At 34.1% G+C, this 72,089-nt stretch overlaps 3 protein-coding genes across 4 annotated transcripts in view; all 3 read right to left on the reverse strand.

Annotated features, from left to right (window-relative positions):
• Positions 1-5,509: 5,509 nt before the first annotated feature.
• LOC138714668 (uncharacterized) lies at positions 5,510-22,564 on the reverse strand. Its single transcript, XM_069846730.1, has 2 exons — positions 22,409-22,564; positions 5,510-12,074 (listed from the first exon to the last, which is right to left on the reverse strand). Exons 1-2 carry the CDS (start codon positions 22,532-22,534, stop codon positions 11,703-11,705), a joined length of 498 nt encoding a protein of 165 aa, XP_069702831.1. The 5' UTR covers positions 22,535-22,564; the 3' UTR covers positions 5,510-11,702.
• Positions 22,565-22,648: 84 nt separating this feature from the next.
• On the reverse strand, positions 22,649-46,456 carry LOC138714671 (uncharacterized). Of its 2 annotated transcripts, none has more exons than XM_069846732.1 (2): positions 46,269-46,456; positions 22,649-23,037 (listed from the first exon to the last, which is right to left on the reverse strand). In XM_069846732.1, the coding sequence occupies exons 1-2, from the start codon at positions 46,395-46,397 to the stop codon at positions 22,804-22,806; spliced, it is 363 nt and encodes a 120-aa protein (XP_069702833.1). In that variant the 5' UTR covers positions 46,398-46,456; the 3' UTR covers positions 22,649-22,803. The 2 variants fall into 2 exon arrangements, with proteins under 2 accessions (XP_069702833.1, XP_069702832.1); XM_069846731.1 differs by having other exon boundaries at positions 22,649-23,040; positions 46,269-46,452.
• A 21,137-nt stretch (positions 46,457-67,593) lies between these two features.
• Positions 67,594-72,089, reverse strand: part of LOC138714675 (uncharacterized) — an 18,710-nt gene continuing 14,214 nt past the window's right edge. The window contains exon 2 of the mRNA XM_069846737.1: positions 67,594-69,379. Within this exon, the coding sequence (XP_069702838.1) occupies positions 67,970-69,379 (1,410 nt within the window). The 3' untranslated portion in view covers positions 67,594-67,969. The remainder of the gene's footprint in view (positions 69,380-72,089) is intronic.

Raw genomic sequence — 72,089 nt, forward strand, 5'->3', positions numbered from 1 at the left:
AGACTACAGACAAGATCAGAAAATTCGGATAGACAACACTGAAATATCCGCCTTACAGTCCTGAACTGGAACCATGCGATTACCATCTCTCTGGTAAACTGAAGGATCCCTTCGCGCAACGAGGTTAGAAGATGACTCCCTTGTGCACGCTGCTAAAGAGTGGCTCAGACGTGTTGGTCCAGACTTTTACCGTGCTGGTCTACTGACCCTCGTTCCTAGGTTACGTAAAGCAGTTGAAAGGGACGGGGATTATGTGGAAAAGTGACGTTTTGTTCTTAAGGGATGTATCTACATTCTGTGAAAATAGCAAAGCTGTAGGATAAAAATATAATTTTTAAACAAATGTTATGCATTACTTTTGGAGTTACCCTAGTAATATAGGCTATAGTAAAGTCCGTAATAAAAGTGTTCACCCTTTCAGGGCAAAGAAAATCCCTTTTCAATTTCAATTTTTACTTTGATTTCATTCTTATTATGTGTTGATATGTATTTCTATGTTTTCTTGCTATGAATATTAGACGGAATTACTATGTTTGAAGTCTTGTAACAATAAATGAGAATTTAATTTGACTTTAATGAATTTTTCCACAATTCTTCTACCTCTCACGAAAATATCAATGTAATATCACGAAATTACCAAGGCTATCACGAAATAACCAACGTTTTAGCTTAAGTTGTAAAAGTGGTGTTTGGCACTTGTTCAAGAACGTGTACAATCTTTTATGTTTCCAGATTTGTACAGCAAATTATCGTCTTTTAGATGAAAAGATCGGAATAAGGATATATTTACACATTTGCATTTTAAATTAATTTTCATGAAATTATCACGAAATTACCAATGTTTACCCTATATTAAGCGTGAAAAGTTTTGTTCATTTAGCTTTTATAGTAGCTGAGATATAAAAAAATTTAATTCATTAAATTTTTCCAGGCCCCTCTTCAGTTGACCGCCACAGTGGCTCCGTGCTAGTGTTATAAGATTTTAAACCAGGAGACCCTGGCTCTGAACTCTCGAACCTGGAATCCAGTATTTGTATGATAACCTATGCCTATGCGATGAAAATTGGATTTATTTTGTTTTGACATTGAAGAATATCTTCATTATACGCGCCAGTTATTCCTTCATTGGCAGGCATAATTCACCGACTCTGATTTTCGCTTCCTTTAGTAGAGCATATGAATTCTTCATTGGCAGGTCCAATTTGTGACTTGTTATGCTACATGAATATTGACAGATGTTCCATACGATGCACATTAACATTCGATGAATATACACAGAAAAAAAAATGAATGTCTCAGTGCTGTTAAGGTTGATGTCAATATCTAATTCAATGCTTTGCTACAAATTTTAGTGTTGTTTTTATCAAACCTGGTAAAAATAAGAATTGTCACCATGTATACAGTCATTCTTTCCTTAATTTTTAATAATAATACAAATAAACTAGTGGCTTGTGCAGCAAATGCTACAAACTAAGTTCATTACAATTCAAATTAAAATTTTTCAAATTTATTTCCAATGAATACCAGACATTTTGGAAGTCCCTATCCCAAGCAAGATTGATCCAGTCTCTACCATCATATCCCACCTTTCTCAAATCGATTTTAATACTATCCTCCCATCTACGTCTGCCTCCCTCAAGGTCTTTTCCCTTCAGGTCTTTCAACTAACACTCTATACCATTTCTAGATTAACCCATACGTGCTACATGCGCTGCCATCTCAAATGTCTGGATGTAATATTCCTAATTATGTTAGGTGAAGAATACAATGCGTGTAGTTCTGCGTTGTGTAACTTTCTCCATTCTCCTATGACTTCATCCCTCTTAGCCCCAAATATTTTCCTAAGCATCTTATTTTCCAACACCCTTACACCCTTAATCTCTGTTCCTCTCTCAAAGTTTCCAACCATAAAGAACAACCGGTAGCGTAACTGTTTTATAAATTCTAACTTTCAGCTTTAAATATCTATACGATACCGCCATTAAATATATGGAAAAGACCCATACCACTTGACTAAGAACTATAAAAATATTTCACTTTAATAACAATATTGTTATCTTACGTAAGTTTTGTATAGACTACTAAATAGCCGTTACTCAGTAAATATTATAGAAATGAAGATGTAACTTCAGATATTCTTTATGCCTACTTATATAACCCCAGAAGGTTTCACTTTAATATCATCAATAAAGCATTAATCTGTATAATTGGTGACAAATACATCATGGTATTCACTATAATAATATTTCATTTTAATGGTAATAATGTCATCAAACATTCTTAAGTTTTGTAGTTTTTAATATCCAATACACAGACAGCTGTACTCAGAAAATTACACATCAGAGAATCTTCTTTTTTAGTAAGTCTTGAAGTTTTTAATAATCAATATTACAGAAACGTTCAGAAAAGTTACACAAATGAAGCTCGACATAATGGCATTATGTCAGCCACCTGAACTCTAAATATGTTAGCAAACCTGCAAGTCATAGCCTTCTTGTGATATTGTTTATTGTAGTGTGTTTGTGTTTTGTTTTGTTTTTTTCTGAAAGGGCCATTACCTATATCTCAAAACTGACGACAGATGGATTTTGGAAAATAGGAAAATGATGTAGAAAAGTTGACATTACACTAAAAATTACTATTTATCTAAAAAAACTTTGGGTTCCAAGCTTCAAAATGAGGGGTCATTTATTAAAATCCGTTCACCCGTTTTCCCGTAATTTCCATTACCAGTTCAAATTATAGATTTTGTATTAAAATACTGAAATAGATCGTTCTCTCACTCTTAACAGCAATGCGACATTCATATTTTTTTCTTTATTATTCATTTGTAATTTTATACATACTTGACTGTTTATTAGGTGGTAAGAAGGATCTAGACAATATAATAGAGCTGAACTTCACAGTTACAGCACGAGATACAGGGTTTATCAAGTACGACGCAATGGCCTACCCACACTCCCACGCAGGTCTACCGCATACTTCTATCACAGTTGCCGTGTCATGGCCCGGCTTGTCTCCCCTGCGTAAACTAAGAAGTACTGTGACTAGATTAAACTTACCTTCAAGATACACTGGAGGCTTTTCACTCAGGGGATGTGTTTTGTTTGAATATTTGCATTGTTGCAAATATGTGCGAAGAAAGGACTTGAAAGGGATTGGATATTTATTATCTTCTGCATGCTGGAGTTTTAAAGGCAGGGAACAATGGTGATTTCTTACTTGAAAGACACTTTTTTATTTTCTTGTGAACCAATGTTGTAAGGTTGTAAGGTTGATTCTGTCTCCGTTATACATAACAGAAAATGGGATAGCTTGTTACTCTAAAAGGAATTTTCTTTGAACATTTTCCGTTTCCAATATTCAATTCAATGGTTCCAATGCAGGAGCACCTCTGTCTCACCTGATGCCTAAGACACCTTCGACTTCTGACTATTATGCCAGGTGCACACACAATCAGACGCGGCGCAGAGCGACGCGACATTTTGTCTGTTGGTACTTGTCTCCCATTGATTTCTTATGATGCGGTGCGACGGTCACGAACATACACGAAGAGACACGTAGAGACAACATCGAATGACTGCTTGAAGTTCGTCGCCAGGAGACTGTCCGATATGTGCAGTGTACTGCGCATCGTTAGTAGTGACTATGATTGCACGCTTTCACTAATCTACAAATAATATTGTTGTGTAGTGCACATTATTCATAATGGAGCTCGACGCGGATAAATTAGATACGTTTTGTCCTAGATCATATGTGTAACAGATATGTCGGGCTTATAGGCTTTGAGGTTAACAACTCTTGTCAGGTTTACTACGCTGCCATCTAGTTGTTACATAAGGAGCCACGTCATAATTCCCATTTGAATTGCATTAGCGACTGTGCTGCCATCTCGTGTTCGTTTACGGCGGACGGGTGGCGATCCTGGCGGTTGTTCTCTTCAAAGTGTTGCCGATTTTAACGTAGCGAAGAGTTATCTGTTACATATATGATCTAGGGTTTTGTACAATCTTTGAAACAATATCACCATAATAATGTGGTTTCTAAAAATATGTGAGAAATTGCAAATGAGATGAAAGCACCAGGTGAATAATAATAATAATAATAATAATAATAATAATAATAATAATAATAATAGGCTTAGGGGAGAGTCTGGTAGTATCGGATATCGGGTAATATCGGACAGTGCGTTTCTTTCATCTACCACCATATGGTAGTACCTGAATGACATGGTTACGTTTCTCTATGCGACATCACAGAAACGTAACCATGTCAATCAGGTAGGCCTACTATCATCGTGTGGTAGATGAAAGAAACTCACTGTCCGATATTACCCGATGTCCGATACTACCCGACTCTCCCCTACTTCTCTGCTCTATACAATCACTCATTATTGATTCTGCACTACATTAGTATTATTCAATTTTAAGGGGAGAGGATGGAATTTTTTGGTGAAAAATGAGCAAATTTTCAGAAAAAAAATTCTTTAAAAAACCCTGTGATATGTGTGGAATGCATAGCATAACATTTTGTGGGTATTTGTGCCCTTATCGGATGTTGAGTCGCCATTTTTAAGCTTCCTACGTTATGGATTTTTAAATCGCACGCCCGCTTTTATCGGTTTCCAGTAACTTCAGTTTTTTGATACATTGCCAGACAAAATGGATATAATTTCTGAACTATTAAAGATACATGCAAGAAATTTAGAACACACATTCTTTAGACTATTAGGAAACTTTTCTCTGTAACAGAATTTTGTTAATTGATTTCATTTTGAAAATACGTCCGTTTGTTTGCAAGAAAGGAAATCAGAAAACTGTTATTAAATTTTAATTGTTTATTTTACAAACGCAGGGAATAATATCAAAATTCTGTTACAGATAGTTTGTATAACATGCTTTCGCAAATACATTGCAAAAAACTGTTTGAATCTATCTTTAAAAACGGTTTAGATATATATCGGTTTTAGTACAATCCTGCATTGGGTATATTTTTTTCAAATTTAGGCCCACAAATATTTTTTTTTTTTCAAAATATTTTTATTTGGTTGAGTTGTCACAGCTATGAGCTCTCTACATACAAAAATTAATATTTTACACCAAGTAGGAAAAAAATTTAAAAAATACCATCTCTCTTTCAGTCCTATAGAGTTTTAGGCGTAGTCGTCCTTAGAAAATGATAACCAAATACAATAGAATTTCTGATATAGACAGTCCTCTTTCATTGACGCCATTTTTCCAAATCCACACAGCCAGCAAATCAGTTGTCTCGGGCAGACCGTGTGAAGCTGTCTCGAGGCGTTTTAAAACAAAACTTCGCGTCTGATTCTGTGTGCACCGGCCTTATGTTCTACAGGTGTTTCTATTGTACTTGAAATAGTCCAAAAAACATATTTTGTTTAAAATGGAGTGTATTCATTTACATACTTCGGCATCATTCAGTAGATTCTCTGAATTCTGTAGACTGGACATGGCGATTAGGATTGGTTGATGAAACTATACTGCGGATATTAAAGTAATACAAAATATTGTTGTAAAAAATAAGTACATTATAATTGAAATACATTCGTATGGCATTGCATTGGTAGTTGTAAATGTTATTACATACAACATATTTGTGGAATGTTGCATAAAGGACGGGCTGTAGCCTAAAAGTTTCTACATGGCATGCCCTCGGTTTTATGAAAGCTTCCAATTCGTGATTTAGTCTGTTCTGTGTTAATCGAAGCAGGCGTCGTTCCACACGATATACACAAGAAGATGCGCTTAGCGTCTTGTTTGCTCCTGAAGTGCGGTGAATCAAATCGTTGTCACTGTTAGAGCATTCTGACAATATTTTCTCGTTACGCACGTGTTTATGTGGCTAAGCTCGGAGTATGGATTAAGTGTTAAAACAGCTGTTGTGTTCATTCGGCACTAAATGATTTTCGAATATACAGTACATAGGACTTTTGAAACTTGGCGCAAATATATTGAACATAACCTATCAAAAAAAGAAAAAGGAAGTAAGGCATGTGACAAAATAAAACTATTAGCAAATACCTTATTGTAATAATACCGGACAGCTGTATACTAGCAGGATTGGCGTGAGTGCGAAATATCACGGACCTGACATCTAGCGGAGAGGGATGGAATTACGTCCACATATACAAATATTAACATGGCGAGATTCGGACTATTGTTTAAAACATGAGTTACTAATGTGGAATTATATCACTTAAGAAATGTTGAATAATATTTAATGTAAAATTATTATCTTATATCAAAGCTGCATATTATGAGAAATATTTCATACTTCATATTACTTTCCGTAATTAATCGTTACATATTTTTTCTTTGGTTTACCGAGACAAAATCAATCTGATATTAGGAATGAATTTACAGTAATGTTTAATATACGCATTGCTGACAACTGCAAAAATAAAATTGATAGTAATCTGATGCTTGTAATAATTAGTAAAGGCATGTGGACAACAATAAAACTTAATTTGATGAAACCTTAAAATTTTCAATACATTTTGAATTCTATTCATTTATTAAGTCTAAATAAAAAAGCTAATTTGTATTTTCTTATCAACACAAAGACGAAGGAATTAGGCCTACTAAAGAATGTTGTTGACTCACGATTTATGAACTGTCGGAGCAATTTGTAATGCTGCAATTGTCACAATAATTGACATTTTAACACAGCACTAATTAATAAAACTATTAGCTAGCCCAGCAACAATATACATTGCAGTTGATTAAAGAATGTTTCGCGAGTATCTCCACACCGGCAGGTAGGTAGCAGCACCATCGTCGTTCGCACGGAAAACTACTAGCTGTCCGGTATTATTATAGTAAGGTATTTGCTATTAGTGGTAACGATTTCAGATTTTGCGTGACTCACTGTACATTGAACCTAATCATATCTACATGGTTGAATGTATTTTTTTGCACGATAGTGTGTTTTTTCGACGTTACAGCAAACGGCCGCCACGAGGGAAGTTGATTTTACTGAATTCAGAATTGCGAACCTAGATAAGTTTGTTGAAATATTACAAATAACTGCTCTATACTTGGTTTTTTGAAAGATGGGACATGACAGTTAAGCGGCCGAGCTTGGAACTACAGTGCTATGTTGACAATATGGACTACCATGCTGCCAGCTGATGGAAGCTAGCAATTGTCGTTAAGATGGCTGACGTTAAAACATTCATTGACAATTGACGTGAAGGTAAGAAAACAATACAAAAATCGACAGAGAATCAAACACGAAACATATCAATGCTAACACTGCGTGCATAATAAATGTCGCTAAGAGAGCTATTAAGCACTCGCCACGTGAGAATGGTAAATTTGGCAACTCAACCGTTGTTACCATAGCAACAGGCCTATCAATCTATGTGATATTCAGTTGTTTTTCCGATCGCAACACTCCTGTCATGTCCCATCTTTAAAAAAAACAAGTATAGAGTTGAAATGAAAACCACTGCCTTCTATATATGGTGAAATCCTACAATACATGTAAAATTCATACGCAAAAGGCAGTGTTAATTAATATACATTATACGAAACAAATAGCTGCATTTGAAACGTACTGGGAACTTTATTTAAAAAATTCAAACTTTACTTAACAAAAATAAATAAAACTAATTTCAATTGAACACGAAATATTACAAGTACCTGAATCATTTTTACTCCATATTGAAGTTGATGGTGAAGTTTGTGCGTTGGCCAGACTGCTAACATGAGTCGGCTGTTCATAGTGTAACGTAGGTACTAAGATTTAAAAAAAATATTATTTTCAAAATAGAGCTACTATCGTGCAAAAAATACTGTACGATACACGTTTGGGAAGTGCATTACAAAATCTCTGAAATTGAAAAACTCGGTTTGCTCGTTTTTCAAACTTTTCCCCGATTTTGTGAAAAGTCTTCCCAACCTTGTATTGTAATATAGGCCTACTATTGTGAGAAGTCTGTAATGATTTTGTTAATAAAATTTATTATTCTATTATGTTGATAGCTATCCTTTCTTTTTTGGTCCCATAATTCCGTTTTCTTTACTGTAATTTTTTTTTCAAAAGAATATTTTAGTGTCAAAATTATCTTCCGAGATTGTATTAGTTGCCTGAATCTTTTTGGTTACGCAGTGAAGAGGAGCTATAATTTTATGGAATGATCTCTCTTTTATTACACGCATTGTACAGACCGATTATTTAGTCTTGACAGCTCAGCGACGCAAAGAGGGGAAGTAATAGCCTAGGAGGAGTGGGGAGAGTTCCGGAGTAGAGATAGGGCAAGCAGTCGGTAAAGGCAAGCGAGTGAATAACCCAATCACCCCTTGGCGTAACTAAATGGACTCGTCTGTCCCACGCGCACATCTCCGGCGACTGTCAGGATTAAATAATAGTACTGTAACTGAATGGACAATGGTTAAATTTGTATATCAAATCAACAGCGCTGCATATTTCAGTGTTGAGTACTTGTTACTGTTCAAGAACTCGGAACTTATTTCTAGAACAATATACAATATTCACATTTGTATGATTCTAGAAAGGTAATTAGAAATTGAAGACTTTGGGGGTAAACAATGATAACCCGCGTATACAAATTGCATACATTTTAATTTTTACTGCAAGAACAAGAGAATTTCCATATTTTTCAAGCAGCATAATCCAATCATTTTGTTAACATATTTACACAATTATTTAACCAAAACAAAGATAATGTGACTTATAGGCTGGTAACAACCAGAAAATCTCAATTTTGAGGGTTATCACTATTTACTCCCGATGTCTTCAACTATGTTTGTCATTAAAATTCTTCATTTTAATTACGCTGGAAATTTTCTTTGTTAACGCAAGATGTCCTAAGTACAGACGTGGACAAATTGTTAGCAAAATTTAAGATTTTTATTATATATTTTTACAAAATATGATTCTTCAATTTAGACTACAGTTGACATTTTTGTGCATTTCCAAATTATTAGCAAAATTGAAGATTTGTATTGTATATTTTTTAAAATTTAACTCCTCAATTTGGACTACATTTGATATTTTTCCATATTTACAAATTATTAGCAAAACTGAAGGTTTTTATTATATATTTTTACAAAATTCGATTCTTCAATTTGGACCACAGTTGACATTTTGGATATTTCCAAATTATTAGCAAAATTGAAGATTTTTGTTTTATATTTTTACAAAATTTGACTCTTCAATGCAGTTAACATTTTTGCTAATTTACAAATTATTAGCAAAATTGAAGATTTTTTATTATATATTTTTACAAAACCTGACTCTTCAATTTAAACTACAGTTGACTTTTTGCATATTTCTGTCTTCTATAATGAAGGAAATATGCAAAATTGTCAACTGTAGTCTAAATTGAAAAGTCAAATTTTGTAAATAGAATTATCATAAAAAATCGTCAATTTTGTTAATAATTTGTCCACGTCTGTATAGGTCACGAAGATCCGAAGGTGACAGGCAGGTAGAGTTCCTGTGCTTTCGTGATCTACACTCTTCCTAATTTCAGCTACTCGTTGGATGAGGGTGAATTAACGCTTGTTTTAAGGGTACTTTGCTAGCTCCGGATACATACAACCTACTGATTTTTTACACCTGCTCTCAAGTTTTCTACGTTGTTTGTCTGAAGTTTCTGCAGTCATTTACAAGTATGTTATTAAAGTTTCAGTTATAGATATTGGTATTCAATCATAATTAAATATTTAATTATAATAAATATGCCATTTCTTTCTTAACTGTTTTCGCTGTAAGAAAAATCCTTATGTAAACATAAGCACGTTACTGTCATAACCGTGATTGGCTCCCAGTCGAAACACTCACATGACGCAGGAAAATATAGTTCGTATTTGGAAACCACAATCCTGTATTATTTGAAAGTAAAACATTGCATTCTAGTTGTTAAATACAATGAAACATTTAACTTCACTCATATGTAAAACGCTATGTAAAAGAAAAGCTACTTTTATATTTTGTTATGTACTATGAACGCGGATGAATACAAACAGTAATACCGAGGTAGTCTGTTCTTGTAACAAGCTGGCGTCACTTGAGCTTGTAGTTGTTCACGTAAGCACGTGGTACTGTAGTATGGCTTTTGCATCCTCAACTGTTCATTGTGAAGACATAAGACTTAATAGTTATTTATGGTACTTGTGAGGTAAGTGCATCTTTATTGCACTCGTGTAATTTAAGCACTCGGCTGACGCCTCGTGCTTAAATCTTTCCACACGCGCAATAACGATCACGCTCACAAGTACCATACGTAATTTTATCCATGACCATAACGAAAAATTCTGTTTTATAAAAGAAAATATCTTGAAAATAAGTCCTCATATGATCACATATCATCGCATGGATTTTAGAATCGATACGTGTACTAGGTAGGTTATGATGTAGGAGGCCATGATTATTGAAGAATGGTATCTAAGGCGTTGGATAAATAACAAATTATAATTAATTATATAATTTTAATATACATATTTTTTCATTTTAAACGTGTATTTTCGTCTTTTTGAAGTTTCAGGGATTATGTAGAAGTGTTCACGGGACTAATGTGATTAAAATAATTTCACATTTCACTTCTGTAAACTTAAGAGGCATATTAAAACATAACTTATCATCGTGTCTGTTTAGCTCAGTTGACTAACGCGTGTTGTTTTAAAATCCTATAAACCCAACTTGGCAGATTCAAGTCTCCTCGCATCCCAAAAAGTAAATCATTGCAAAATTAAAAAAAATACTTATTAGCTATGGATGCAATGCACAAATTACGACGTAGTAGATAGAGAAAAGAGAAGGAGATTGAGTGTATGTATGTTTAAGAAATGGTAATAAAGAAGTAGAGGTAGTGACATCTAGTAACTAATATATTAACTTCTTGAGTAACAGTTGAATGGAAAAGTATACGTGTGTGCCCGGGTACTAGGAAAATACTAATGAACTGTGAGATAAAGTTCAAACTGTGAGGTAAAGTCTTTATCTCACTAGTGAAATAAAGTAATGTTGAATAAAAGCCTACTTTACAAACGCAAAAGTATTTAGTAAAGGCATGTTTTTCGTTATGGTCATGGATAAAAATAATTTAATTACAGTAATTATAAAATAAATGTTTCCTAAGCAAACGAATGCATAGTGTGAGGTTAGGTCTACTTGACGAGTAACGGGAAATGTTTAACATGAAACAGAATGTACAACAGTAGGCGGGAACACGTACTGAGAATCTATGGCGCCAAACAGCGGCCAATGAAGCCTCACTTCAGTCACATGCTATTGTTTACATTAGGATTTTTCTTACAGCGAAAAGGTTATAAATATGACTTTGACCTGCAGAGTCAGGTACCTGGTAATACAATACAACTTGAGAGTGGGAAAGAAATGAATCCTCTCGTTTAGGAACAGATTTCTTTTACGCTGCGTAAATCTCACAGACCTCATTTTTATATTTTAAGGAAGACATACTGAGACCATCGGCCGTATTTTAACACGCAAACGTTGGATCTTATGCCAAACATGGCAGATGCTAGCCTACCGAAGACGACTGGGCTCCAGAATACTTCGCGACGAGAAGGCAAACTGCTTGCCATTGCCTGGAGTTGAACCCGCGCCCTTTCTATGCGTATTCAGCCACTGTTCGGAGATCTAGCGTAACACGGGGCGTATTTCTCCGGCTTAGCTGGTGGTGAACGCGCGCTTCACTTGCTCCTGCGCCCCGCGGGCCGCCTCCTCGGCGCCGGTGCCTCGTCCTCTTCGTCGTCGAAAGCGCCGAGGATGAAGTCGAAGACGCCGAGCGAGTCGAGTATGTCCAGGATGGTGGAGGGCGGCCGGTTCTGGTCCTTGGACGCTATGATCTTGTCGCGCTTGCGGGCGGCGTGCAGTTTACTCTTAAACTTGCTGTTCTTGTGGTACTTGAGGGTGATCCCGTTCTTCGCCAGCGGCTTGGCCAGCTCCATCACCTTCTTGCGCACGTTGGGGCCCCCTCTCTTCATGAGCATTATCAAGTACTTGATCAGGCGACCCGCGGACCGTGGGTGGCGTTGCAGCTGCTCCACCTCGCCCTCCACTCCCTGCAACAGTACCAATAGTGCTGCTTATGATTAGGTTTTCTCCGGAGCGGTTGTTTGCGCGCTTTCAGTCGGAGACCTCCGGTTACCTCCGATTGATGCCGCGCAGGTTGTATATGTACTGTGGCGCAGACATACACTTTCCGCTGAGCATTCCTTTAATCGGATCAGGTAGTGATTCGAGTCCGCTGACGTCCGCGTATCTTTTAAAATAAGTTCTAATTTGTTGTTGTTCAATCTCTCTTTTATGTTAATCTCTCTCTCTTTCTTCGGCTCTTTTTTTGTGTTGCTTAAAGCGCTACGTTAGCTGACAGATTTTTTTTCTAGTTCTGAAATTCATAGTATATGTGGAAAGCCGTATTAGTTTTATGTCATTGATCAAATTAATAACATTCAATCTAACTGCAAAACTAACGCAGAAGTAAAGCTTTTCAGTAGCTAATGTAAACATTTATACTTTAATTCTCCTAGAAACTCGTTTAATCGCAAACAGGGTTTGTCAATTATTATTCTAATCGGTTTAGTTAACGTAAAATATATTAAGGGAGCTTCAGAACGAAAAAAAAAAAAAAAAAAAAAAAACGTGGGCTATCAATGGGATAAAGGACCAACATAATTTATTCAGGTTCTTCACCGGACAGGATTGTGATTATTGTGTTAAAGGGTGTCAGTATTTGAACTGCCTCTTCTAAAACGCGCCACTCTTGCTCTGTAATAAAAATATAAGTGGATATCAACTTAAGGATAATTGTAATTATATTAATACCAGATGTTTCTTTAGTTTCATTCAGAAATATTTTAATCCAAACAGTAAAATATAACTCAAGTTGTCTAAACAGTAAAATATAACTCAAGTTGTCTAAACAGCAAAATATAACTCAAGTTGTCTAAACAGCAAAATATAACTCAAGTCATCTTGTAAATATTTCATATGTTTTTATTGCCTCGAAAGTTACGTTTTAGAGAAATTTCAAGACTTTTTCATAAACTGTGGGCCTTTGGGAACAATAGCACTAAAACAATTTAAAAAGAAATCGTATCAAATGTTTTGCGTAATTTTTTTCATCAAGTTCGCGATTGTGCGATCGCTTCAAATGGTCTAACAAATTCGAAGTTCCACCGCCCTTAGAGTAAATTCGAACACAAAGTTTACAGTGTGCGACTTTATTATTACCTTCAACTAAATTAAAGAATTTCCATGCGACGGATATCCGATTTGGTGCCATTTTATTCCCCTCACAACTACCGTCAGTCCGTACGCGCCGGTCGTCCTTGAGCTAACTGTCGCTTCGCTCCGAACCCCCGCATCCCTCCGTATGTCCCCTATTCCACCTACGGTAGTACCGGAGATCACCGGTGGAGAGCTTTATTCGTAATCTCCGATTCCTCTGTGGTAGTAGTCACTCCGACGAGCAGCACTGAGTACCAATCTCGTGGCAGCAATCTGTCTAGAAATCCACCATAGCGTTAGGCCCTTCACCATTTATATGGCATAGATTTTTTGGCGTAGTATTCATCTTTCTTTGTTCACAAGTATTACGAGGAAAACGATTGTATAACATAAAACGGCATTATACTACACGTCACATGAAACATTAAAAAGGTTGTGTTATTATTATTATTACTATTATTATTATTATTATTATTATTATTATTATTATTATTATCATCATCATCATCATCTGTGTACGTCGATCCTTTTTCAGCAGATGTACGACTAATGCGGTTAGATTTTCAATTTAAACTCACAGATTTACAATGTGATGTTAAATGAAAGCTAGATGTAGGTAAGGACTTGAGAAATGTTGAACTTTTCAAATCTTTGCCAAAAAAAAATAAATATCCGAAGCTTCGTTTTTTTTTCCTTTGCTCTTTTGAAGCCATGTTCGCTACAACTTACGTTTATGAAAAATTATTTTTAACAATGAAAATAGTAAAAACCAAATTTAGATCACGACTGACAGACAAATACCTTCGTGATCAACTACTACCGGCAGTAAGTGACACAATTCCTGATTTTGAAACTCTGTCGCAGAGACATTCTGAAGACAGTTAATAGGTTGTGATAATGTGTCCTATGTTTTCTTATTCATTTCTTTCTTCGTTACACGTACTACACATTAGTTTGTAACCTTATACCGTATAAAATTATATGTAAGTGCTTGACGTAAGGGAAATGAAAATCCGTTAATAAGTCAGACAGTTGCTTCACTTCCCCTTCGGGTGTCCGCCTCCCTCCATAGGTGCTATGCACGTTGCGGGTTACGCAGTGGCTCGGCTGACATAAGTAAACGAAATAAATCTACGACGAATTGGTTGTGTGAAAAATATTGCAGTGTAAAATATAGAGGAAGAATTACAACAAATTAAAATCACCAAGTGGTATCTGTTGGTAATGAACACAGCTGTATTGCAGATGTAGCAAGATGTGAAATAGAAAATTTCACGAAGTTTCGAGTTTAGGTTACGAGTTTGTGTTGGAAATTTCCCAGTTCAATTCTCTAGTAGTCTACAATTCTGGCTTTGTTCTAGATTAGCTATGTTGTAATTATTATTTACTATTTATGACATATGTATCAAAATATACGGTCATTGTGATAAACAGTATTGGAAATAGCTAGCTTTTAAGTAGTGTTAGAAATGTAAGTATTGGAACTAACATATATTCAATATTTTCTTGAACTATAGTATGTAAAATGTCCTTCACCTTAATTACGTAGCGTAAGGCGTCACAGCCATTGGCGTAGCTCAATCGGAGAAGGGGCTTGCCTTCTGATACGGACCAGCGCTCGGCCTTGGATTTGATTCCCTCTTGAGGTGATTACCTGGTTGGTTTTTCGAAGGTTTTCTCCAACCGGCGAATGTCAGATAATCTATGGCGAATCCTTGGCCTCATCTCGCCAAATACCATCTCGCTATCACCAATTCCATCGGTGCTAAATAGCTTAGTAGTTAATGCAGTGTCGTTAAGTGACCAATTAAAATATATGTATACTTACTTACTGGCTTTTAAAGAACCCGGAGGTTCATTGCCGCCCTCACATAAGCCTGCCATTGGTCCCTATCCTGAGCAAAATTAATCCATTCTCTATCATCATATCCCACCTCCCTCAAATCCATTTTAATATTATCTTCCTATCTACGTCTCGGCCACCCTAAAGTCTTTTTCCCTCCGAACTCCCAACTAACATTCTATATGCATTTCTGGAATCGCCCATGCGTGCTACATGCCCTGCCCATCTCAAACGTCTGGATTTAATGTTCCTAATTATGTCAGACACGAAGAATACAATGCGTGCAGTTCTGTGTTGTGTAACTTTCTCCATTCTCCTGTAACTTCATCCCTCTTAGCCTCAAATATTTTCCTAAGCACCTTATTCTCAAACACCCTTAATCTCTGTTCCTCTCTCAACGTGAGAGTCCAAGTTTCACAACCGTACAGAAAAACCGGTAATATAACTGTTTTATAAACTCTTTCAGATTTTTCGACAGCAGACTGGATGATAAAAGTTTCTCAACCGAATAATAACAGGGATTGCCCATATTTATTCTGTGTTTAATTTCCTCCCGAGTATCATTTATATTTGTTACTGTTGCTCCCAGATATTTGAACTTCTCCACCTCTTCAAAAGATAAATTTCCAATTTTTATATTTCCATTTCGTACAATATTCTGGTCACGAGACATAATCATATACTTAGTCTTTTCGAGATTTACTTTCAAACCTATCTCTTTACTTGCTTCCTGTAAAATTCCCGTGTTTTCCCTAATCGTTTGTGGATTTTCTCCTAACATATTCACGTCATCCGCATAGACAAGCAGCTGATGTAACCCGTTCAATTCCAAACCCTCTCTGTTATCCTGAACTTTCCTAATGGCATACTCTAGAGCAAAGTTAAAAAGTAAAGGTGATAGTGCATCTCCTTGCTTTAGCCCGCAGTGAATTGGAAACGCATCTGACAGAAACTGACCTATACGAACTCTGCTGTACGTTTCACTGAAACACATTTTAATTAATCGAACTAGTTTCTTGGGAATACCAAATTCAATAAGAATATCATATAAAACTTCTCTCTTAACCGAGTCATATGCCTTTTTGAAATCTATGAATAACTGATGCACTGTACCCTTATACTCCCATTTTTTCTCCATTATCTGTCGAATAGTCCACACCTGTGGAGTAACGGTCAGCGGGTCTGGCTGCGAAACCAGGTGGCCCGGGTTCGAATCCCGGTTGGGGCAAGTTACCTGGTTGAGGTTCTTTCCGGGGTATTCCCTCAACCCAATACGAGCAAATGCTGGGTAACTTTCGGTGCTGGACCCCGAACTCACTTCCGGCATTATCACCTTCATATCATTCAGACGCTAAATAACCTAGATGTTGATACAGCGTCGTAAAATAGCCCAATAAAATAAAAAAAATCTGTCGAATACAAAATATCTGGTCAATAGTTGATCTATTACGCCTAAAACCACATTGATGATCCCCAATAATTTCATCCACACATGGAGTTAATCTTCTCAAAAGAATATTTAGTCGTTAAAGGTGGTATTCATAGACATTTCGCAGCACGCGCTACGAGCGTACTAAGCTAGCCCCGGCTATCCACTGGTTACTAGTACAGAATTTAAATCATATCCTATCGCTAACACTGGTTTATGAATACGAAAAACGCTGATAATCCACCGAAAGCTCGCGCTAAAAATGTCTATGAATACGGCCCTAAATGACCAGATAAAAAATATATATATATATTTTTTTTTGCTTACTCTCAAAAGTCATACAGTGTTTACTCAAAGCAATGAATTTCAAGTTTACAGACAAAAGATATTTTAATATCAAAATCAATCAATCGATTGATCAATCAGTCAATCAACCATAAATAAAATAAATATTCAAAGATATTGTTTCAGTCCATAGCGTTGTGACTTTACTTCCTTTGGTGATATCTGGTAACAGTTGGCGACATTGAAAAGATGGTCATAATAGCTTTTTAGGAAATAATCTTACGTGAGGCTTACTTGTTTTCGGAGGGGGGCCGTAGACAAGCACAGCAGTCGTAGGCTTATTGCGCAGTCTCCTTTATTGGAATTATTTTTTTAAGATCCTTGGAACCGCTCATCATCAACGTGTTTCACTGCTTGGTGCCATTTTACCGATTCAGCCACAGCATGCAGGTCTGACGGAGTCCGCGTGAACAGGGACGCTCCTCCGCCTCCCCGTGATGTTCCTCTACAGCAGCGGTCATCAGCACAGAGCACCCTGGGGCTAGCGTCTCTTACCCGCGAAGAACACACTGCACTATAGTGCACTCGTAGCTGCTAGCGGGTATGCTCTCTACCTCTTCCTGCACACAGGTCGTCTCCGCTTACCCTTTACCCATTTCAGCGAGTGCTGACGACCACTGCTCTGCAGCCTCTTAAGTTCGATGACATCGGTTCGTAATTCACCTGCATGAATCTGCTGCATTCTTAACCAAAGGGACATGCCGCCGTCGATTCCACCAAGGCGCCATCTATCCGAGGGAGCTCCACTCCCCCTGTCTACTGCAGTACGCTGGTTAAAGCCCCTACAGCTTCTCTGGAATATGTGTAGCTCCCGCAGACAGATGTCACCTTTAGGCGAATCTCTGAACCACCTCCGCAATGCCTTTCTGCTCAACCTGCAACTATTGAAAATGATTAATAAAATAATGCTAATGAAGGCAAAATGAGTCCGAGGTCCTACGCCGAAAATTACCCAGCATTTCTTCTTCAAGTGGTTCAGGGAAAACCTCGGAAAAACCCTAACCAAGTAACTTGTCCCAACCAGGATTTGAACCCGGGCCCGTTCGTCCACGATCAGGCAGGCTAACCGTTACTCCACAGCGGTGGACTAGTTCCTCACTTGCTGGGGGAAATCAGTTTATTCATGTTTACGCGCAATTCGTCATCTAACTTTAGTTATGGAGAGTGAACCAACAATCACAACTATCAGGTACTGTGCAACATTATGTGACGATTAAAGGGGACAATGTGCAGGAAATGGCGTGGTTTTCTATCCTCAGATGTTAAACTTGTTTACGATAATACCAGACCTCACATTGCACAGCGACACTTGAACTTTTGCTGTCATTTCATTGGAACATTATGGAACATCCTCCTTACAGCTCAGACTTAGTTCTATCCGATTTTCACTAAACAGCTAAATAAATAAATGAATTAATGAACGAATGAATGAATAAATAATAAATGAATAAATAAATGAGTAAATAGATGAATGGATGGGTGAGTGGATGAATACGTAAATAAGTAAATGAGTGAGTGAATGAGTAAATGAATAAATAAATAAGTAAATATGAAAATAAATAAATAAATAAATAAATAAATTAAATAAATAAATAAATAAATGAGTAAATATATGAATGAGTGGATGAGTGAAGGAATAAGTAAATAATTAAATGAGTGAGTGAATGAGTAAATGAATGAATAAATAAATAAATAAATAAATACATACATAAATGAGTAAATATATGAATGAGTGGATGAGTGAAGGAATAAGTAAATAATTAAATGAGTGAGTGAATGAGTAAATGAATAAATAAATAAATGAGTGAATAAATAAACAAATAAATACATAAATAAATAAGTAAATAAATAAATATATACATAAATGAGTAAATGAGTAAATGTATGAATGGGTGGGTGAGTGAAGGAATAATTAAATAAGTAAATGAATGAGTGAATGAGTAAATGAATAAATAAATAAATAAATACATAAATGAGTAAATATATGAATGGGTGGGTGAGTGAAGGAATAAGTAAATAATTAAATAAGTGAATGAGTAAATAATTAAATAAATAAGTAAATAAATAAATAAATAGATGAGTAAATGAGTAAATATATGAATGAGTGGGTGAGTGAAGGAATAAGTCAATAATTAAATGAGTGAGTGAATGAGTAAATGAATAAATAAATAAATAAGTACATAAATGAGTAAATGAGTAAATATATGAATGAGTGGGTGAGTGAAGGAATAAGTAAATAATTAAATGAGTGAGTGAATGAGTAAATGAATAAATAAATAAATAAATAAATCAGTAAATATATGAATGGGTGGGTGAGTGACGGAATAAGTAAATAATTAAATGAGTGAGTGAATGAATAAATGAATGAATAAATAAGTAAATAAATAAATAAATACATAAATGAATAAATGAGTAAATATATGAATGAGTGGGTGAGTGAAGGAATAAGTAAATAATTAAATGAGTGAGTGAATGAATAAATGAATGAATACATAAGTAAATAAATAAATAAATAAATACATAAATGAATAAATGAGTAAATATATGAATGAGTGGGTGAGTGAAGGAATAAGTAAATAATTAAATGAGTGAGTGAATGAGTAAATGAATGAATAAATAAATAAATACATAAATAAATAAATACATAAATGAGTAAATATATGAATGGGTGGGTGAGTGACGGAATAAGTAAATAATTAAATGAGTGAGTGAATGAGTAAATGAATGAATAAATAAGTAAATAAATAAATAAATAAATAAATAGACGTGGCAGACACGACTGTTAATAATTAAATCGTCTAAATGAATTGCGTTAAGCTGCTTGTTCACGATCAAATTTTTTTTAAAATTTATAATTCACAAGATAACATGTCTACATACTGACCAATATTGGAAAAAGATCTGTCAAATACTGTTTAATATTGCTAAAGATTTGGGAAGATTTTAAAACATGTGCTGCAAGTTTATAGTAACCTATATAGACCTAGCTACCAAATATTACGATATAAATATATAAATCCTTTGGAAAATAACTAGGCGATACAAAAAACATTTAATAAAGAATATTGCTTTCAAATTAAATGTTTATGATTAGTATTCGCCTAGATTGTAGGTTATAATCTTCGACATTCTATAACACAATATATTGTTAAGTTAATTACTCGAGAAGATCTGCTTTGGAATTTCCTCATACGCACTGTTCCTCATCGTTTTATTGTGGTATTGCGTACTGGCATGGGTATAATTTATATAATTGAATTAACTCGGAAGTATTTCTTTCTCGGCCAGGACAACATGTTTGTTCTTAAAGTCATATTTTCGAATCCAACTTGACAATTCTTTCAAAGCGTTGTCCAGTATTTGGGCATAACTACTCGTTTAAAGCACATAATTAATATTGGTCCTCGGTTGCATAATTTTGTAACTACATTCATAACTTTTAATATGCAACCCATTGAAATATAATAAGACAACTAAAAAGTGTTCATGTCTACAAATTTGTTGAAGTAAGTTTATATTTGTATAAGTAAATTAGCCTACATTACAACGTGTTCATAATTCTTGTCTTCTCTTCGTCTGCGATGTCCGTCGCGCTGACCACATTACCCCATCCTTCCAAACTCTAAACTGGCTACGGCTTAACGAACGTAGAAATTTTCATTCTCTTGTTCTCCTTTTCCAAGTCCTTCACACTTCTACACCTACCTACCTTGCCTCCCGTTTCAGTTACCTGTGATCATATCATAATCTCTTCACACGCACGCAAAATAGCCGCATACTAGCCATACCAACACATAAGACATCATCGTATTCATCATCATACACAATCTCGCTCTCGCGCTTGTGGAATACCCTACCCAGTGACATCAGAGACTGTAGGAATTTAGTAGCGTTCAAAAGCAAACTTATTAAGCATTTTCTTACTGCGTAGAGTATGTTTAAATTTTACTTAATCAATAAAAGAAATGATTCTCTCTTCTTAGCTTTTACAATGAACTGTCTAGCTTTTATTAATCAGTTAATCTTTTAGTACTTTGATTTTTAGTGTATCTGTAAATTTAATATTAATTGTAATTATAATTGTAATTGTATTCTTAATATTGTAGTTGTAATCCCCTGTTAGAGGGGAAGAGAAGGCCTGATGGCCTTACCTCTACCAGGTTAAATAAATAAATAAATAAACAAATAAATAAATAAATAAATACATAAATAAATAAATAAATAAATAAGTAAATAAATATATTATAGTAATTGTATAATCTAATTTCGGAATCTAGTTACGAGTACAAACGCATAGTTTCTACTTCATAAATAATTGTTTCAGCTGATTAGCGTATAAAATTACATAAATCCTCCTATACCATAATATTAGGTATAGTTTGTAGTTGATTTCTGAATTCATATTGTAATTAATAACATTTTTTAACTGCTAGCGAAACATAATCACTGCTCATTCGGTCCTAGAATTTATTAAACATTATTATATCCTCTGGTTTTTCTACTATATGTATTATTTTATTCTATTTGTATTATATTTAAATAATTAACAATTATAAAACACTATAACCTTATTTTCAAGACAGTGAAAGACTCTTGTAAGATGCAAAATTGCTACCGCATTAAGAAATAAGGGCTGGATAGTAGAATGGGTCAACGATACGAGTAGATATTTTAGCGTATAATGCTGACACTAAACAGGGCATCATTGTGGATCCCACGATACGTTTTGAAGTAGAATGTCATCAGTCAGCCGAGGTCCACCTTGAGAAGAAGTCGATCTATGAGCCTACAGTCAACTATTTCAAGCTGAAATATGCCTTAATTCGGCTTGCTCGTAGGTGCTCGAGGGACTATACAAGCTTTTTTAGAAGAATTTCGACGGCAGTTTGCTTTGCCAACATCTCTGAGGGATGAAATTGTAATAATTGTGTTAAAAAAATCCTGTCAAATCCTAATTAATCATTTCGTGTCACATTAATAGCAATTGTAATTTTTGACGCCCTTTTCTTTGTTTCCCTTCTTTAAAATCTATGTTTACATACGTATAATATTTTTTTTGAGGATGTACTGAGTCCGTAAGGGATACCCTCAATGGGGGGCAGTTTACTATTATTATTATTATTATTATTATTATTATTATTATTATTATTATTATTAAGTGATTTCACAATGAAAGTTGTAAAGAATTGGTAGGTCTTGAAAAGTCTTGTGTTGAAATGTTGAATTTGACGATAATTTGATCGTGTACAAGCGCCTTTATTTAACCAAACAACAACCACTTACCAATGGCCATATAATCATGCCAATAAAACTTTTAACTAAACAATATGCAATTTGAAATATTAGATTGTATGGTAGTTTCTTTTTGTCGCATTTCTTTTATTGAGACACATTTTCACCTCACAGCTGAAACTGATATGTATATCACACTGTACTGTAAACTATTATGCATATGTCACAAGCGAAATAAAGTTGTAGACATTCCCTGAAGGGGTTATCGCTGCACCGGTGATAGCGGATGGTAGAAATCTGTGAAAACCGATGTTTACCACTGACTTGAGGACGTCTTCTCCGACGTCCAGCGACGCCGGGCTGATGGCATCTTCCCTGAGGGAAGAAGCACCAGTGGCAGCCAGGACTGCGAGGAACACGGCGACAACGTAGAGCGCCTTCATGCCGACTGCCTGCTCTGCGGCCGCTCAATTCTATATAATACGAACAGCGGGAGAGGGTATCGGGAGTGACCCTGATAAGTGTTGGCTAGGAAGAATTCAGTTCAGCTGCAAATATTTGTGATATATATTGTGTTTATTTGTGATAGCGACTAGTACATGAAACACTACAAATATTTTACCCTTGTAAATAACTTGATTGGACAATTAATTTGCAATTTATCGTGTTTACGAAATGCTGTAACTGGCATTCCGGAAATTATTTCGTCGCGTCACTGCTTCCCATTTTTTTGTGGAGGTGGTTGTGGAGGTACTTTGGGCTTTTTTGGTATCAATGGTTTGGGCCGAAGAGGTCTCCGTGGCGGGGCAGGTCTTCGGCGATTTGGCCCTGGGCGCCGGGGTAGGACCCGCAGTTTAGGGAGGCTCCGAGTGAATTGTCGATACACGGTCCTCATCCACCGAGCCCCCAGCAGCGAGCGCCGCACACGGTGTAATTCGGTGTCATTCTTCTGGACAAAAATAGACAAATGCAGGCACATTAATTACTGTAGCTCTTAATTGACTCTTAGGTTTTCTTTCTTTAAAGTCTTGACTAATTTCACCTTTGACCATGAACGCTACTACCTTTGAAACAGTCCACACCTGTGGAGTAACGGTCAGCGCGTCTGACCGCGAAACCAGGTGGCCCGGGTCGGGGCAAGTTACCTGGTTGAGGTTTTTCCGGGGTTTTCCCTCAACCCAATACGAGAAAATGCGGGGTAACTTTCAGTGCTGGTCCCCGGACTCATTTCACCGGCATTATCACCTTCATTTCATTCAGACTCTAAATAACCTGAGATGTTGATAAAGCGTCGTAAAATAACCCAATAAAATAACCCTTTGAAACACTAGGCTTGTTCCTACATTTGCATATGGGATAATTATACACAAAATCTTAGGCAGAGAGAGAACCATTTCCTTGGGGGAGGGCAAAGCAAAACCATAGAATCCCCATATAACGGGGTTATGGGAAACATCATTTACCTCCTCCCCCCATTATAGCTTGACCGTGGTACAGTGTATCGGAATATGATCATTTAATGAAGGTATTTTCGGGGTGCATGCTTCTTACAGTGTTACATCTATATTCATGATGTTTCGAACCGAGTTGTATAGGGCTTGAACTGTAGGTCTACTACAAATTATTTTAGGGCATAACTTAAAACAATCTCTCTCTTTTTCTCTCTCGTACAGAAACACGTGCATACATCAATAAAACTACGTAGCAGTGCTAACAGAAACTTTTTATAAGAATCTTACCTTCCTGAAGATATATGAAATGAAGAGTTTGCGGCAAAAACGATGAATGTCACAGTATTCTTAAGGTTGATGTCATTATCTAATTCAGTGGATCACTGCGAAATTTAATGTTGTTCTTATGAAAAATGGTAAAAAGGAGAATTATCACCACGAATACAGAAATCCTTTCCTTTATTTTCTATAGAAACAGCACCACATCTTGCAGTTACAGACTCAGATCATTATGTAATCCTTAATAGAAATTTGATATTCATCGTTTTTCCCGCAAGCTCTTCAAATGTAAATTCTAATTATTTTATTTAGTCTCGTCTATAAGTTTACACATTATACCGGGATCACTTTTCTTTTTTCTGCATTGTTGTGCAGTATGTTGTTCATATTTCTCCAAGTGGCGGCTTGAACAGCTGCAGACTTCGAACACATGAGTACAGGCTGTTACAAAATAAACATTACAGTGCTTCCATTCCTCATATGAGGTATAGGATTCTTATACATTCAGAAATTTAAAATAAATATTATAGTCCAGACACATGACCTGAAGACATTACTTCATCAATTTAAACACAGAAACTTACTCATAAACAAAAGCAAAAAAGATCTTTTGAATTCAATATAATAATAGAGAAAAAAGAAGTCAGACAAGTTTGGGGGGGGCAGTGCCCCCCTACCCCCCCATAACTCCGCCGATGCACAAAATAGTGAAAAAACAAAAATCGTATTCGAATTAAAGTAGGCTACATGCTATAGGAATTTTGATTACAGTTTGTGTAAAAAGACATTATCAATCAAAATGTATCGAATTCTACAAATCGCCGTTAAAAAGTAAGAATCTCGAATATTTTAAGTTAATTATTCGACTTATTTGAACGCAATCCTAATTCTAACAGATGTATCTTGTTACATCTCATACTCTTTTGATATCTATTTTTCTCCTCTTTCCTTTAATTAATTAATTCCTCTTCGTCTCGTATTTTATATTCATTTCACTAGTTCATCCCACTGTTATTTGTCTTTTTTTCTCTTACTTTTCCCGGCTTTTTTTTATATTTTCCACACCTCTTGTTTTCTGGGCATCTTCTTGTATCCATGTGTTGCCTTTTTATATTTCTTGCACAGCCACATCTTTCTCTCTCTTTCTTTTGTTCTCACTTGTTACGTCTTTCTTTTGTTCTCTTTCTCTTTCCCTCTTGTTTCTTCTATCTCTTGTTCTCTCTTTATTTTTTGCTTCCTTTTACCTTGTTTTTCCTTATTTTCTTTCGTTCTCTCTTTTTTCTCATTTGCTTTCTTTTGTCCTCTCTGGTTTTCTATGGAGTTCTCCATTGTTTTCTTTTTTATTGTTCCTTGCTTTCTTTTGTTCACTCTGGATTCCTTTCCAATTGTTCTCCTTTATTTTCTTATATTCTCTCCTGCTTCTTCTTCATTTGTGTTTTCTTGCTTTGTTTTCTCTCTTAATTCCTTTTTATTTTGTTCTCCCTTCTTTTGTTTTGTTTTCTTTTTATTTATTTTTTCCCGTTCTCCCTTGCTTTCTTTTGTTACCGTTTGGTTTCTATTTCTCTTATTTCCTTTGCTTTCTTTTGTTATCGTTTACTTTCTCTTTTGTTCTTTCTTACTTTTTCTTCTCTTGTTCTCCCTTACTTTCATTCGTTCTCCCTTTCTTTCTTTTGCTATGTTCTTCATTTTGTTTTGTTCTCCCTTTCTCCCTTTTCTCTTCTCCTTTGCTTTATTTTTATCCCTCTTGCTTTCTTTTTATATTGTTCTCCATTGCTTTCTTTTTATCTCATTCTCCTTTGCTTTCTTTTGTTCTCTTTTGCTTTCTCTTTCTTTTGATATTCGTAGCTCTCTTTTTTTCTCTCTTACCTGATCTTCCTTTTCTTCTCTTTTGCCTATCTTTTGTTCTCTTTTCCTTTTTTTATTCTTCCTTGTTTTCTATTGTTCTCTCTTGTTTCCACCTTCTTTTGATTTCTTTTGCTCTCTCGTGTTCTCTCTTGCTTGCTTTTTATTCTCTCTTGCTTTCTTTTTCTTTTGTTTTTGCTTGTTTTTTGTTCTCTCTTGCTTTCTCTTTCTCTTGTTCTTCCTTGCTTTCTTTTGTTCTTCATTTCTTTTTTCTTGTCTTTTCATCGCTTTGTTCTTCTTCCTTTACTTTTCTTTTGTTATTCTTTTGTTTCAGCTTCAATCGTCTTTGTGCATAATTACAGTTAAAACAATTCTGCATCTGGGGATGTACGCTTGAGGCTGAAGTGGTAGTTAATTAGGAGCATAATCATATTAAATGCACTCTAAGCCACTTGAAGACATACGCTGCATGAAACTTGCTTCAGAATTAATTCTGTGATGACCATTTTGAAAAGAATTAGCACCTGTACACTATAAAGAAGTAGGGCAATCAAATCTGAAAGCGTGAATATCCGTTGAAAAAAATAAGTAGGTACAAGTAATGTGTGAATGGTGAGTGAATGTCGGTAACTGCTGAATTGACACCCCTATTATGAATTGCAGGTGTTGCAGAGGGTGAGTCTCAGTCTGCCACGGAGTTTCAGAAAGTGTAAGGGCGTGAGGTGAGTTTTCACAACCTCTTACGTCATGCTTTAGCTAAGGACTTGTGTAATATTTACACAGTTATTGTCCTCTACTTTTAGCATTTTTGTATTGAAGGTGAAAATAGAATGTGATTTACTTAATTTTTGTGCAACATAAATATATATTTTTTTAAAGTAATATGGTCTATAGGCCTAATAGTTACTTGTACTTACATTAGTATGGCTGAGTTTTAGATTTTCCTTCCCCTAGTCTACGAGTTATGGAAGTCACAGTAAGTGGAGTTGCAGGTTGATATTATAGTAGGCCTACTTGTCGTTATGAGGTATAAAGATTGAGGAATAATTCTAGAAGCGTATGTTGTTAAAATTGATGGCGTTAGCTTATTCAGTATGTTGTCAAACAAATTATAAATTCTTAATCACATGAATTTTAAGAGAAGTTCCGTTTTTCAATCAATCAGCTGCTGAAAATTTAACATTGCAATGGAGCCTATCAGCAGGAATTAAAATGACTCTCAACTGTTCTAACGAGCTTTTTGTTTATGATCAATAGGATTTGCATTTTTTCGAACGTAGGGAGCAATACCTGATACTTTTTTTTTCTTTATTATCGAAGGCATAATATATGCATAGACATGGTCAAATATATACAATTACAATTTAATTTAAAATAGGTCAAATAAAAAAAAAAACATTATTCATTTCGAGGGCCCATGCGTGCATCCTCAAGATTGAAGGGACACAATTTTATTAATTTCGTTTTTATCATCATCATCATCATCATCCTTCAGGAATCAGGCCTCTGTAGACCTGTTTCGGCCCCATCTAGCAGTCTTCTAAAAGGTCTTCCTGGTCGACGATGTCCTCTAGGTTTATATTGCATCATAATTTTTGGGATTCTTGAATTTTCCATTCTTTTTACATGATCTAGCCAATTGAATTTGTATCTGCTGATTTTTTCCTCTACTGACTCTACTTCTAATTGTTCTAAAATGTCTTCATTCCTTTTTCGGTCTAAAAGAGTATATCCTGCTGTCCTCCTGAAAAATTTCATTTCCGTTGCTTTGATTCTGTTCATGTCTTTTTTTCTTTAATGTCCAAATCTCGCTTCCGTATAAAAGGAAGGGTAATGTTAGTGTATTATATATTTTTATTCTTGTAGATTTTTGTACTAATTTAGCTTTTAATGTATTGTTTATTATTCCTAGAATTTGTGCAAATTTGGTAATTTTCTTGTTCACATCTTTTTCATTTTGATAAGATATTTCACAACCCAGACAATTGAAATTTTGCACTTGTTCGAGGCATTGGTTATTGTGTATTATCTTACTTCTGACTGGGTCTTGTCCTAAAAATGCCATTACTTTTGATTTTTGTGCCGAAATTTCCATCCCAAAATCTTTTAATATTTTATTTAATGCCCCTCTTTGTAAATTATAATTAATAATTTTGTTTTTATATAATTCCTAAATTTGAGAGAATTTTTTGTATATTTGATGTCATCAGGCAAACTATTGTAGATTTTGATACCAAAGACCATATAGGTTCTACTATGTTTGTAAGAGGGTGTGCTGGAATAGTTAAACTATTTTTGTTACGAGTATCGTAGGTATGGAAGTCACAATTTTGGTGAAAATCAGACAGATTTTTATAAATTAGTTGTAAAACATTAAAAACATATAAACCATGAACAGTAAGAATATTATATTGTAAAAAATGTTCCCTACAAGAGGTCCTACTGTCAACACCCGCTATGCACCTGACAATACGCTTTTGAGCAATAAATATATCATTCAGCATGGTTCCAGATCCCCAAAAACAAATACCATATGAAAGTCTTGACTCGATGTGTGCGAAATAATAAGACATAATAATAATACATCGTAACTTATTATCGTCCTCAAAATTCTGATTTGGTAGGAAATGCTGTTGAGTTTAGAAATTAAAGTCAAATTAGAAAATTCGCTTCTATCACTGTGACTAACAGGGTTGTTGTTACACCCACAACTTCCACAATAATTGCTTATCATGCAGATGAATTTTATTGCTTTTTTAAGTCGACTGGGCTAGACGTCGTCTCTGTCCTTGTTTCATTTTAACTTTCCTCATAATTTCACATCTTTCATTCATTATAAATTAAAGCGATTTCCTTATCGGTCAGTTTTCTAACTTGACTGGTCATAATGTAACTAATTTTGTGCGAGATCGTGCGTATTTGCTTGGTTTCCGCACAAAACCAATCCGCGGAAAGTGTAAAATTACACATTCAGTATTCCCAACCTAACACACATAACAATTTCCCTCTTCTTACCGCTTAAGTGACATATTGATTTTAATGCTTTAGGCTTTTAACATATTATTTTTAGAGACGTTCAATATAGTAATAATTATAAATTGGAAACTTACCACTGCAATTTCACCTAAATTGCACTGTTAATTATTGTTTTTAAATATTTGCAAAAATTAAGTAAACTCTACAACTCCACTAAAGTTACTGCATTCGTGATGCAAGTAACATTAAGGAAGCCGTGAAAAAATCAACAAGATTCCAGACTCATCATAGACTGGGGGGAAAAAAAGACAAACGTATATCACGGCCTGTTGGAGTGTGGTAAACACAGAAAACATTTTAAAGCAACAATGTTGAAGATAGATATTTTTGTTTTGCAAATTTGCCGTCATTGAAGAGAACCAAGATGGAGATTTCATTGCAACTAATTAGAAATTCCTCTTTCAGGTATGTAATAAACGATCTTCGCACAAAATAATGTACGATACACGAGCGGTATGTTTTCTTTCAATTCTCGGAAATTAAAAAAGCTCAACTACGTTTCGCTTTTTCAAACTTTTCCTCGAACATGAAAACTTCAACATACCGCTCTTGTAACGTATATTACTATTATTTTTGCACGATTGTGTTTTTTTGTTGCATTTACAGCTATTATTTTAGACCTATAGTCTAAAGTTAAAATTCCCACACAGAAACTTGTTGTTAGGGAAACCATTCTTCATAGGACTATACTGAAATAAACCCATTACAGTACACTTATTGTTACTTAGTTACCATTACGGTGCAGTTTTGTGAATGCTTTAGAATAATATTGCTCAAATTTTCAACGCAAACTAAGGTAGATATCTCTAAGTTCGATGCGTCTCCAAAGTTCGTCACTCGTCATCTTCGTTAAGATACGATATTTGGCCAAAAGTTGGCAGCAGCAACTTTATTGTATTAGAGTACTTTATTTTTTCTAATCTTTATATACTTCCTTCTGATCATGTAATTGTCAACTAAATCCCACTCCAGTTTTGATTGTCTCTAAATAAATCAAAACCTCTAGTGAGATTACTGTTGATACTTATTTGTCAATCACTGCGACAATACTTCCAAGGATAAAATGAAGCTAGGTATGATGTTCATATAGGTACATCTTACTAATATATTTTCTACTTGGTTAAACTTTGTTATTACTAAAATACAGTTAGTTTCTTATTTTATATTTGAAGTACTGGGATCTTAGTGTTAGTTGGGAGACCAGAGGGAGCCCGAGACGTAGATGGGAGGATAATATTAAAATGGATATGAGGGAGGTGGGATATGATGATAGAGACTGGATTGATCTTGCACAGGATAGGGACCGATGACGGGCTTATATGAGGGCGGCAATGACACTACGGGTTCCTTAAAAACCATTTGTAAGGAAGTAAGTATTGGCATGTTAAAAAAAGACTACATATGTAGGTCTATATTAGAAGAACTGTGATGATATAACCATAGCAATATGGTTCAATGTTCCATAGAGTAGATTATTTCCTAATGGGATAATGTAAAAATAACACACAGTGATGGCCGTGACTGCATTTCAATATGCGCAGTTGTGTTTATATTGATAAGAGAAGATAAAGTAACATCAAATAGAGGAATATTACTGGAAAAACATGCTGCAATAAATTATTGTAACAGTACGAAGAGCAGATCTATCAATAGCCAGAGAAGAGAATGTATCAACTTGTGGTGTAGCCTACAGTAAATCTTAAACTTCCAAAAGAAAACAAGTCACAATCAAGAGGGCTATAATAGGAGAGAGGGGTTCATAAGCCGGATCAAGTGTAATCTGTAAGAAAGCTTCTCGCAGCCACGAGCGGAACGCCACATGCACAAAATTGGCGGGAATTTCAAACGTCTTCTCTACACCTTCCCGTTATATTCATATTTAAATCAATGTTTGAAATGTAACCATTCCTATTAAAATTTGACTTTTTTCCTCCCTTTTCTTGTGAAAAAAAATCTTGCGTCAATACAATCAGCGTTTTCAGAACGTGATATCTCGGAAGGTAGAGGTAGGAAATGGGCTGTGAAATTTGAAATGATTTAAATATGACCAACCAAAACGGTTGTGTTAGAAAGCATCGAATTTATATTTTAGTAACAATATTTCATTTTTATATAAACATATAAAGAACTTTATTGCAATTAATTGTTTTCTGTTTCCAGTAACATAATATTATGATTTATAATGATGCACATGGCTCGAAAAACCTACCAGTATATCAAATTAGTTTTATTTGATAACATTGCTATATATTGTAAATGAAAACTCACCTTTCACTCTCTACTGTAAGGAAACCACTCCTATTTTCACAATCGGGATGCTCGCATTTTATACGTGCAGCCATTTCAATGTAACAGACATAAGCAAGAATTCTGTAACTAAAATAAAAATATCCAAAATGTCTTGCTTAAAATGTATTTCCAGGACTGACAACTTAACAAAGAGCACGAATGTTAATTCTCCATTTCCAGAACTCTAAATTTAGTGTCAGAATGTTGGTAAGAAACGATGTTAGAGCTCTCATTGGAGGCTGCTTAGAGTTAAAAGCGATTAACAAGAAAAAGATTGGATTGAACCACTCTCCTAATATAGCTCTCTTGATCATAATGGGGATTTACCACATTCAGCTCCGAAATTCTTCAAGATATGAGGATAAGTATGTTAATCAAAGTCACAAGTAAAAGAAACAGATTCAGAACTGCACCCCATTTACGTGCTGAGCTGCAGGCCACACACCTTAACAAATAAAAATATTTTAATTAATTTTTTTTTTGTAATTTTAAACGGAAACTGCAGTCACTTTTTCGTAAACACTATCTCGTTTATTTGGCTAGTTGGTTAAGCGCGCAAAACGTTACAGCTGTATTACTGTTTGATAGGTGTCGAACTACTTTGAAACTGAATCGAATAAATTGGATGTGAAAAAAAAGTGTTAGATACTGAAATGAATTGAAGAAATTGATTATGAATATGAATTCTTTTATTCATTTATATTACAATTATTTTGTACGTAGTAATAGTGATATATCAAAATCCCCAAAATTTTGGCTGTTGTATTTCGCAAAAATTCATCTAAAAACGCGAATGTAATGAATGAATGAATCAATCGATCGATCGATCAATCAATCAATCAATCAATCAATCAATCAATCAATCAATCAATCAATCAATCAATCAATCAATCAATCAATCAATCAATCAATCAATCAATCAATCAATCAATCAATCAATCAATCAATCAATCAATCAATCAATCAATCAATCATTCAATCAATCAATCAATCAATCAATCCAATAAATAAATAATGGATACTAATAGAATGGCTTGGAGAAGTTTAAACTATCGGCCGAGAGAAGAAAAAAGAGACAAAGAACATCCACAAAAGAGATGGATACAACAGCTTTAATAATTGGAGCCGGAACGAACCAATAAGGTTTAATCCCTGGAAGAAGAAGAAGAAGAAGAAGAAGAATGAATAAATAAATAAATAAATAAATAAATAAATAATTTAGCCAGAGAGCGTAGACGAGACAAATACATTTATGCGATAAATATGGTACTTTTGGATTGGTAAAATGAACAGTTTAAAAGATAATATCACTAAAAATATAAAAAATTATTGAATATTTTAAAATGGATTACTTAGTTACCAATTGAGCACTAATGATTTAAAACCTACTGGAACATATATAGTGGCCTAAGGAGGCAGTTTATTGAACAAATCAATAGCAATTGTTTTAAACTATTTTTTTTATTTTAGTCAAAGTGTTAGTTGGGAGGCCGGAGGGAAAAAGACTTTTCGGGAGGCCGAGACGTAGATGGGAAGATAATATTAAAATGGATTTGAGGGAAGTGGGATATGATGGTAGAGACTGGATTAATCTTGCTCAGGATAGGGACCAATGACGGGCTTATGTGAGGGCGGCAATGAATCTCCGGGTTCCTTAAAAGCCAGTAAATAAGTAAGTAAGTAAGTCAATCTAGTAGCATTTTGTTCTAAAATAAAATAAGAGGTTTTATTTTCTAACAAAGTAATCTGCCCTCAATGAGAGTGACCATAATGATCCAGAATAAAAGCATTACAGAATGATTTAAAAAGGCAAAAAAGATTAAATACAGGAATTTTTAAGTAAAAATATTCCGAGAAATGCAAGCCCAATAGAACCATTAATGGCCAAAATATGAATGGTAACCATGGAGTTCGGATTTATTTATTTGGAGAAGTTATTTTTGACCTGAATTAAGCGATGAATTATATGTAGATTTATTACGCTAAGTATGTCTTCTTGTTAGACTGTAGATAGTACTGATTGTGGGTAATGTTGCCTTTCTTCACAATTAGTATTTCTTAGATAGCAAGATTATTATTTTGTAAGAAATATTTGCTCTTGTTCTTGTAATTTTGATGATGACAGTGCTTATAATTATGACGAGAGAATTTAATAGCTGTGAACTTTGCATTTATTAAATACGATATCCTGTTGATATGTTGCTACAAACATTGGACTTCATCATTATTTGTGTAATCCCTGAATAGGAAAGGAGAATTAATATAAAGTATTCCGATACTGGAAGATGAAAAATATTGTTTGTTTTGTTATGAGCGTCAGAGTATACAAATATTATTAATTAATATTATTTCACAGTAGAATGACTGTGTTGACATTATGAAATTTTCTCGTGTATCAAGTAAACGATAAATAATAATAATAATAATGATTTATTTTAGCTGTCAGATTTAAGGCCGTAAGGCCTTCTCTTCCACTCAACCAGTAAAAAGTATACATAGGCCTACATATGTATGAACTTACAAAGAATTCAACAATTAGATTTAGATGAGAGTTACATGTATACAAGAGTTATTTACGAATTAAACAACAAAATACTATGAACTATTAATTAAACACTGAAATACAAACTATGTAGCAGAATTAAGCTAAAGTACATAAGAATGTTAATATATTTTAAATAATGTTATATAATAGAAAGAGATTATTATGAGACAATTTTGAAAATACAGCACTATCAGGATGATGTCTAAAGAAAAGAGTAACAGTGTAGTCAGTGATAGTTTAAATCAGTATGATTGGAGTGAAATGCTAATAAGGTTATCTTTTAAGCTGTTTTTAAAAGTGTTTATTGTCTTGCAGCCCCTAATACTTTGTGACAGGGAATTCCATTGTTGCGAGGTGGATACTGTAAAAGATGATGAATAACAAGATGTTCTATGAAGAGGTATACTTAGCGTGCCACAGATAAGTGATCTGGTATTTACGTCGTGGTTAGAGTATAGATAAGAGAAACGAGATGAAAGGTAAATTGGTGTTGAAGTGTGCAGAATTCGAAAGAGTTCTTTAAGTCGGAGCCACGAAAGACTTGCGAAGGACGGTGATATGTGATCATATCGTCGGATGTTGCACACGTTTCTGACGCACATATTCTGAACTCGCTGTAACTTGACTGACAGTTCAGAACTTAAATCACTTAACAAAACGTCACAATAATCGAAGTGCGGCATTACTACAAACGTAATGGATGCGCAATAGTCCTTATATTTAATTGTATTAAGCGTTGAGTCAGAGGGAACTGAAGTAGTGGCCAGAAAGAAAGAATTCCACGCACATAAAGATAGAGAGGAATACTTAAATAACTGACTTGGTAATGTGGGTTGTTATCAGCGGGAAAAATGCGTAATAGAGGGACGAGATGGACTGAAATGCTAGGAATTCGTACAGATATATCGAGTTGAGAGCATAACATCAGTGGCATTTCGTTGATATTGGTATCGCTTATGTTGACATCACATTATTTCTACGCTGTTTCTTCTCTTACAAATGAAAAGCGTTATTGTGGTGGCCTTTGTAGAATGCGTCGTACACATGCAGTGCATATTTCTCTTCGCTATGGGTTTCAATGCATCAGCGGATTTTGCTCGCAAGTCCTCACTTGAGCTATTTCTACATGCCACTGGGAGGGCACAGAGTGGGACTGTGTAACCTGGGATCAACACAACGCCCAGGGAGATAGACCCCTTGATTTGATTGCCCCCTTTGATTTGATTACCTGGTTGGGTTTTTCCGAGGTTTCCCCCACCGAAAAGGCAAATGCCGGGTAATATTTTGGCGAATCCTCGGACCTCATCTCATCTCACTACATCTCGCCAAAATGTAAAAAAAAAAAAAAAAAAAAAAATGTAAAAAATTGTACAAAATTGTAAAAATTGTAGAAAATTACTAAATTGTAAAACTATAAAAATTTGTAAAAATTGTAATTGTAATATTGTAAAATGTTGACATGTTCCACATCTTAAAGCTTCATTGCTCATGTAAGATCTATGGAATAAAATAAATGAATGAATGAATAAAAAACGATCCAGAATATTCAAATTTGTCGGAGATTTGTTTATGTATGATAAAGATATCTTGGTATATAAATAAATGAACTCAAAAGATAAAATAGATGGACAGCACAAATTATGTAATTGTTGGATTGAAAAACTTATCACTTTATTCACAGTTTTCTGCCCAAGAGCAGGTATTTCATTGCAAACACAGCATAAATCTTCCCTATTTTCCGCATTCCTCTTAGTCTCTCATACGAACCATACATCTTAATGTTGTCTATCATCTGATATGTTCTTCTGCCCCGAACTTTTCTCGTGTTCATCATTCCTTTTTTTAAGTAGGTTATTTTACGACGCTTTATCAACAGCTTAGGTTATTTAGCGTCTGAATGAGATGAAGGTGATAATGCCGGTGAAACGAGTCCAGGGTCCAGCACCGATAGTTACCCAGCATTTGCTCATATTGGGTTGAGGGAAAACCCCGGAAAAAACCTCAAGCAGGTAACTTGTCCCGACCGGGAATCGAACCCGGGCCACCTGGTGTTTTTTTTTGTATTTTCTTGAATTTTTTGACGAATCTTATTTTCATCTAATAGGAATTTTTCAAGTTCTGGCATCATCAACTCTACTATTCCTAATTATCAGAAAATCAATAGTTGAAGAACTACATACATTTTCTAATAATTATTTCGCATCAATAATTATTAATACACCCTTATTGTTAAAAAGTGGTGCTGCTCCCCCAGACGCGCTAACCGTTATTCCACAGCTGTGGACTTTCACCATTCCTTCCAGTGCATTCTTCAGTAGAGCAGTTTCTTCTTAGTCAGTGACCCAGTCAATATTCTTTTCTCCTCCTGATCAGTCAGAGCATCATTCTTTCTGGCACAGCTTCATTACTTATTATGTCTGTCCATTTCACACGTTCCATTCTTCTTATCCACATTTCAATTCCTTTCAGTCGTTTCTCTTCACCTCGTCATAATATCCATGTTTGTGCCGCATACAATGCCACACTCCACACAAAACATTTTTTTTACATTGGGGAATTTAATTGAAGTGAATTTTATTATGGCAGGCAGAGTAACTATCTCATGCCCCCATGTTATATTGCTACCTATGCAATTCATTAGAACCAGGTACCCAGCTTCGAAGCCGTTAGGCCTGTGAACTTACAGTATTTTTACCCACACAAAACACTTCATTGTTCTCTTATTTTTTTTTCCAAAGATCCGCAGAAGTTGCTCGTTTTTATATTAAAAGCTTCCTTTGACATTGTTATCTCTTTTTTACTTCCTGATAGTAGCTCATGTTACTACTTAGAATGCACCTAAAGTATTTGAAGCTGTTGATTTATTCCACAGCCTCATTTCGAATTGGCACGTTTACCTTCTTTATTTTTCTTTTGATAACGATGAACTTCGTCTTATTTCCATTTATCTTGATCCCATACTGCTCACAGCTATCATTTAGCTTCAGTAGCATGTCCCTTAATATTGTCTCCTCTTCCGGTAACATCGCCATATCATCAGCAAATCTTTGCATTCTAATCTTCTTCCTACTACTATCACTCTGAAAACAGTTCTTCACCAAATTCTCCTAGTAGAAGTTGAACAGGGTAGGTGATATAAGGTATCATCATCGTATAGATAATTATACAGTATGGACACTTCGCGTCGGTATCTTTGATGTAGCAGGACTGATTTCAATGACCTTCAAACCAGTTTGAGCGTGAGATTCTGCTTTCTCCCAGGAGTTGGCACTGACATCACACCAGCTAGCAGTCGACACAGCGGAAATATATCACATATAATTAACACACCTAGGTACATTATGTACTCCAATAAAATAAATTGGACCGATGAAATCATAAATCCGTCATTAACTGTAATGTGTAGACTCTAAAGTTTCTTTATAATGAGAGTTGAGATGTTGACCCCATCAACAATTAAAATATGTGACGATTTGATAGCGCTGAGAATGGAAAAACAAAACTCTTATGAGAAGTAAAACCATATACCTATATTATATTATATACAAATATTAAACGAATTTGATACATAATTTTATAATGTATTATATTATTTTATAATATAATTTATTATATATAAAATATAAAAAAATATCACAACTAGTTTGTCACTGAGAAATAAGGAAAAGCTGTTAACTTGAATTTATATGAAGCAAAGCGTTACTGGATTATGCGATAAGGTGTTTGGATCCTGTGTCTCAACTCTATTGTCAATTATTATCTTAACGTATGCTCGATTAAACTAAACTCTAGCGCCCGAAAGTGGAACTAAACGCCGGCGCACAGAGAAACAAAACACAGGAAAATTCGCTCTGTGTCCATTCTTTGTAATCCTTATTCGCTGGTATCATTGTCTGACTAATTACAATTATTAAAATAGAAGAATTCATCATCATAAAAATTATCATCATGTGCCTCCATGGATTAGGTTAACAAACTTGTTCCAACTAAAATGTAGTTTAGTATTTATAATAATGTGCAATGTAATAAAACAGTATGTTATTCTAATTAATTTAATTAATTTAGAAATCTTCTCACTATTCGTGAGCTGCCACAAGGGACAAGGAGTACTTAACCATATAAATGTTTACAAGTTCAGTGAACCATTAATTTTGTTCTGACAATGAAACTCCTACAAGTGCATAGCTGCAAATACATTTGTGAGTGTTGGAAATATACCTAGTTTTAGAGAGGCATGTGTTACAAAAAAGTAAAGAATGCTAATGAACTTGGTTTCATTTCGAATATAGGTGATGCTTCAGGAGAGCAATTGATCCTTTCAATGCAGCTAAAGTTATAAAGTGTTTCAAGCCTCTTAAACACATCTTGAAATGACAATAAACATATTTTGTGTAGGGATAATTAAACCATTTTACATATCGGGTAATTTTGTGTCTTTGTTACTAACTTTTTGGAATGGTGTAGGACAGCGGTCGGCATTTCATGCGGCAAGCAGCATCTTACGTCATACTTACGCAGGGGCAGTTCACTAATGCATCTCTCCACACGCACTCACTCCACGTAGGACAGGCGAGTACATTCGTACAGACAGATTTAGTCCTGACAGCTCAGCGACGCGAAAGAGGGGAAGTAATAGGAGGAGTGGGGAGAGTTCCGGAGTAGAGATAGAGCGAGCGGTCCGTAAAGGCAAGCGAGTGAATAACCCAAACACCCCTTGGCGTAACTAAATGGACTCGCCTGTCCCACGCGCACATCTCCGGCGACTGTCAGGACTAAATAATCGTACTGTACGTAACTGTCGATCCGTTTCCAAACCATTAAATGTAAAGAGTGCAGCAAAGCAAATATTTGTAGAAGAACGGGAAGAGAAATTCTTTTGTTGTGGACAGGAAAAAATTTAGTATGTTTGTTATATTCTAAATGACTTAAAGGGTTTCATATTACCACCATAAAGAGACATTATACAAAACTCCATTGTCACGCGTACTTTGCCATAATATTAATACCGTAGTGATTAAGGAAAAAAACATTGCCGAACATCATTTTCTGATATAAAATTATAAAACTTTGCAAAGAAGGTTGTAAATAAGATAAATTTCTGGGATTTAAAAATTTCCCGAAAATTCACTATTTATGTCATTTTCTGCTAGGTTTATTTCAATGTTCGACTCGACATAATATATATGTGATCAATTTCTTTAAAAATGAAACAGTTAAATGTAAAGTGCGCTCCCGATTGACGGACCAACATTTAGGTATTTGAGAAATTTTGTAATTGCAACTTATGATGGAGAATCAGATTTCATTTCAGAAGGATCCGATGATATCATATAGTCCGGTTAATTATTTCCAGACTATACAGGGAACGAGGTTCAGTCCTCCCGAAAGTTTTTTCCCCGATTAGATGTCCACTTAAACGTTCCACGTTAATACAAAAAACTAAAATTACTATATATTCGTAAATTTAATTAACTTAATAAATAAGACATATATTGAAATATTAATGATGTGTATTATAAAAATAGTAACAATATTAAAATTGTATTGGTATTATATTGCATTTAGGTAAATTAGTAAGGAACTATATTTGTAACTTTTAAATTATCAGGAATTTCATTTATAACGTTTTGATGGATACTGTAATGGATAGGCTTTTATTAAATCATAATCTTAATATATAAAATTGAATGTGCGTATGTATGTATATATGTATGTGTGTATGTTCTCTATACAAATCTACACGCTTTGACCGATATGTGCCAAAGTTTGCACATTTAACCTTCATAACCAGGAGAAGAACATAGGCTACATTAAAATCGTGCAAATGGAAGTTAAATTAATTAAAATTATAAATAATAAAAATAAATACGATCAAACATTCATATGTAATACTAAAATGTAATCTTCTATAGTCAATTGTTTTTTATTATTGTCTGTTGTATTCAACATCGACTTTCACGAGGCCATGGAAATTTTAACACGAAATTAAATTATATTGTTGTTGTTACAGATCATGGTAGCTAAAACTATATAATTCATGCAATAAGTACCTTTACGCAGTCCAGGACAGTATTATGAATTCCTCGATGCAGTTTTGTAGATAGTGGGCAAACTGTTTTATACAACTGAATTCTAGAATTCTTTGAAACTACAAGGTTTGCTACCACATAATTTACTTAATATTGAATAACCAATAGTACTATTGCGAAATATTGACCCACCAAAATTATGCACGAATAGGAATTGGTGTAAAAAACTCATACGAAATGTAATAGAATTGGTAATATTAACTGCAAAAATAAAAGGAGATGTTTTTATTCCACGTATTACTAGGATACTCATTCAATTTTAAGCAACTACAATTTCAATGCCACCAATGGCCATATTAAAATGAAGCTCAAGGACAGTCGCTCAAAAGTTGCAGACATTAATTTAAAAACTGCGTGTTTTTCACAGCCTCAACTATATTTTATACAAAGAAGTGAAAAAAAAAAAAGATTTTACACATATCAATAAGCAATTCAAATATACTTTTGTCATGTTGCTAATGTAGTATGTGAATGTACATAATCCAACTGAAAATAACATTGTATTAATTCTCAAAATATTGTTGTTCACGTCCGAAAATGTGTTGCTGCGAAATTATATCTGTATAATCACGTTGCAAATTTAGTACTATATGTTAAGCGTTGTGGAAATAAAAATCTCTTAATTTCTAAAATAGCGGTAGGCCTATACGTTTCTCAGAATATTAGTTTTCACGTAAAAAATGACTTATTGCGAGTTTATATTGTATCTGCATTCCGTGTATAAAATTAGAATTAATATAATATGTTCTGAATTTAAGAGATATAGTTTCAAGTTTTATTAAAAAAAAAAACTGGGTATGATATGTGGGTGTACAGCGGTTAAGAGTTAAAAAAATCTTCCAATATAAATTAAATTATATATGTATATATTGATTCGATGCTGAAATTGATCAGAAAGAGGAGAAGGAATTATATTTTCGTTGGGTTTTACTTTGTTTATAGTTTGATTTTTCTATTACTTTATTTGTATTTCTGGCGGTGTGGAAGAGAAGGCCTAATGGCCGTAACTACACCAGAATAAATAAATAAAAGCAAATAAATGAATAAAAACAAATAAATAAATAAATGTAAAACAACAGTTTAACGTCAGGCACATGATAAAATGTTTTCTTTTCGGTGCCTGATTTACAACTGTTTTAAATAAAGTTAACCCTGCTGGCAGGCATTTGGCTAAGGAGTTTATAAGTTAAGTAAAGATTCATCTTTATGGGCGAGGAAAGCTTAGTAAAGACAATTCGTTTCGGTTGTTTATAGTTATATTTCCGAGATTTCCGAAAATATAATAACCAGTTTAATTAAAAATAGAAGCAGAAAGGAAAACCCGGGCAACGCCGGGTGCTTTCAGGTAGTTGAAAATAAAAGTACTGGTATCTAACTTTTAAACAAACCATTTAAAAATAATTCACTGCATTATAAGTGATAAATAAAGATAGGAATTTATACCACAGCATGAGGATATTAGGTTAGTTGTGCATAGACTGTCGTTACGTCATGAATGACGTGAAGCCTGTGGTATAGCCAGGTTACAACTGAAATGTGTTTTGTATCGAAGCAATTGAATGGAGATATGCTTGTCATGCGTAGGTTTCAGCGTTGTGCCCCGGCAATTGGTTTGTTTACATTACACTGCGATTCGTTGATTGGTTAACCACATAAAGCTACAACCTCACCCTGCTTATATCACGGCAGAGTTCCGTAACAAGTACTCATGCACCTGCGTTGCTAGATACGCGCACTCTCTCTTTCAACAACGAACACTCTGTGCATACCTAACCTTGTAGTACAGTCTACTATATACAGTCGCGAAGCTCAATATGTAGTAAAAATGCAAACATGGTAAGTTGCCCACCACTAGGATCGCTACTATCGCCTCATCATCACAGATCTCTCTCCTAGTAGACGACAAAATATGTTACACTTTCGTTGTGTTCTTTTGGAAAAATTAACACCTCCCTTTCATTATTGAAATATTAAATGCATAAAGTTAATTTATTATTTTAATGAAGTATATTAAATTCCACCATAAACTCGAAGATACGTGCAAGAAATAGGTTAATATTATTTTTATTTGTGCAAAACGAACTGAAATTTACTATAATAGCTTCACTCATTCAAGATTATAGCGATAATTAACTATGAAACCAATAAATATTAATTTGCATTTCCCTTTACAACAATAATAATGGAAATATGAATTAATGGAGTAACTTATAGGTACCGGTAGAGAAGAGAGTTACGTAGTTAACAAAGTGGGATGAGGTTAAGCAATAATAATCACACCAGAATTGGAAATAAAACGTGATCAATAAATTTTATTGTAACAGACTTTTTCTACGTCTCTAGTAAAGTAACAAATAAAAATAACAACAAAATTAACAGCTATAATTAAAAACATATCTTTTTTTAAAAAAAAGTAGGCCTAAGCAATAATAATCCCACCAGAATTGAAAATGAAACGTGATCAATAAATTTCATAAAAAAAAAAAAATAATTTTTCTACGTCTCTAGTAAAATATTATTATTCCAATTATTGTATTTTAGCCATTAACATTTTCATTACAACCAATAACGAACATTTCACAAGCATCAATGTGAAATACGTAACGAGCTAGCACTCGATGGAAATACGACACAGTCGAAAGTCGACCGTGGACAGTCTATTGTTTCTAGTTGCTAACCGCTTGGAGCGCTTTATCATGAGATTTGCAAAAAATCACCTCAAGCTTCGCGACTGTATATAGTAGACTGTGCTTGTAGTCTGTGTGGGTAAATTCCCATCTTTAGTGATAAAGTAAGACTGTTAGCAGAATATTACTTTACTTATTCAAACATCTGTGATTCTTAATTGTATTATGTAAAATTATTATAACCTCATTTTTAATGAGTTTTAAGAATAATTATTATTACTAAATTAATCTTGATTGCTTCCTTGTTTCGGAAGCTGTGCTACGCCACTGATGAAAGTCTAGACTCAACTTGTGTATAACAAAAAAGGCAATAACACGTCATGGTTAGTTATAGTCCTCAAGATTCTAATTTGATAACGAATACTATTTAGTTTCGAAATTAAGTTTATACAATGGAGTTTGCAAGATAATATGATGATCAGATGTACTAACACACAACACCTTAGTAGTTTCCCATTTACTTAAATATTGGGCTTGAATATAAATATTTATGCCTTTCATATTTTTATTTTGAAAATTATGAAAGTGAATTAACATTTAGAAAAAGCAAATTGTTATCGGATCATGTTTAGAGATCTTTTAAGTGTTCACAATACGTTTTCTCTAAATCCTCTTCATTTGTGTCTTTAACGATAACAGAAATATCAGCATACAAACACATGAAATAATTTTTTGATATATGGGTAACTCGTTGACATACAAAATAAACAATATTGGGTCTAATATATTTCAACATATTGATTCGTATTTTCAAGATAAGATGGAGTAGAGCATTTTAGTATTACACCACGAAAACTATATCTTTCAAGAATAGCTCTTCTCGGGTTCTCAGCCAGGTGAGTTGGAGATTAGCTTCCAAGCTTTCGACGGCTAGCTCTGCCATCTTCTTCAGGGCAGACCTAGCCGTCGAAAGCTTGGAAGCTAATCTCGAACTCACCTGGCTGAGAACCCGAGAAGAGCTATTCTACATCAAACGCCGGGAAAGCCTCAAGTCATACATTATATCTTTCAAGTTTAGCAAGAAGAAGGTTTTGCTTTTTTACATAATCAAAAGGCCTGCTAAGATCACAAAATATTCCAACGACAGGCTTGTCATCATCAAGAAATACTCGTACTATAAATCGCAGTATTAGTGGACTTCTAGGTCCTGAAAGTATGTTGATCGTTGTCCAGAATATTAAATTTATCCAGGTACTTGAGCTGTTTGTCTGACATGTAATATTCAAAACCCTTTGAGGTAGTATTACCATTTGCTATGGGTCTGTAATTGTCCACTTTCAATTTATAAGATTTTTTGAAGATTGGAATAACTTTATTAAGTTTAATTAAGCTGGAAAAATGCCAGAACAGAAAGACAGGTCAATTAGATAGGCAAGTGGCTTAATTATAAACTTACTCTAACAATAATTATATTGACATAGAAGGAAAATCACCAGAGCCGGATGACAATTTACGTCTAAGTTTATTCTTGACTATTACACTTGTACTACGTCATACTACTTTTGACCAATAAAACGGTACGCAACGATGTGTTTCAACCAATAATGGCTGATTATCCTACAATTTTTATCATCTCCCTAACATTTATTTCTTTATTTGCTAAAATTGTACTTTCAATAATTGTATCTTTTAAATGATTGATGTTTATTTCATCATCCTTAATTGATACTTTCCTATCACTTATCTTGTTTATATTATTTAGGTTATGTTATAGCTTCTGCTGTATGAGATTATACATAGTCACGTATCAGAGATTGTTTAATATATATTGATAATTGAAGTGGAATGCAACTGTTTTAATAAAAGTGAAACAACCAACAAAGCCTTCTTGGCTAATAATCCTCCATAGAGTTCAATGGAGATTGTATAGTTGACATAAGAGAACAGATGATAATAACACACTACTGCCATCTAGCGGGATATTTGTAATGATGGGATGGTACAATAATACATTTTCAAGACAGTTTAGTATTTTTTAAATGAAAACATAACTAACAAAAATATTCAAGTTTACTCTTTATCAAACCTAAAAATTTGTAATTAGTGAATTAGACAAGTAATTATTGAACTTTATTCAAAATACAGTGTGTCCCTTAAGTCTGGAACCATAGGCGAAATCACTGAAATTCTTAACAGGATCGCCTGAATCTTGACTTATTACAATTCTATTACAATTCAGTTTTACTAAAATAATTAGGAACTTAATTTAATACTTTTACTAATTTTATTAATTGCAAACTGATTTTGTGATTTCGCATATGGTTTCAAGCTTACGGACATTTTGTATTTTGAAAGTTCACTGGAAAAATAAGTATTTACTGAATGAAAACTGTTCAATAGCAATAAACTCTAAACTGTAAGTTATTACTCTGATCTTATTCAATTGTCACAGAGTAATCACTGACATTTCTGCAAGTAAAAGGGTTTACTTATTTTTATTCAATTGATATCTTCTTGTAAACATGAGCCTGATGATGGAATCTGCTACCAGTGCCGAAACGTTACGGTAATTACATTTGAATAGACGATTAAAACTCGACATTTTTGTTCGATAACAATCATTGCAAATGCTTAAATTCTCGTATCAGTTTTATTCTGTTACTCAAAACTATCAATATTTTGGTCTGTCACTCATTAATCGTACGTCACCCTATATCAGGCATGTCAATTGATGCCCACAGGAGCAAGCGCGCGCTTTAGAGCCCAGGAGAGCCTGAGCGCTTTACAGCGGAAAGGAAAGAGACAGACGAAAGAGGTGGTATATGCCGCTAGGTCGAGCTATATTCAGGGATGGCCAGCACTGATTCAGTAGATAAAGGGAAGAGAACTTATTAAAACTGTATCCAGGTTAATTTTTATATTTGCCTGAGAAGTATAAGTACATTATAAGAATGTAAGTTTTAATTTTAATGCTCATTTTTCACAAGTTTGATTTTTTTATTCAAAAAAAATTTTTCTTTACTTTTCGTATAGAAAAGTGAAATTTTCAGATATAGGCCTATTTATTTAGTAGCCTTGCAGACTGTTTTCGTAAATCTAATATACCGTATATACGTATTACTGAAGATAGTGTATTGAAAATTTTGAAAATATTCGCATGGAAATTGTTGGTAAGGAATTGAATTAACAAAGCAACTACTGTTACATCATAAGCAAAAGATGCGTGCCCATGTGTTGTAAAAATGTCAGGTCTATAGCTTCAACAGTTTTCCAGAAAATAATTTAATATTCTGATGATAGGAAGTTGCTCACAAATATCACCTTAAAAGCATAATGCGATATGAGTTTTGTTATGTAATATTAGTTACACTTAAAACAGATACCGTACCTAGGTAACTTTGCTTTGTACTGTAATATTGTTTTGATTAGGTTATTGATTACTTTTGTAAGGCTAAAGATACCATCAATATAAATTCCAACTTATCATGTCATACTCAATCTCTTTCTTTGGAATATCACTTTCTTTATGAATGATGTGTTTCACCCACTTTATACAGTATAATATTATACTACTATGGAATTTAAGTGAATATTCCTTCTTAACTCTCTGTTATGTTATTAAGATTTAAAACACAAGTGCAATATTAAGAAATCAGTGTTAGTACTTTTGTTTTACAGACAATATAGATAATATTAAACAGAAAGAAGAGATATAAAAATAACGACATAAAATTTCACGTTCCGTTTGAAGTTTGTGCACCACTGTTTTCTTAATCCAACAGGTTGCTTATTCATATACACAACCCTTCCTCTTTCCATACTTAGCGCTTGTTGCCCGCGCACGACGTCAAGGTCAGAAAAATGCGCTTGCTTTGACATCACTGCCCTATATAAATGACAATTCAGTTAATAATTAGTAATTTAATTGATGTGTAATATTACTTTAAGAAGTCGCTAGTTAACTCATATACTGAAAGGCCTGTGATGCAAGACTACTCGATGATAACAAAGAAACGTACCGGTGACGCGTAGACTTGGTCGTCCATGTCTCGGAGAGAGGTCGGAGCGTTCATTTGTTCGGCCACCACCACGGTGGCCAACAACGCCCCTACGAAGGCCAGTAGCAGCACGCAGGAGAAGTGCTTCATGGTGTGACACTGCTGACCGCTTTCCTCTCGTCCGCGTTTTAATACCACGTTTCTAACTATTGGACCTCCACAGCGAGGCGAAAAAGACGGCGCCATATTGGAGGGGGAGATCTCGGACTGACCTTCGCGCTTTTACATAATCGATTTGATATTTTGCACGTTTTCTGTGTATGTAGTGCGAAAATATTCACCACTGCAGATAAATTATCGAATTTTTATTTAAATGGAAGCGATGTGGTACTCATAATCGTGTTAAATAAGGGACTGCAGTCCATTGAAAACATCGGTGAACAAATACACTGGAGGTTCAGAATAACCGATGTGATGTTGCTCAATAGTAACATGCGTTACAAGAGCGGTATGTTGACGTTTTCATGTTCGAGGAAAAGATTGAAAAAGCGAAACGTAGTTGACCTTTTTTAATTTCCGAGAATTGAAAGAAAACATACCGCTCCTGTATCGTACATTATTTTGTGCGAAGATCATTTATTACATACCTGAAAGAGGAATTTCTAATTAGTTGCAATGAAATCTCCATCTTGGTGTATGTTCAATGACGGCAAATTTGCAAAACAAAAATATCTATCTTCAACATTGTTGCTTTAAAATGTTTTCTGTGTTTACTGTACTCTAGCAGGCCGTGATATACGTGTCTTCCCCCCCCCCCCCAGTCTATAAATGCGAACTTAAAACAAACGGTAAGGTTATGTACTGATTTATTTTTCATTTTAATATTTTAACAATATTATTTACATAACATATTGCAGTAATAACATCGGCAAGTATTTTGGTTTTTTCACGGCTTCCTTAATGTTACTTGCATCACGAATGCAGTAACTTTAGTGGAGTTGTAGAGTTTACTTAATTTTTGCAAATATTTAAAAACAATAATTAACAGTGCAATTTAGGTGAAATTGCAGTGGTAAGTTTCCAATTTATAATTATTACTATATTGAACGTCTCTAAAAATAATATGTTAAAAGCCTAAAGCAGTAAAATCAATATGTCACTTAAGCGGTGAGAAGAGGAAATTATGTGTGTTAGGTTGGGAATACTGAATGTGGAATTCTAGACTTTCCGCGGATTGGTTTTGTGCGGAAACTAAGCAAATACGCACGATCTCGCATAAAATTGTTTTCGTACTGGGTCCTATTCCACAGAAGTGTTGTATAATTCATTACAAGTTACAACTGAAACTTACTGTAAAGTATGGAGTTGTACTTGCAACTTTCTCTTCAACAAAATTATACGTATTCAGAGGTCTGCATCGGACGTTTTCGCTCGAGCGCCAAGTAGTTCATAGCATAATCCGATAGGTAGCGCACATGCATGATGGGTAAAATTGTCACAAGCGATAAATCCTCGAACGGTATAAGCCGAGCGTTAGACATTCGTTCTTGTTACAGTGATGAACTGTGCAGTAACATCATAGATGTTTATCATTTCAAAACTTTGCAGTGTTTAACTAACCTCTCCATAGTACAACTACAAAACTTGCTTTAAAATGTAATATAAATGTTGTAGGTAAATGTTCCCCCCCCCCCCCACACAGGAGTGATTTTGTTTTTGCCACATCTGTTAGATGTTATTGGATGTAAATGTAATTATTATAAACGGAGAACACAATCACGATAATGCAAGAACTGTATCAAGTTTTCTAGTAATAATAATAATAATAATAATAATAATAATAATAATAATAATCTCTAATAATAGTGTATCAATCTTTGCGTCTGTAACAGTTGTGCAGCATGATTATTCGTTTTATTATATTTTCTGTGACGTTATCTCTGTACTAATATTGTTATTAATCTACTGCTGTATAAATAATATTTTGTAAAACGTTTCTACATTGTCGCAGTATATAGGCGGAACATTATGTATGGACCTATCATATTATATATGTGGTAAATAAAATATTGAATAATTATTAATTAGCAATAATAACTGTATATCGAAGTTTTTCATACTATTTTATTTATAACTTCATGTTCCTGTTTTGGTACGTTCCATTGACTGTTCCATTAAACGTTTGTCATAAACGTAGAAAATAAACCCTTATTTTTACCGTGTGAGCAAAACATATCTGTATCTCATCTGTCGCCTTCCATACAAGATAAAACATGTCGGTGAGATGACTTTGTACTGTGCTTCTATTTATTACGAGCGTATCACAACCGAGGGTGCGACACTCGACCGAGTTCAAGCGAGCGATTTAACTCCAATGCAGCACTCTGGTATAGATAATTTCACGTTAAGAAAGAATCATTGGTTTTATGGGCCTTGCCCAGTACAATGTAGAAGCTATGTAGTAGGCAGGCGTTTCTATGGTAACTGGTCATTTGATGGAACAGCCCCATATGCTTAATGTTTTTTTCTTATCGTGAACCATACTTTATTTTAGTAAAAGCGTACAAGTGATGTCATACTCATAACACGAAAAAATATATACAGATTGCTTGTACTGTATTAATACTTCAGGCCTGTAATAAGGTTATTTTCGTCTCTATTTATTTATAATAATTTTGCTAAGAAACTGTATAAAAAATTAATGTTATTGAAATATTTTTCTGAACTCTGTTATCGTATTGCCTTGCAATTCTGGTATTATAGAGTGTGTTTTTCCAAAGCAATCCTAATATTTTTCTCCAGATGAGTTGCAGTAATACCAGTTTTAGGGAACAGACTGCGCTTGCAGCGATAATTTGATCTTCCATTTCTATAGCACTTAACCTAAAACATCCATTATACTCAAATTTTGTTTGAAATTGAAAATTTATTATTTCTTTGTAAACCTTATGTTTTTCATTATCATCAGCATCACTTTTACCGCTACTAGACCACATATTTCATGAATTATTTGTTATGTATAAAACTAATAAAATCGTTTAAAATAAACTTAACGATATTTAATAATATTAATAATAATATTACAAATTATTACAAATCACAAATTAATTTACAAATACAAATATATTATTATACAAAAAGACTCTCTCATAGAATACAAGGACACAATTGTACAATTACTAGTGGCTTGTGCAGCAAATGCTGCAAACTAAGTTCATTAGACGTTCAAATAAACATTTTTCATATTTATTTTCAATGACGAATACCAGACAATTTGAAAGTTATTTGGTTCCATAATAATGAAAAGGCCAATATTGAAGAGAACCACGTATATAAACATCTACACCACACCGCTATTAAATATATGAAAAAGACCCAACCCCACTTGATTAATAACTATAAAAATATTTGATTTTTAATAATATTATTATCTTACGTAAATTTTATAGCTTTCAGGAACATACAGTATACTATATAGCCGCCACTCAGTAAAATATAGAAATCAAAATCTAATTTAAGTTATTCTCTACATCTACTTATATAACCCCAAAACGTTTCACTTTCATATCATCAATGTAGCATTAATATGTATAATTAATGAAAAATAGTCGCATCATGGCATTAACTACAATAATATTTCATTTCCAATGGTAATAATATCATCAAACCACCTCAGGTTTTGTAGTTTTTAATATCCAAAACACAGCTGTACCCAGAAAATTACACACCACAGAATCGAACCTGTAAATTATTTTTAGTAAGTTAAGTTTTTAATAACCAATTTAATTTGAGCTCTAAATATGTCAGCATTCTTGCAGATCATGGAATTCGTGTAATATTGTTTACTGTAGTGTGTGTTTTGTTTTATTCTGAAATGCAATTAGTGACAACAGATGGATTTTAGAAAATAGGAAAATTATGTTGAAAAATTGACATTTCACTAAAAACTAATTTACTATTTTTCTGAAAACTTTGGGTTCCAAGCTTCAGAATGAGGGGTCATTTATTAAAATTCGTTCAGCCGTTTTCCCGTAATTTCCATTACCAGTTCAAATTATATATATATATATATATATATATATATATACACACATAAATAACTTAAATACAATTGAGGGGTTGGGTACAAGAAAGGCACTTCTCTCAAATTCGAGTTTTGAGAAAATTGATGTTGAAAATTCAAACTGTAATAATGTTACCTACTGTAAGCACGCCGTTACATTTTGGGTACTCCTGACCTCTACACTGTATGATCACAGTATTGAACTACAACTTGGTGATCATATGCATAAGAGATCAGAGCACACAATAAAGCGTTTTACTCAAAAAGAGCACATCCTCTAAAATGCCCTTCTTGCACCCAGCCCCTCAATTATAAGCTATACAGTAGCTTAATGTAACTTAATAAATAATAAAAGCAAAAAATACAAAGTAATAATACATCCCGAATAAGCAGTGCGCATGCTCGAAGGTACAGTAGAAAGAAACAAGAAAAAGAAAAAGTCTTAGAACAGAAAATACCTTAGAATAGAGTGTCAAAAAATCTTAGAACAATCAGTCAGTGTCAAAAAAAGATCTTAGAAGAAACGGGTAATGTCAAAAAAGAAGAAAGATGAAGAAAGCCAGAAAAGAAAAGAATCATTTTACTCTACTATTTAAGGGGTTAGGTACAGCTTACAACAGTAAAATTTGGGAAATATTCAACATTTTTTCCCTCCATTACTGTATCTTGTACAATAATGAAAATCAGTACGTGTAAAACACTGTCTTTCTGCTATATGAAGAAAAAATATATATTTTTACGATTTAAAAAAAATTATTTAATTTTTTTTTTAATTTTTAAAATTCATTTCACTGTGCAGTGATGAAGCGTTTCCCACATAACTCAAAAACTATCCAACATTCTGTGATTAAATTTTTTGTGTGTATTTATGCATGTCATATCTACAATATGATGCAAGTCACTTCTCTGCCTTTGATAGATTGTCTGATAAAAAAGAAATAATTTAAATAATGGTTAAATATTAGTATTTTCTTCTAACACAAAAATAAATGTAGTTGAAAGAGCATGATATTGTAAACATGAGTTTCAGCAATAAAATAAAAGAGAGAGAACGTAAAAAGTTAAAACGTTTTTGAGTTATGAGGGAAAAGCTTCATCACTGTACAGTGCACTGCCACCATTTTGAATTTTCAAAAAAAATATAAATAAATATAAATAATTTTTTTAATCGTAAAAATATTTTTTTTCATATATAGCCTACGATCTTTATATGGCTTCTTTCTGTTTAATATTATCTATATTGTCTGTAAAATAAAAGTACTAACACTGATTTCTTAATATTGCACTTGTATTTTAAATCTTAATAACATAATAGAGAGTTAAGACGGAATATTCACTTAAATTCCATTATAGTATAATATTATACTGTATTAAGTGGATGAAACACATAATTCATAAAGAAAGTGATATTCCAAAGAAAGAGATTGAGTATGACATGATAAGTTGGAATTTATATTGATGGTATCTTTAGCCTTACAAAAGTAATCAATAAACTAATCAAAACAATATTACAGTACAAAGCAAAGTTACCTAGGTACTGTATCTGTTTTAAGTGTAACTAATATTACATAACAAAACTCTTATCGCATTATGCTTTTAAGGTGATATTTGTAAGCAACTTCCTATCATCAAAATATTAAATTATTTTCTCGAAATCTGCTGAAGCTATAGAGCTGACATTTTTACAACACATGGACACGTATCTTTTGCTTATGATGTAACAGTAGTTGCTTTGTTAATTCATTTCCTTACAAACAATTTCCATGCGAATGTTTTCAAAATTTTCAATACACTATCTTCAGTAATACGAAATACCAGATCACTTATCTGTGGCACGCTAAATATACCTCTTCATAGAACATCTTGTTATTCCTCATCTTTTACAATATCCACCTCGCGTCAATGGAATTCCTTGTCACAAAGTATTAGGGGCTGCAAGACAACAAACACCTTTAAGAACAGCTTAAAAGATAACCTTATTAGCATTTCACTCCAATCATACTGATTTAAAATATTACTGACTACACTGTTGCTTTTTTTCTTTAGACATCATCCTGATTGTGCTGCATTTTCAAAATTGTCTCATAATAATCTCTTTCTATTATCTAACATAATTTGAAATATATTAACATTCTATGTATTTTAGTTTAATTCTGCTACCCAGTTTATTTCAGTGTTTAATTAATAGTTCATAGTATTTTGTTGTTTAATTCGTAAATAACTCTTGTATACATGTAACTCTCATCTAAATCAAATTGTTGAATTCTTTGTAAGTTCATGCATATGTATATACACTTTTTGCTGGTTGTGTGGAAGAGAAGGCCTTACGGCCTTAACTCTGCCAGCTAAAATAAATCATTATTATTATTATTATTATTATTATTATTATTATTATTATTATTATTATTATTATATACGGTATATTAGATTTACGAAAACATTCTGTAAGGCTACTAAATAAATAGGCCTATACCTGAAAATTTCACTTTTCTATACGACAAGTTGAGAAAATATTTCTTTTGAATAAAAAAATCAAACTTGTGAAAAATGAGCATTAAAATTAAAACTTACATTCTTATAATGCACTTATACTTCTCAGGCAAATATAAAAATTAACCTGGATACAGTTTTAATAAGTTCTCTTCCCTTTATCTATTGAATCAGTGCTGGCCATCCCTGAATATAGCTCGACCAAGCGGCATGTACCACCTCTTTCGTCTGTCTCTTCCCTTTCCGCTGTAAAGCACTCAGGCTCTCCTGGGGTCTAAAGAGCGCGCTTGCTCCTGTGGGCATCAATTGACATGCCTGGTTCAGATATTACAAGTTTTCGTTCAGAAAACAAGTGTTTGGAAATATATTGAATATAGAGCCAAACATAGCAGCTATGTGGGGTAGCGGCAGGCAGCCTATGTTAGGACAACGTATATTTTCCACGGAGAGAATTTTAAATACGTAAATCTTAGTCAGTCTGATGTGTTATACTGGACAATGCCCTCTCTTATTTTCAGCGCTCTTAATAACACGTTACTCTATCTCGTAGACTTCTTAAAAGTCTTAGTTCGAATCCCGTACGTTACTACAGATACAAGTTGCTTTATGTTCAGATTCATTTCTTCTATAATAGGTGTTTCATACCAGCCGTATCAGCCTTTTTTCTCGAAAACTGTGTGATACTGGTTGTTCATAAAACAATTTTGTTAAGCAAAACCTATGTAAAGAATCGATTGGTGGTAGTACCATTTCCCGTAACAAACCGGAAGTAAGGGTATCTGTGGTCAATTTCGAAATTTCAAAAGAGAATATGGATAATTGAAAGTACCATTGGAAACTACTTTTAAAAAGAAACAACTTTTACTAAAACTTTTTTTTCTGACTTTTATTGTTTACTCACAAAGCAACAAAATTGGTATCTTCTGAGAAATGCTGTATGTTGTTTATGTACGTACACTCTTCATAGTAATTGATCAAAATGTACGCCACTCTGTGCTAAACAATGTTCTGATCACCTCCTAACATCCGTGATTGCACTTAGCACAGCTGAGAGATCCACAGGCATCTCTAATTCTTTCTTTCTTGTTTTCTCTAGTTGTTGGGCGCACCTGGTAGAACATGTCTTTAATTCTCTCCCACAAGAGGAAGTTATTTGGAGCGAAGTCAGGAGATCGAGCTGGCCAAGCTACTGGTCCTCCTCGTTCAATCCTCAGTAGGGGAAATAACTGATTAATAACTCGTCGAGCCCTAATTGAAAAGTGAGCCATACAGCCGTCCTGCTGAAGCCACATCATTAACCGAAGTGCAAGGGGAACATCATGAAGCAAATGGTGCATAATATTTCGGAGAAAGCGTGCATTCTACCATTCAAGTTTTCCTTAAAAAAGTATGATCCTATGATTCGGTGTCCGAGGAAACCACACCATGTGTTGAGGCTCCACACGTGCTGGTAATCCACTTCACGTAGCCAGTGAGGATTAACCGGACCAGTAATGGACATTGTAGAGATTCACCTGACCATTACTTCTAAAAGTTACCTCATCAGTCCACAGAATTCTGAACTCGAAATCACGGTCCGTGCTTAGAAACCAGTTACAGAAATCAACACGAGTCTGGAAGTCATGTTCTCCAGATTCCTGATGGAGATGAATATGGTATGAATGAAATTTGTTGTCTTTCAGAATTCTGAACACTGTACTCTGGTGCAGTCCTGAGTGAAATGACAAGCCTTTGTAGGGGGGATTAAAGACATGGGGTAGTAAGAATAAAGCTTAAGTACTTTCTCAAGGTTTATACTTATGAGTATGAGCACTTTCTGCGATTATATACTCGTAACCACTAGAACATATTCATATTCGTGAGAATAAAGACATTCTACCTAACGCGAATATACACTTATCTCTACAGCCTTCTTGATCGTTTAAAAGTTAGTATGTACTCGTGTTACCTATCCTCTTTGACCATATTGCACCGTGATGCTCAGTTTTTTTATAGACTTTCACATGCTATCCGCATGCTGTAGTGGTTTGTGTTTGGTTTTTATAAGTAAATAAATAAATAAATAAATAAATAAATAAATAAATAAATAAATAAATAAATAAATAAATGAATAAACATGAAAGAGAGAGAGTGAATCAGATAAGTGACGTTAATAAACAGGAAACAAGAAAATAGTACTGGGAAATCGTCATTACGGGATGTTGGATAGAGATTACAATCCATTACTAGAATTCCAGTTATGCTAATTCTATTTTTATTATAGAGAGTTATATATATATATATATATATATATATATATATATATATATATATATATATAATTTAAAGTTGCAAGTAATTGCATTTTTCAATTCAAATTTTACAAATTAAACTGTAATTGTTAATTATTTTTAACAATACAATCTAACCTTATAATTTGATAGCCATTCATATTTTTATAGGTTATGTTTTTTATGAATAACAAATACGTGTTTAACCTTTTTCACATTCAGTTTTGTGACGCGTTAAAGGCTTCTGAAGTTCACGTCCTTCTCTATATTTTTCCATGAGGTACTACATCGTTCATAAATTCTGCCATTTTTTTTATTCAACTTTAAACTGAACACAAATCAACAAATATTCAGAATTGAACCTGCTACAAACCATACTCAGAATAACATGAGAACGAACTTATGAATATGAGAATATACTAGCTTTTATTCTTATCAAGCATGAGTATTTAATCTGTACAAGATGGACACTTGAGTATATTCTACTATGATTCAATGTTATGAGTATGTAATCAAAAATGAGTAGGTACTCAAATGTTTTTATTCTTGCTAACAAGAGTATATACTAAAAAAAGTCCAGTATATACTATATACTCATGTTTATTCTTACCACGGATGGTCTACCAGATGATTCCAACAACCAGACAAGACATGAAAGAAAGAATTAGAGCAGCCTTTGGGTCCCTCACCTGTGCTGAAGTGCAGTCACGGATATTAGGAGGTGAACATAACATTGTTTAGCACAGGGTGGCGTACATTTTGAACAATTACTATGAAAAGTGTACATACATAATCAACATAGATCATTTCTCAGAAGATATCATTTTTGTTGCTTTGTGAGTAAACAATAAAAGTTAGAAAAAAAAAAGTTCCAGTAAACGATGTTTTTTTTTTAAAAGTAGTTTCCAATGGTACCTTCAATGACCCATGTTCTCATTTGAAATTTTAAAGTTGACCACTTATAGCGCTACTTCGGGTTTGTTCCGGGAAATGGTACTACCACCACCAATCGATCCTTTACATAGGTTTTGGTTATACACATTTTTTATGAACAAGCAGTATCATATAGTTTTCGAGAAAAATGACTGATACGGGTAGTTTGAAACATCCGGTATATTTTCTTCATGCTAGGAATGACTCCTATCCTTTTGTATTTCCTTTAAGTGCAATGACATCGAGCAAATATTCTTATACAGAGAGATCCTTCGTAACTCCGCGAGTGAACATCACTAATTCTGCTGTATCAATATCTGTGTTTCCACTTAAAGCGAGAGATTAGACCACTTTTTATGCATTTTTGTTTTTATTTGTCGTTCTTCCAATATCCCTTTTCCTCCTTTGTATTTTTCGTGTGGATAATTTCATTCTGTTACGTAGAAAAAACAGATTATTCGGGACAAATAATGTTAGGAACTTTATTCAGATATGTTTTAATGAACTGTCCTTCATTATAGCATTTCAATGATTTTGCGATTTCCAAAGCAATAACATAACTAGCATGGAGTTCCCTTTGATTCGTAGCTTGTTTCATCATATTTTAGTACTCGAACTCTTATTTGAATTTAGTTTTTTTATGTTTTAATTTTACTACAGAAGAAAGTATAACAATTTGTTAAAAAGAAGAAAGATTACTCAACTGAACTGTTGTTTAAACATTTCAAAGTTTTCAACATCAAACAAATTTATTACTTTATTTTATTAAGATATTTTCGCAGAAATCTTAATAACTTTGAAAGATATGTACAAATATAGAACTAAAGCATGAATGTCTGAACCTGAATGTGAAACCAATGCAGCTTTTTATCATAGCATGAGTCAAGGTCCTAGATTATTAAACAAATTTTGTTCTAATATTATTTTAACCACTAATCCTCTCCAAATTAATAAAAAAAAATTAAAAAAGTATTGGATTTATAATTTGAGCTCCACGATATTTAACACTTTTTAATCTGTAACTTATTCACTCTCAATTTTATTTTTGTTTGTTTTGGAATTCCCTCCTGAGCACGAGTCTTACTCATTCAGGAGTGGACTAATTTATATTATATTATATTAACTTGTATTCAAGTGACGTGAATATGTTAGGAGAAAATCCACAAACGATTAGGGAAAACACGGAAATTCTACTTGAAGCAAGTAAACCGATAGGGTTGGAAGTAAATCCCGAAAAACTAAGTATATGATTATGTCTCGTGACGAGAATATTGTACGAAATGGAACTATAAAAGTTGGACATTTATCCTTCGAAGAGGTGGAAAAATTCAAATATCTTGGAGCAACAATAACAAATATAAATGACACTCGGGAGGAAATTAAACACAGAATAAATATGAGAAATGCCTGTTATTATTCAGTCGAGAAGCTTTTGTCGTCTAGTCTGCTGTCAAAAAATCTGAAAGTTAGAATTTATAAAACAGTTATATTACCGGTTGTTCTGTATGGTTGTGAAACTTGGACTCTCACTTTGAGAGAGGAACAGAGATTAAGGGTGTTTGAGAATAAGGTGCTTAGGAAAATATTTGGGGCTAAGCGGGATGAAGTTACAGGAGAATGGAGAAAGTTACACAACGCAGAACTGCACGCATTGTATTCTTCACCTGACATAATTAGGAACATTAAATCCAGACGTTTGAGATGGGCAGGGCATGTAGCACGTATGGGCGAATCCAGAAATGCATATAGAGTGTTAGTTGGGAGGCCGGAGAGAAAGAGACCTTTGGAGAGGCCGAGACGTAGATGAGAAGATAATATTAAAATGGATTTGAGGGAGGTGGGATATGATGGTAGAGACTGGATTAATCTTGCTCACGTTAGGGACCAATGGGGGGGGCTTATGTGAGGGCGGCAATGAACCTCCGGGTTTCTTAAAAGCCAGTAAGTAAGTATGTATTCATTTGAAATTTACTAGCAATAAAATAAATAAATAAATAAATAAATAAATAAATAAATAAATAAATAAATAAATAAATGAATAAATAAATAAATAAATAAATAAATAAATAAATAAATAAATAAGTGAATAAGTAAATAAGTGAATAAGTAAATAAGTAACTAATAAATAAATAATGAATCAATCAATCAATGAATCAATGAATAAGTTAGTAAGTAAGTAAATACCTAAGTAAATAAATAAATAATTAAATAAGTAAATAAATTAATAAATAAGCGACTGAGTAAGTAACTAATAAATAAATATTTAAATAAATAAATAAATATTTAAATAAATAAATAAATAAATAAATAAATAAATAAATAAATAAATAAATAAATAAATAAATAAATAAATAAATAAATAAATAAATAAATAAATAAATAAATAAATAAATAAATACATAAATAAATAATGAATGAATCAAAGAATAAATGAATCAATGAATAAGTTAGTAAATAAGTAAATACCTATGTAAATAAATAAGTAAATAAATAAGTAAATAAAGAATTGAATAAGTAAATAAATAAATAAATAAATAAGTTAATTAATTAATTAGTTGCTTCGCCCTGTCCAGCCCTACGAAAAGATAATTATGTTTATAATTATTTTCTACTGTATACATTATTTCTGTTTACAAATACACATTGGATGTGTTCATGCTTACCTATGATTTCCAGATAATCTTATGACGTGTCGTAATGTCGCTAGATGTTTGATTTATAAATAGGCCTACCTATTAGAATTTTAGAACACAAGAGGTGTTTACATTGTCACAAATGCACAGCAAATACTGTTCCTCCTATTTTTCTGAAACACACGTTCCTGAAAGACGTTGAAGTTTTTGAGAAAGAAGCAATCTGAATCTTATCAGATAAGCCGCCACTGATAGATGTCTATGTATTGAAGTTGTAGGGAAGTTGGACGGAAAGGAGAGGGTGAAGCAAAGACAGTTTAGTGTTCTGTCCCTGCAGTGTCACTATTGCTAGTGATCGCGATGATATTTTTGCCGATCCCTGCTCTAGACTTTCGATTAAAAGTGCGTCATATTTTGAACTTGATTCCTCTGAATTGAAATGAAAGCAATTTTCCTGACAATAGATATTATCGCAAACTCTCCTCGGAATAGAGCAGCCTTTCTTGGTGATTTTGAGTAGTCTACCATTTTAATGATTCTTCTTCTGTGGGTGCTACAACGTATTTGAAAAGTTTTGTTGAATCAACACCAGGCGTTCTCACATTAGAAGCCTCCCTAACCACGTGACCAGCAAAATGCAGGTCCACCACGGAGACGTCATAGGGTGAGACTAAGACCAAGGACGAACACCCATCCTCTTGGAATGGTAGTAAATCTCATTTTGCGCCGGAAATCGAAACGCGGACCACTTGGTTGGGAAGCGTGTACGCTACCCATTTAGCCATAAACACGGACAACTGTATTGCCTGCTTTTGGTAATTCATTGCTATTTTTTTCACTTATGACCATGTGCATCAACGTCTGTTATTATAACCACCGGTTAAAATTGTCATCTAATCCCTACTTAAACATTTTTACGGCGCATCGACTATGATTAGGGCTTAAACAGGAGGTTAATCACGATAATCTCTAACCGACCATATTCCAGCGATTAAAAGAGATAACCAATGACTAGTAGATCCAGTGAAACAAAATGGCGGTCAGATCCATAGCTGATTATTTCGAAGACGGTTATTATTGGATTACTTTGGTAGGGATGATGGTGAATGTGAAGTTGCATTAGTGTAAAGAAAGAATTATTACGAGGAATTAGATGACATAAAATTTGAGGACGATACGTTTATCAGAATCTACCGTGTCATTTCTGCTGCAAGAGATTGATCACTTAGAATAACCCATAAACAGAAACAGTCCTGTTTCTCCTATGAAGCTGCTGGTTATGGCAGCTAATATTTTCAGTATTTTAAGAGGGTACACTCGAGTATTTCTTTTCCTAGGCTGTAGGCTGAACAAAGAGAGTTTTTAGATGGCTTTAATGATATTGCACTGTTCCATGGTAAACAGAGCTTTCATTTCAAAATTTCCCACTCTAAATAACTAATTATTTGAATTGAATTCAATTTCAACAAAAAAAACGTCAATTTAGATATTGAGGGGGGGAGTTTATAACTAGGCTTAATTGCATTTTATATTTCACCCTCACCCCATGGCTCCCCCCTTTAGAAATTTCAAATAGCACCCCTATATTTTTAGACTTAAATATGAAAGAGCATTCAATTGTTTATACAATTCATTCATTTATTTCATATCTTTTGTTTTATATCGTTGCCTGGAAACCTCGAGTTTTGTTACTGTTGATTAGAGCTGAAGCTACAAATGAGGGGGTTAGAACAAAAAGCAGGTAAGTAACATTATTAAAAAGAATGAGGTAAGTGCGTGTTGTGATAGCCCAAAAGGATGTTTCTTTGGGATAAAATCAGGTAAGTGATCACACTGTGCAGTGCTGCTATATGGGCATCATTTCACCAAACTAGTGTATAATATTTTATTGCATGTAGAACTTTAACTGTAATTTCCTCAAAACTAGGATTCCGTCACTTACCTGCTTTTTGTTCTAAGCCCCTCAAATATCATTGAACATTTCTTGTAATAGTTGTGTTCGTGTATTAAATTATTGTAAAACGGTGAATACCATTCAAGAGAGGACAGAAATCATATTCATTTATTTATGTAGAACGGAGTAAGCACAGTTGTTTTTACACGTTGACTATCATCTTTGAAGAAGTATGGACGCTTTCCTTTAAAGTCACAGACTCTAACCTGGTAATCATTGTTTCATAACCTATGATTACTACATTTTTAACCGAAGTTGATGCATTTCGCCATTAATCTTCGGAAAGCATGAGCCAATCAGGTCACGTGGATTAAATTCAGATAGGCTATAAAGTTTGAAGTTGATGTAGCAGCAGTCATACAAGAAACAGCATCTGTACACAGTGCATCTTTAGACACATCCACGCCAGTAGGATACAGTAGTCTGAAATAAGTCATGGTTTGGCTGTTCACTCTTTTCAACGACTTGCGTTATAGCTACCGTAATCCCAAGGTTCATCATGACTAGACTTCGTGGAATTGCCACGAGAATCATAAGGTTTACTACGCTCGCGGTATAGACTGTATGAGAAGGGGACTTGCAACGGATCGAGTATGCCTCTGATGTAAACACTGAGCAGTATACTGCGGTTACAATAAAACCTGTATCCTGCATTCAAGAAATATAATGAATGATCATTGAAGTAGGAAACGTCTAAACATGTAAATACACAATTATTTTGTAGTGAGGTATATTAACTCTTAAAATTTAATGTAATATACTCTCATCATCCTTGAATATGTGCATTGCAGTGAAGAGTTACGTACATTTTGAGCGACTGCAAAGTAACCTCCTCCGATGGTCACTTAAACAGTTTTTATTTTGGGAAAATGTACGTTCAACATCACACGATGTAATAGGTGCATATTTGAAGAACGGGAAGTCACTACATTTTAGCACACCAACTTAACACGTCTTGTCGTGACGTGATAGTACATCATGTATAGTACGATGTTGTGAATAGGCAGAATTTTTAGCAGTAATGTTTCTCAACTTACATTTCACTTTTTCTGAAATTAGTGATAATTTGGATAACGATTTGTGATACTTTATCCACTATATTAAGGGCTTTTGAGAGTTGTAATTTAGACGATTCTAACAGGGTGATGCTTTTGGACACGATTTTAAAATTAGAATCAATGAACAGAATATCTTCCAATAGCTGTTCAGAAGGCAATGATTTTACAGCTGCAACAGCGGAACTGTCTGTGCTATCTAATGCATCAGTTACCTCCATTATTTTGCCGTAATATTCTGAATAATAATTAACAGCATCCAATCACGTTTTTCAACGGGTCAAGACTGGCTGCGGGGGTAAGGGTATTCCAGAGGCAATTGTTTGGAACAGCAACAATCTCATTGTAGTATGTTTGATTGAATTCTTGTCTGCACTGAACAAATGTTAAGCTTTGACTATTCCGACCACAGTAATGCAAAAACAAGTGCTTACATAGGTATACATTAGCTGTAGCTGCTCTATCTATTTGGACCGGTCACATCTCTTAACAGGAACTGCTTATACTACGAGACCGGGCGGTCGCCCTCCTTCTCTATACTACCGTACATCGGCAACCTGATTGCACGCTGCGTGTGGCAATTCAACGAAGTCTAATCATGACCATATTTACTTACAGTAGATTCCTTCCTAAAAATAGAGTTCAAATACTGGTTGGGACATGTGATCTGAATGGAGTTCTTTCCGAGATTTTCCTCTTCAACCCGTTACAGCAGATTTGCATGGAACTCGGCGTTGGACCTCGGACTCACATCGCCTTTATTAATATCAACTTCATCGATCATCTTTCAATACTTTCAGTTTCATCGAGGATGCTGCAGGTGTAGTACCGTGACTTGGATACAGATGGAATGGATCTGTGGTAACTGCAGAAGTCCGAAGGGGACGAAGGGGCTTTCATAGCTGACTCCCTCTGAACTGGGCCAAATAGTGATCACGGTAACTAGGGGAATGCAAGTCAATACAGGATGCAGCAGGATGTAGTATCGTTACTTACATACAGATGGCATCGATCTGAGGAAGCTGCAGAAGTCTCAGGCGTAGCGAACTCCACTGGGTGATGTGTAGCTGAATTGATAGATGGCACCAAATAGTGAATCACGATACCTACTGTCTTCCTCCGACGAGTTTAGCGCTGGGACCTGAGGTATTCTTGCCATCGGTGCTGGGGAGTTGCAGGTAGATTCTTTTGTTGCTACAGCTAAGCCGAGCCGAGCGGAGTGGGAAGTATTAATCGTCCAAAAATATGCAGTCTTCAGTTTGTAGTAGTGTGTGAATATTTCGTATACATATTGTTTATCTATACCTACATGGTTTTGTTAGACCTCTATTAATATATTAAATATATTGTTGTAATTTTTGCTCAAACATCTCCCTGATGTTAGCTATGTTAATATGATATGAATTACTCATATTATATATTTCACCGTTAATAGTCATTTTTAAGGAAACATGCTGTGGAAAAGTTTTTGGTTTTATTCTATTGGAATTTTAGAATATGTGTGATTGGTATCGCGAAAAACAGATTCCTATAATATCATGCGAAAATCATTTGTTGGTGATATCTTAAAATACAAATCAAGTAGCTTTACTTCTCAAGTGAGTTCAGGAGTGCAGTATACTTAAATTGATTACTTTACAAATTTAATTCAATTCTACTAATCACTAAATTGTATAGTATAATAATTCTTCTTTTCATTTATATTATTGTAGTTTTATTATGACTTTTCTTTTTGTTTATTTTATTGTATATGTATTTCTGGTGATATGATGGCCTTAACTTCACCAGAATAAATAAATAAATAAGTAAATAAATAAATAAATAAATAAATAAACAAAATTTTCTACAATACTTTCCTTCTCTGAACACGTAAGTACGAATGGTTGTATCTCTAACTCGCCAAAAATACGTTAGAAAACTAATAGGCATACTGCTCTCGTAAATTGGGCGAATGTTTTCAGTATGACTGTACTTCCTTCCAGACTGCCGCTGTCACTGTTCCCTCCCACTCCATTACCGCGCTAGACTAGTCGGAACCGCATTCCTCTCAGCACTAATCTCCTCAGAGGATGACAGTACATGGTCTTAAAGTTAATATAGGATGTAGCAGGATGTAGTTTCGTTACTTACATACCTACAGATGACATTAACCTAAGTAAGCTAGGACATAGCTGGGCAAAGAAAGGTTCGTGTATCCCTGTGATTCATGACCTTCAAACGGTGTAGATATGCTGTCCGCAGAGCATACTTCCCTCCCTTGGTACCTCAATTACGTGTGTACAAACAAGTTGTAAAAAAGATGATCAGAGTGTAAAATGCCTAATTTGTAATAAGCTGTTAAGTATATAGCCACGAATGGGCAACTCGTGCTCACAAAGTGCTAAAAAACCTTGAAAGAGAAAAAGACAGACGGAGCCAGCCGCAGCAGTTACAAGTTGTTTGTAGTTTCGATGCAAAAGCCACGGTGCGCTCTGGCGGCTCATGCAGGTGGTCGTGATATCTACTCCATGATTTGAATTTCAGAATGACGCATGGTACAATAATTATAGTAATTTTATATAGACTGTACCTAAGCACACATAACAGAATTATAGTATTTCCTAGCTTTGTAAATTAGTTTAGTACTGGAAACACAAACTGAATACAACCTTTTCAAGATTCAATAAACATAGCTGCAACACTTATTTAATATTACACTATTTGTTAATATTTCTTATTATAAGTCTTATTTGAAACATAGAACCCGAGAATTTTCAAGTCTTTATACATTAAGGAGTATTCCTCTATTCTCAGAAAGGTAATAGTTGTATTCGCAAACGATCACAAATTCAAGGAAGTATTTTTCACATGTCACGGCAGATGAAATAAACTTACTTCTGAGCTCTTTCTATACATTGAGACTTTTCATAATTCCTTCTTGTATCAAACTCTGACTCAAGCATATACAGTATATATGGAACCAAGGAGTATATTTGGAAATACTGACTTAGGCAACATTACGAACAGTTCGATCTTTACTAAACCCTTCACTGTGTTTATTTGTAACATAAAATCTGCAGTGTTTGGGAAAAGTGGCATAAGTCAGTTTTCACAAACATTTTTTTATTAATTTATTGAGAACTTACCGAACATCTGCTCTGGAAAAGAGACATAAGTATTTCTCCCATTACAATAATTCATACAGAAAAAAATCAAATCGACATAAGCCAATGTGAAGGCAGTTTTTTTTCCTTCTCCTGTAAAATTAACATTTTTGACTTGTGCCACTTTTCCCGAGCACTACAAAAATGTCATGCGTAAGAAAGTGTAATAGAACATAATACAAGCTTTACCTCCCTTCTTAATAAAAATCTTTCTCTTTCAACTCTTCACTAAAGGGAAATGATCTGGGGATTATATTGTTTTTCACTTAAAACGAGCCGCCACTTACTGCAGACGCGAGCAAACTTATACAGACACTACAGTACAGAGTCCGTTCTACCTGCACTGAGATTTTGTTCACACTTCGAGAGCACGAGTTGCCCACCCATGTATATAACTATTATGGATAACCTGAAAACTGAATTCAGTGACAGATTCTGCAATTTCAGGGCCATGGAGAATGATCTTGCGGTATTTGTCAGCCCCTTTTCATTAGATGTAACCAGTGTAAGAATTAACTTGCAATGTGAACTTATTGACCTACAAACAGACTTAGTGATGAAAATCAACTACAAAGATTTGGTGGGTAGGAATTTATTTGCACAATTATGTAAAGTGAAATATAAGCGTCTGAAAGATTTTGCTGCCTTTCTCACTGAAAGATTTAACACCACATATGTTTGTGAAAAATTTATCCTAGAATGAACGCTGCTAAATGGAAAGTAAAATCCTCTCTTTCAGATGATAATCTTTCGGTACAGTTGCGTATAGCTGTTACAGACATTACTCCACATTTTGAACGTATAGCCCAAGGTTCAGATCAAGACGATTAATTTTCCTACTTCTGTTTTGTATTATTTATGTTTGCGCAAGGGAAAATTCAAATACCAATTCAACAAACCACAGTAAAGTTCTGATTGTATTTAATAAATAACATTTCGCTAGTGTGTAGTGTTATATTGCCTATAATGATTTACTTCGATTAAATTATATCTGTTTTTCTGTACCTTATAATGTAAGTTTGTTACTTCAATTTTGCTCACTAGTGTAGTAGAGCGGGAAATTAACGTTCTACTCTCTCGGACGTTCACTATAATACTAATCCGTCACTGCAAACGGGATACAGTCAGGACTTCACTCTCTCCTTCAGTTTTGCGGTTAATGAGCTGAATGTTATCCGGGTTGCGTTAACTATGGATTCGGCGCAAATTGTTTTCTTTTGTAACTGACTCCGTCGGAGTCGAATCGATAGATGGTATAAAATAGTGAATCATGATACCTACAGGAAAGTGGTCTTCATGTCAATATAGGATATAGCAGGATGTAGTATCGTGACTTGAATATAGATGGAATCAATCTGAGGAAGCTCCAGGAGGACGGACTTCGTTGGAACTAGGTGAAGTGTAGCTGAATTGATAGATGGCATCAAACAGTGAATCACGATTCTCACAGCAATACGGTCCTTCGGACATTTAAGGTACTGTATATGTACACCTTTACATACAAAAAATTTTGTTTTGTATAATTTTGCTCTGTAAAATTTTTATACAATTGAGAATGGTACCAGAAAGAGAATGAAGTGAACATCCCTTGAAATTATGTCTAAATTGTTTTTAAAAATTATTTTGTTTTTAATTTTGACATGCAACTTGGAACATGATAGCTCATGCAGTTTTTAAGATAGAGCCACAGTTTTTTCACTGTTTTATAGATAAAACTATTCTTTAGTGCCTGACATAGAGCTATTTTTTATTTTTATTTACATTAATTAAATATTACCATATATATATAACTTACAATAATATTTTATGTTGCATAAATCATGTAAAATCCATAGATAATTATTAATTATATTAATGTTATTTTACTCATTGTCAGGCACTGGGGGACACTTCAAGCTTCAAAATGACACCAATATCTTCTTGGTATCACCATATTTGACTGAGATATCATGTTTGAAAGAGTTAAATATTCTAAAATTACTATTTACAGGAAATTAACCACAAACTTTCAGAGCCTAGAGGACTCCATCATCATATGTCACCCCTTAAGCAGCTTCATGTCGGTCCAGTTTCAGCTTCTTTCTGCCACTCAAATACCTCCTCCTTGTTTTAACTTCAGGTGTTGAATTTTTTTTTTTGGCATTTTTGTCTCTATTTCCATTGATGCAACAAATCCTGCGATGGTGTTTGTCCCAGGGTTTATGCCCATCCTCCTCAGAATTGTAATTTCTACTTTTGGACTCTTATTAATATGACGTACATCATTGACACACAAATTTACAGTTTTATGACTAACAGTGGAAGATTATAAATTACTTCATTATGTAAAAAAGCTTTTTGAATCTAATGATCATGTCCAGATATCAATGCATCTATTTCGGGACTAGAAATAAGTTTATTTTAAAAGCAATGCTGGACGAGGGAATGACTGGTAAGAAGATCACTCCAAAAGTAATGCACTCCAAAATTAAGACCGTGGCTGATGACGCAGAATCTTGGAAAATGGGATTTATCTGAAAAAACCATAAGGCATAAATCGAAAATTCATATATCAAATTAAAGAGGAGAAAATTCTCTACTAAAATAGTTATATTTTGAAAATTCTAATTTTTCATCATTTTTTGCATTTTGTGGGTGTACATATACCTTAAAACAATCATCCCTGTCAAAGAAAGTAAGCACAATAAGTCTCAGCTGTGGTGCAAATCTTCGGGTTATCCTAAGTAAAAAAGTGTACTTTTAACTGTTTTTTAGTGAATAATTGGATTAAAAATTAAAAGAGCGTGAAAAACAACGTTAAATATGTATACTAAATTTAATAATTAGCTTTATTGAAATACATAACAAAATTCTTATAGAAAATACAAAATAGTGCACATTTATGTCCAGAAATGGGGAAGAGTCTAAAGAGCAATGCTTATTATGAAGTAAAATTAACAAAATGAGAAAAGTGATGTAACAAGACTAATCTATTCGACTAGAATGTTGAAAGAGCATTTAATCACTGAGGGGTCAATGTTTTCGCTTTACCAGAGAAGATAATTGTGTAACTAATCAATTCATTCCAGTTAATAACATAACAGAAAAATTATAATCGCTTGAAATTCCGTGTGTAGTTCTCCTGTACTACTCTTGCCTGCAAGTAGTGTGAAATTCTAGAGTCTTGAGGAACGCTGGTGTCCTAGTTTTCTGGCGGCTTTTTCGGTTTCGGCGGCGGTCTACCCTTATAATAAGGCCTCGACGGTTTATGATGTTTTGGTCTCGGAGGTTTCTGGTTTGGTCTTCCTGACCTGTACTTCGGTCTCTGTGGTCTCCGTGGTTGCCAGTGTCTTTGCTGGTGTGGAGCAGTTGGCGCTTGTTTCGGATTGTACGTGAGCTGTTTAGGTATATCCTCCAGCGATGGCACTAATGACTTCTTGGTCAACTCAGGTTGTTTTGGTGGTGGTTGAGGTATTGGCCTGGGTTCTGGTTTCGGATCCGGTAGAGTCCTGTGAGTGGGCCTAGCCCTAGGCCATCGCCGCCTAGTTCTTCCACGGAATCGAACTGGGCCTCTGGGAATACCTGGAAAAACTGGAAAATCTGGAGGTTCTAGGTCTGGATCTGTCTCTTGCGTTTTTGGTTTCGGGAATCCTTCTTTTGGCATATCCGATCTTGAAACGGGTTTCCCTACCATTTCTGGTCTTTCAAAATCTTTATTGGATGATTCTGCGTTCGTGAAATCTTTCTTCGGTGTTTCTGCTTTCGGAAAGTCACTCTTGTGTGTCTCTGATTTTGGAAAGTTTTCCTGCTGTGTTTCTGGTTTTGGAAAATCTTTCTTCACCGTTTCTGGTTTCTGAATCTTTTCCTGCAAAGGTTCCGGTTTCGAAAGGTCTTTCTTCGACATTTCCGGCTTTGGAAATTCTCCTTTCGTTGTTTTTGGTTCCGTAAATTCCTTCTGAGGTGTTTGTGGCTTTGAAATATCTTTATTCGGCGTTTCTGGTTTCGCTAAATTGTTACGCGATGTTTCAGGTTTCGAAAATTGTTTTCTCGTCGTTTCTGGCTTTGGGATGTCTTTCCTCGGCGACTCCGGTTTCGAAAGATCTTTTCTTGGCCTTGCTTGTCTAGGAAAAGTCCTTTTTGGTTTTTCTGGAGAGTCTTTATTCTGCGTTTGTGTTCTTGAAATTGGTCTTTTAGGTGTTTCTGACCTTGGAGATTGTCTTCGAGATCCTCCTGGTTTTGTTATTTTATTGGGAGTCGTTTCCGGTTTAGAAAATTGCTTCTTTGGTGCTTCAGGTTTAGGAAATTCCTTCCTTGGCGTTTCAGGTTTCGGGAACAGCTTCCTTGGCGTTTCAGGCTTGGGAAGTTGCTTTCTGAATACACCCGGCTTAGGCAAGTTACTCTTTGCAGTTTGGGGTTTGTGAATATGTTTCGTTTGTGTTTCTGATTTCAGAATTGTTTTTCTCGGTAACTGCGATGTATTGAGGCTCTTTTTTAATAGCTTCATCTTTCTTAATCTCGACCACGCCTTCCCCTTCTTCAGTAGCTTTAGGATCCATTTCAATAACGGCGAACGTCTCGCTCGCGTACTTCCAGTAGGCATACTTTCATAATCCTGAAAAGAAAACAACAGAAATATAACATCAAATAGTAAATAAATAATATATTATGGCAACTGATATTAAGTCCTGGAACACTTCGCTGGATGTTGTACAATAATCTGTATGTAATAGACGTCGGAAAAATACATTTCTTGCCATTACATGGGGTTCACGACAAATTATACAGGGTGTTCGCATGACTGTGTTACAGACTTCCAGTTATGGTAGAGGAGTTCAAAAGGAATGTATTGTCGTAAGGATCTTGTAAATAAAATCAGTATAAAAATCCTTCGAATAACTGTCTTAATTAACCTAAAGAATGATACAAATAAATTACATTAGGTCATTTATACAATGAAAACGTGACAAGCGCTTTCGCCAATTATGTCTTTTTATTTCTTTCTTCACGAGCAAAAAATGTATTAGATATAGAACTTTTTTGATAATGTCATGAGTAAGAAATATTTTTATTGAAGACGTCTGTCAAAAATCCATGTCTGTACGATCCTCAGTAGGCGAAATAAGCGCTAACCTTGATGTTAATATAAACACAGCGACTCTTGTTTTGTCAAACCAAAATATAACCATTGAGACTGCATTTCTCAGTTCTCAATTATAATTCACATCAGTGTGATAGAAAATATAGGTGAAGAGGTGTTCCGAGTTGTTGAAAGCTTAGGTTTATTTATACAGGCTTTAACATCTATGTCATATCCCGTCTGAATGATATTTGGGTATATCAGTAGGGCGTGAAGTATTGTTGTGAATCTGTTTCAGTTTTCATATACGAGTATTACAGTACAGACGTGGACAGATTATTAACAAAATTGACGATTGTTATGATAATTCTGTTTACAAAATTTGACTTTTCAATTTAGACTACAGTTAACAATTTTGCATATTTCCATCATTACAGTAGACAGAAATATGCATAAATGTCAACTGTAGTTTAAATTGAAGAGTTAAGAGTTGTAAAAATATGTAATAAAAATCTTCAATTTTGCTAATAATTTGTAAATTAGCAAAAATGTCAACTGCATTGAAGAGTAAAATTTTGTAAAAATATAAAACAAAAATCATCAGTTTTGTTAATAATTTGGAAAAATCCAAAATGTCAACTGCAATCCAAATTGAAGAATCGAATTTTGTAAAAATACACAATAAAAACCTTCAGTTTTGCTAATAATTTGTAAATATGTAAAAATATCAAATGTAGTCCAAATTGAGGAGTTACATTTTGAAAAATATACAATACAAATCTTCAATTTGGCTAATTATTTGGAAATACACAAAAATGTCAACTGAAGTCTAAATTGAAGAATCATATTTTGTAAAAATATATAAAAAAAATCTTCAATTTTGCTAATAATTTGTCCACGTCTGTATATGGCTTGTATTCATTTTAATCTGATTTCAATTTTATTAATGACTGGTTATACCAGTGCGCTTCGCTGAAATTATCCATCTATACTACTAATAAAACTATAACCAAATTTTTTTTTGGTAATTTTCGTGTTTTAAAAAATAATTGGTGTTAACATGTATAAAAAAATTGCATTTTTGAAATTCTTGTTTGCATACACTAATATTGTACCAACTTGTCATACATTATCTCATTGTTATTCCATACATCTCATGTTATGTCATTAGGAAGCAATTCATTAACCAGTGATAAATAACTGAACTAGTGCGAATTATGAATATTTCTGTAGTACGTAAAACCTCCTCTATTGCGGGTTGAAATAAAACAATGAATCTAGAGCAATATGTAAATAAATTATCTAAGAGATAAAAAAGAAAAATAAGTTGATCCCAGGTTCGAATCTGAGTTCAGTTCCCCCATGGTCTCTAAATAAACGCAGAGTCATTGTTTTTACATCATTGTATTAGTCTGATTGAGGCGGCACTGATATAAAACGCATTGTTATTTTACATCTCATATACCGTAGAATCCCTCTTGTCTGGCACCAAAGAGACCAGGCTAGTTCCGGATACGAGATTTTGCCGGATAATTGAATAAATACCGGTATATACAAAAAAAAAGTTGTATTTCATGGTGCCAAATGTTGAAACTGCAGCCATGTGAAGCTTATTTCTCTATCACTTGCTCTTAACTGAATAAACATAAGAACTGTGTGGATATTCCTTATTAAACACATTACACAACACAAATAATACACTAATTCTAGGTTCGAATATTCACTGAAAATTAAAGTTCGTGCGAACTTCCTAATGTGGCAACACTGACGGCCCGAACATAATTAAATAAACATAAGAACTGTGTGGATTTTATTTATTAAAACACATCACAAACACAAATAATACATTAATTTTAGGTGCGAATATTCACTGAAAACGAAAATTCGTGCGAACTTCCTAATGTGGCAACACTGACGGCCCGAACATAATTAAATAAACATAAGAACTGTGTGGATTTTCCTTATTAAAACACATTACACAACACAAATAATACACTAATTCTAGGTTCGAATATTCACTGAAAATTAAAGTTCGTGCGAACTTCCTAATGTGGCAACACTGACGGCCCGAACATAATTAAATAAACATAAGAACTGTGTGGATTTTATTTATTAAAACACATCACAAACACAAATAATACATTAATTTTAGGTGCGAATATTCACTGAAAACGAAAATTCGTGCGAACTTCCTAATGTGGCAACACTGACGGCCCGAACATAATTAAATAAACATAAGAACTGT

This window comes from Periplaneta americana, chromosome 15 (assembly GCF_040183065.1).
Source record: "Periplaneta americana isolate PAMFEO1 chromosome 15, P.americana_PAMFEO1_priV1, whole genome shotgun sequence".
NCBI classification, from domain to species: domain Eukaryota; kingdom Metazoa; phylum Arthropoda; class Insecta; order Blattodea; family Blattidae; genus Periplaneta; species Periplaneta americana.

Excerpts from the sequence above, each read along its gene's own strand:
- LOC138714668 (XM_069846730.1), bottom strand. The coding sequence starts at position 22,534 with ATGAAGGCGCTCTACGTTGTCGCCGTGTTCCTCGCAGTCCTGGCTGCC. Across the intron at positions 12,075-22,408 it reads AAGACGTCCTCAAGTCAGTG|GGAGTGGAGGGCGAGGTGGA; the intron begins GTAAACATCGGT and ends GTACTGTTGCAG.
- LOC138714671 (XM_069846731.1), bottom strand. The coding sequence starts at position 46,397 with ATGAAGCACTTCTCCTGCGTGCTGCTACTGGCCTTCGTAGGGGCGTTG. Across the intron at positions 23,041-46,268 it reads ACCAAGTCTACGCGTCACCG|AAGAATGACACCGAATTACA; the intron begins GTACGTTTCTTT and ends ATTTTTGTCCAG.